The sequence below is a fragment of the Pelobates fuscus genome, chromosome 1 (genome assembly GCF_036172605.1).
Source record: "Pelobates fuscus isolate aPelFus1 chromosome 1, aPelFus1.pri, whole genome shotgun sequence".
Taxonomy (NCBI): Eukaryota; Metazoa; Chordata; class Amphibia; order Anura; family Pelobatidae; genus Pelobates; species Pelobates fuscus.
Window position 1 is genome coordinate 490,896,588 of NC_086317.1, and position 72,089 is coordinate 490,968,676.

General features: G+C 45.3%; 1 protein-coding gene, 1 long non-coding RNA gene and 1 pseudogene across 2 annotated transcripts in view; all 3 read right to left on the reverse strand.

Moving 5' to 3' along the window:
* LOC134600438 (uncharacterized) overlaps positions 1-3,812 on the reverse strand; it is a 5,554-nt gene extending 1,742 nt beyond the window's left edge. The window contains exon 1 of the long non-coding RNA XR_010090349.1: positions 3,706-3,812. This is a non-coding gene — a long non-coding RNA (uncharacterized LOC134600438). The remainder of the gene's footprint in view (positions 1-3,705) is intronic.
* A 9,609-nt stretch (positions 3,813-13,421) lies between these two features.
* On the reverse strand, positions 13,422-14,351 carry LOC134586131 (olfactory receptor 56B34-like; annotated as a pseudogene).
* Positions 14,352-45,758: 31,407 nt separating this feature from the next.
* On the reverse strand, positions 45,759-47,788 carry TRIM21 (tripartite motif containing 21). The gene has a single exon (XM_063433213.1). It carries the CDS (start codon positions 47,771-47,773, stop codon positions 46,094-46,096), a length of 1,680 nt encoding a protein of 559 aa, XP_063289283.1. The 5' UTR covers positions 47,774-47,788; the 3' UTR covers positions 45,759-46,093.
* Positions 47,789-72,089: the final 24,301 nt, after the last annotated feature.

The following is a 72,089-nucleotide window of genomic DNA, read 5'->3' on the forward strand; positions in this document are numbered from 1 at the left end:
CAATGAGTCAGTATTGCAGTGAGCATCAACATGAAAGACTGTTACCTCATTTTGATGTACCATCTCCCATATCTGCTCCCACAAATCTTTTCCCCAGACTTCCTTTGAATGAATCATGAACTGATGAGACTGCCATGTAGGCAACCACGTGGCCAGTCCATTGGCAACCAACCAGGAATTTATATATATGACAACTTCCAGGCATCTCTTGTTTCAAAGCCTGAAACACTGCATATAACTCTGCATACTGGCTACTTTTTCCTGTTCCTGTTGTAGTCAGAATTCTCTTGGTTTCTGGATTGTAAGACACTGCGTTCCATTGTCTTTCATTACCAATGTATTTTGCTGAACCATCAGTAGACCAAGCATACTTTGCTTGATCTTGTGTTAGTTGCGCAAAAGACTTTCCCCACTTTACTGGAGATTCCCCTGGCTTGTCTGCGTCTGGCAGATAACCAGGTTCTTGTATCGGCGCATCTGCAATTTTCTCATGTAGTACAGCCGTACCACTATTTCCTGTTTTAGCTCTATCCTGTATGTACCACTTCCATTTTATGATACTGGACTCTTGTGCATGACCTATCCTATGTGTCTTAGGGGAACTAAGTACCCATTGCATGCTAGGTATCTCTGGGCGTAAGAACACTGTATGTCCTACTGTCATCTGTTCAGTGTCTACCAAGGCCCAATAGCAGGCCAAGAGCTGTCTCTCAAAGGGTGTGTACCTCTCTCCTGCCTCAGGTAACTTTCTTGTCCAGAAACCAAGGGGAACCTTAGTCCTTCCTTGTTTCTGCCAAAGGCTCCAATTAGCCCATTGCTGATTTACTGATACATTTAAGTCTATGTCTCCATCTTGTATGGGCCATAGATCAAGGGCTTGTTGGATAGCCTGTTTAGCTCCCTCAAATGCATTCTGTTGTTCATCTCCCCATTCAAAATCATGTTTTTTTCCTGGTTACTTTGTACAAAGGGGAGAGTAACTGACTCAGGTGTGGTATGTGTTGTCTCCAGAAACCAAAGAGACCTATAAAGCTTTGAGCTTGTTTCTTGCTTTTGGGAGTTTGAAACTCTAGCACTTTTTGCTTAGCTTTTGGAAGGATTTCTCTGTGTCCTTTGTTCCACTGTATTCCTAAGAATTTTACTGTTTGAGCGGGTCCCTGTATTTTACTGGGATTTATCTCCCACCCTTTGCTCTTCATGTGCTCCATGATCTCTTCAAGAATCTGCTGACACTGTCCCTTCACACTGTGAATCATAATGTCATCTATATAATGGGATATTTTCACCTCTGACGGTATTTTTACCCCATCAAGATGTTCTGCCACCAGCTGATGACAGATGGTGGGACTATGCAAGTATCCCTGTGGCAACCTGGTGAATGTGTATTGCCTCCCTAACCATGTGAAAGCAAACTGCTCTTTATTTTCTTCAGCTATTGGAATAGTGAAGAAGGCATTAGCCAAATCTATAACTGCATACCAGATCCCTGGATGCTTCTGTATATTTTCTATAAGAGTGATGGTGTCTGGGACAGCAGCAGTCAGTGGAGGTGTGGGTTTGTTCAATTCTCTGTAGTCTACTGTCATTCTCCATGTATGGTCTGTTTTACGTATTGGCCACACGGGATTGTTCCAAGCAGTAGTGACCCCTCGTAGGACGCCAGCTTTTAATAAGTCGTCTATGGTTTCTCCAATTTCTTTGTGGCCTCCTGGGATCCTGTACTGCTTAATATGTACTACTTTAGTAGCGGGTGGTAGTTGCACTGGGGGCATTAACAATTTTCCTACCACCACTGGTTTGGCTGATATATAGGGTTTAGTTCCAAAACTGTAACAGCCATCCCCCAAATGTAAGGTCAATCCTTTAAGGATATCAATTCCAATTATGTATTCGGGTATGGGGACAATTAAAACCGAATACTTCTTTTTTGGCAACTGTCCAATTTTCAGTTCTACCCAGGTCTGGACTGCTTCTGTCCTCTTACCTCCCAGACCTGTGATTACATAGGGTAATCCAGCAAATTTCTTAGGGTTACCATGAATTAAAGTGGCTTCGGCTCCAGTGTCCACAAGGGCAGTAACCCTTTCAACATTTTTATTTTTCCAGTAAATTTCAACTTTTACATGGGGTCTATGGTCTTTTACTGAAAAGTCAATCACTGGAGCCTGCCTCACTAGTCAATTCCTATTGTCTAGGTCTGTCAAATCCAAGTCTCCCAGGTCGGGCAATTCCCTGTGTGCATACTCGTCAAGTGTTTTAAGTATTACCCAACCTCTTTTCTGCCACTTATCTTTTGGAAACTTTTTCAGACAAGCAAGAAGGTTAGTAGGCATGCCAATTTCACTTTTTTCACATTCACAATCACATTTACCAGCTGAACGGGCCCATTCACTGGCAATGGATGCATATGGCTCATCTTCCCATCCGGGAATGTTTTTAAACATTGTGCAAAGTTCTTATGGTTTATTTAGAATAAACTTGCACTCCTTGGGGATGTGTGTACTATGTGTTTTATTTAATTTCACTTGAATATGTACTAATCCAGACACCTACTGTCTGGCTTATTGTTTTATGCTTCACTCAAGCCTGCCCAAATGACTAATTTGGCTGCAGGTTTGCGCTTCCCGATCACACTGGCTTTCTACACACTCTGTAAAGTGCATAGGGGCATCTATGATCGAGCCAACAGTCTCGCACTTTCAGGAACAGCCGTTTCATTCACTTCCTCAGTCAGCACTGGCTTCCAGCACCTGTTAAGGCGCGTAGGGGCATTTGTTAACTGACCAAGCACAATCACCCATTCGTGTCAGAATCACCCCAAACAATCTTGTAGTTTTGGTGACCTTATCTCAATACCTGGTATTGAGCTTATTAAATTAGCAGCAATTCAGCCTCATTCCGGACGCTAGCCTGTTTGAGGGTAACGCTCCCCAGAAGGCACTGGCGTTCTACACACCCTCAAGGTGTATAGGTGCTTCTACCAACTGAGCACAACATACATTCTTGAATCAATCTTCAGAAGCACTCCTCAATCTTATTAGATTGAGCGTTCACTCACCAATCTTGCTCTTGCAACGTCATGTAACTATTTTCAAGTTTACACAATGTTCAAAGAATCTCTAGAAACCGTAATATTTGTTATCTACGACTGCAGCGCGCGGCAGAAACTGATAGCTTTTAAAAAGCTTTTTTCCTCCGTGACGCAGCAGAAATTAAACCTCGTACAATGTTAGTTTCACTTTCCCTTTTACTCAAGATTTACATACAGTTCTAACAATTTCTAAACACAATTTTCTTATCTTAACTATTCTTAACAACGTTTTAAACACACTATTATTATTTGAAACTATTTTAACTTGTTGATTTCAAGTTTCCTTGCTCAATTAATACTCAACCCTGCTCGCAGCGCCAAAATGTTGTGCCTAATCATTAAATTCATGAAGCACCAATATCCAAAAAGTAATAATCAATACCTAATAAGGTTTATAGTGATATTGGCAGGCACACAACCCAGTTCGGATAGAGTACATTGAGTTATAGGAAAGAAAAATCTCACAGAGACCAAGTTGAATATAAGAATTCACACTACACTTTATTATCCACAAAGGGATCTAAGCAAAGTAAGTTTTACTCTCATTTAAGTAGTTGCATGCATTTACTTCAAACAGCTTAGTATCTAGATATATCAGCTTAAGTATACATCACCATTAGAGAAGCTTGGTTGTCTCCTTGCCACACATGACTGGGGAGAACTCAGGCAGTCATTCGGAGAGACCCTCTCTTCTGGGAACAGCAGAAACCAGTAACACGCGTCCGCATTAAAGGTGGGTAGTTCTCCAAGTGAGCGCAAGATTCCCTTAGTCTTATATACCTGTCTTCAAGGACAGACAGTAGTTCCTTATCAGTGCAGCCCAGCAAAATACCTGGATACAAGCAGCTGGATGGACCTGGCAGTTGGCCAGACTGTTCAGGACCACCAGAACTTATGCCAAGTCTTGTGCGGTTAATTATCGCTTATCTAAGTAATTGTGGCCTTCAAGCCTGCATCTAGTAATATGTGCTATGTGTGCTTATATGCTTACCGGTGCCATCTTAACTATCTATAAATGTCTGAGTTGCTCAATAGTGATCAATCAATCATACTTAATTAATATGAAATATTATTATCACAGGGACGGAGCACTTTGCTCTATTAAACATGCATAACACATATGGGTATATGCTTTTAAATGTCTATATTCAATTCTCATACATTGTTTTACCCGTCCGGGACACAGGTATTAATAACCCTTACGAACAGTAAGGGTATCTAATCATACTACCAGGTATATACACCTGCTCATGTGGTATTTACATACATTTTCTGTTTTCCCCTGGATACATCCTTAGCGTACTGGCAATTAGGGACTATAGGTTTCCAATAGGTATTCTCCTTTCTTGGCATCTACGCCTGTCGTAAAGTGGTCCCGCGAGGCCAACACCCCGCCTCAACGTTCGGAGGCAAACACCCATCGGGCCACTCGTGAGCTAGCCGCCTCGCATGGTATATAGAGAGGGCCTCACCTGTCACTCCCCTCCCCTTTTTCTGGTTACAGTCACCGAGAGGCCAACATCCTGCCATTACGTTGGTGGCCACACAATTCCCTCGCGCCATTGCATAGATAGAGCCTCTCAAGCCACTTGGCAAATAGCAGGGCCTCACCTGTCACAAAACAAAGGATTAATTGTTTCGCCATGCGGCTTTAGCTAGCAAGCCAGTACTAGCACACTGTGGGTTCATATAATAATGGTTATCTTTATCTTTCACTTGGAGAGGATGTTGCTAGTTCCACACGACAATTTTGTCCCAACACAGCGGATGATCACGTTTCAGGCTCCAAGCTCTAGCACCTCAGAACTACTAGAGACAATTGGGTCATCTCATTCTCTTTGGCAAATCCCAGATTTGCAACAATTTCCATGTTGGCACAAGTTGTTTCAGTGCATGCAGACTGGCAGGTATGTTCCCAATACGTCAGGACTCAGGGCACATGAAACCATGTGTCCCAATAAATGTACCCTGAACATTACTTCACGCCTGTAAACATTATGCATTTCCAGTACTTTCTAACTCCTCACCCTTCCAGACATTTAGTTGATTTCCTAATCTCCGATTTTAAAGGCCTTCCAGACAGGTATTGCCATATACTTTTGGGGAAATCTAGAATGCCCTAACTTGCAGTCATCACAGCAGCATCCAACAGCTAGCAATACACTCATGGCCCAAGAATGGCAGAAAGATTTCTACCTGGGCCTCTCCGATCTACACCATTTACCGCGTGGCGCAATCCCATTGGGATTGTCACAGGGAATCTTCCCTCACACTGTAACTGTTCATAGACTTATCTGCACCTCACGCCTCGGCTACCCCAAGTCTCAACTCCCTCATACCCTTCCGAGGAGTCTTCATTACAGTATGCCACCATTGTTCATACCATTACAGCTATCACTCAAGCAGCGGGGGAAGCCTGGTCAAGTAAAACTGATATCACAACGCATTTCAGACTGCCATCATCCACCCTACACTGGCACTTACAGGGCATTTATGGGCAGCAGTCATATATTTCTTCTCCTGCTTAACTTTCGGGTCAAGAGCAGCCACAATCTTAAATATATTCGTAGAACTATTTGTTGGTTGTGGTTAAACATATCAAGATGCCCCACAGTCATACACTCCCGAGATGATTTCTTGTTGGTCAAAAGGAACGCCTTTCCCTCTAGAAGCTTCAAGGAAGCCATTAGTATGTCTGAACACTTGGGGGTCCCAGTATTCCCTAAGGTCACAGAAGACCCAGACACTATCGATACATTCCTGGGCATACAACTTGACTTGGCATCCTTGCCAACAAGTTACCACGTGAGGAATGGGAACAGTTGCTACAACACCAATTACCACATCCTGCTTGGTATTCGCAACCGCATGGAACTACAATCCCTGCCAGGTTCCTTAAAATTTGCCATGCGCATCATACCGCAGGCTGCACTTTCATCTCAGACCACTTTGCTTTTTCCACACTCCCGCATGATGATCAGGGGCTGTCCCTAGACAACCAAGCCACGGCAGGCCTAACCACATGTAATGGTAAACTACTGTGGCAGCTGACGTGACAGCTGCCATGGCAGGGGGTCATTTATGGTCAAGGTCATGGATTACATGAACCTCGCCAACATAGCCGGGCTCTGACTAAACTGGCCTTGTCCACCAGCACTCAACACGCTTGCTACAGGGTTTCCACTTATACAATACGTTTCATGTCGGACCATGACTTAGATAGCTGGTTTGAGGTTTCACTTCTTTTGCCACCTTAAGTAAAAAATTCTCGCACAACACGGTTAAACTTTATCTCACGGACATTCAACACTATACGTATTTCTCCTTCCCAAACAACAAAGGTTCCTATCCTCCTACCCCATCCATACCTTACTTAGAGACATAGCCAAGCGGACGTTCCCGCTACAACTAAATACTGGCCATAGACCTACAATGTTCAAACCATATCAGAACCACTCGACCATGCACCTTCCGAACCATGCACCAATGCAGTCATCAAACTGCTACCTATCTAGCCTTTAACTGCTTTCTCAAGGTATGACTCACTATCAGCTGCAAACATCATAAACAAGAGTGCCTGTTGACCACTTATTGTTCTAAAACACACAATACCACTATGCCCAGTCCCTTCCTAAAACTAAGACGAGTCAGATGTGCGAACCAGTGCATATAACCTACTATCTTACAAGCAATGCTTGGTGCCCGGTTTAAGGTACTGGTTACGTTCTTGGGCACGCCACCATACGTACCACTGAACCATTACTGTCACTGTACAATACTGTCCTTACCACAGGTAAGTTCATGCACTATATAGCCAAGATATCCCGCACACGTTAAAGACACGGGGCCGCTCGGAATCATAGGCTTATGCGACTTACATACTGTGACAGACCCCTTTTGGAGTGACAGATACCATCTCGGAGAATTGCCGTTGTATTTGGATTATTGTGGATTTCGGGTACTTGTGGATCCGTACGGTACACACCGCCACGTGGAAAGAACAATGGGTCGCGGCCATTTTGACCGCATGAACTAATGACCGAACACTCACGAACTTTCCACACGACGAATTTCAACCTTACCGGTAACGTACGCCCATACTGGTCGACAGATCCAAAGTACCGAAATAGAGACACCGGATCCAAGAGAGAGTTTTTGTTTATGTTATATGGTTCCTGAGTAAATGGTGCAAACGTGTATCTAGCGAACGGCCCAACCGATCTAGGGGATTTTCACGTATATTGTTCCCTTAGATCTCCGTTCCCTAATACACGTAGCACATTGCATTTTCGTTATATATTGTGTGTGTTATTAAACCTGTAATATTTGTGAAATATTCTGCCCGGTACAGTGGGAGTGACTCCCACTGTAAATGTATTATCTCCTCCGGATACGGGGAGGAGTTGTTGTACGGCATAAAAGCCCGAGTTGCAGAATAAACATTATTCCTACTTTGACCCTCAACACAGAGTCTCGTCTCGTGCTTGGAGGGGATGGCTATTACTTGGATTCGTAATTATTGGGAACCTGTTATGCTTTAGCTGACTTCATTCTTGGGGGAAAGGACACCTTCTCAGCGGCATAAACCCCTACTACACCGGGGTGCCGCTACAATTGGTGGCAGCGGCGGGATCGTTCTTTCACCCCAGAGGGACAGCTACCGAGAGCAATCAGGATGGAGGCCTACTACGGAAGGTTGAAACGATCTACCCTAAAAGACTTGTTGGAGAGCCGTGGTCGTTCGGCTAGCAACAAAAAGAAAAGAGACATTTTGGCAGAATTGGTCGCATTGGACTTAGCTGAACAGAATGGCGAACTGGGTGTCGAACCAAACCCAGAACCGGAGATCGCATTGGTCCGAACCCCGGAAGACGAACGATTCGACCACGAGGTGAGGGTAAGGCTGGCTCACTACGGACCAAACCCCTCGCCTAGGATCGTGACTCAAGTAATTGCGGCGGTCGATGCCAACCGGCGCCAGACTTCAACCAGCGCCAGTCCAATTGCTGGGACTTTTCAAACTCCCGAGGAAAAGAGGAAAGTACACTTTGCCGCTTTTAAAAATTTTGTAGAAACAGAGGGGGAGATTGACCAATACTTAGCGGATTTTGAGCGTCAATGTGCCTTACATAAAGTACCCTCCGAGGAGTGGGTTAAAATTTTGTCTGGCAAATTATCCGGACGAGCCAGTGATGCTTTCCGGGCGATCCCGGACCATGAGGTGGGAAATTATCGATTGGTCAAGGAAGCTCTATTGTCCCGATATGCGGTAACCCCCGAAGCATATCGGAGACGCTTCCGGGAATCCCAAAAGCAAACCGGTGACTCCTACACCGAATGGGCCTGCCGATTACAACGCACGGCTGGCCACTGGATGGATGGGTGCCAAGCTACCACCGCGGAGGAGGTATTACAATTGTTTTTGTTGGAGCATTTTTTTGAAAAGGTGGACAAGGAGCTCAGAGAGTGGATTCGGGATAGGAGACCACTTACCCTACCCGAAGCCGCCCGGCTGGCCGACGAGTATGCAGACGCCCGCAAACCCGACCCCTCGGTCCAAAAGACAGCTCCCCGAGTAGAAAGCCGCCCCGTCGGCCCTACTCCAACCACCCCCGCTAATCAACCTAGCTACAACACTCCCTCCCGCTTCGCCCAGTCCAGTGTCCCGGACCGCCGGCGGTGCCATAGGTGCCAACAGGTGGGCCACCTGAGAGACAAATGCCCACTAGATCCAGCTCGACAAGCTTCTTGGAGGAAGCCCGCTGAAGGGAACACCCGGCCCTTTACCTCAGGGGCCCATTGCATTGAAGCCCAGCCCCTGGGGGAAGAGCAATGGGAAATTTTGCACGAGGCCAACCCCCTATATGCGGCTGCCGTAGACAACCGTCAACATCACCGACAAACAGTCCGAGTAAATGGACAAGTTGTCAGTGGATTACGAGACACTGGGGCCACCCTAACATTGATCCAACACGACCTGGTCCCAGAAAAAGAACATACTGGCCAAACGGTGGCCGTTAGAGTGGCCGGGGGTGCGGTGCATCGTCTCCCCACGGCCCGAGTGCATTTGGATTGGGGGGTGGGAGCTGGCCAAGTGAATGTGGGCCTGATGAAAGGGCTACCAGCGGAAGTACTCTTGGGAAATGATTTAGCCCCGCTGTTGTCCGCTTTTGCCCCTCAAGGCCCTGCTGGAGCCTGCCCTGTCACCACCCGGGCTCAGGCTCGTGCCATTGGAATCGGCCCGCCGGTCGCGGAGACCCAGGTAAGATCTAACCCTCCGACTGTGACCTTAGGACAGACCCCCTTAGACTGGGATACCCCTGAGACTTTTGGGAGGGAGACGCGGGAAGACGTCACTCTACGAAAGTATAGGGATAAGGCTGACAAAAAGGAACCAGGGACAGATGGGGAAAGCTACGAGTGGGTGGGGGATAGACTGTATAGGATCCCCCAGGAGCCCGCAACAGGTAAAAACCCCGTCCCGCAGAAGCAACTAGTGCTACCGAAAAAATACCGACAAGAGATCATGAGGATCGCTCACGATATACCCTTAGCTGGCCATTTAGGAGTACGTCGCACGGGCCATAGGATTACCCAGAATTTCTTCTGGCCAGGGTTTAACCGGGACGTGCGACAATACTGCAGAACCTGTGACACTTGCCAACGGGTGGGTAAGAGGGGAGATCGCCCAAAGGCTAAATTAATGTCGATGCCGATCATTGGGGAACCTTTCTATAGGGTCGCCGTCGACATTGTAGGCCCCCTAGCGCGACCTAGCCCATCCGGTAAGAAGTACATTCTTACTGTGGTGGACTATGGGACCCGGTACCCCGAGGCAGTACCCCTGTCAAATATTGAAGCTGAGACGGTAGCCGATGCATTGGTTAAGATATTCACTCGGGTGGGGTTCCCTAAAGAAATCCTATCCGACCAGGGAACCCAGTTCACTGCCTTACTCACACAGCAGTTATGGAAAGTGTGCCACATTAAACCCCTGCTCAGCTCCCCGTACCACCCCCAAACTAACGGTCTCTGTGAGCGCTTTAATGGGACTCTCAAACAAATGTTGAGGACCTTTACGGACGGTTGCAGAGACTGGGAGAGATTCTTACCCCACCTGTTATTTGCGTATAGGGTGGTCCCCCAAGAATCTACGGGTTTTTCTCCCTTTGAGTTATTGTATGGGAGGAGGGTGCGAGGACCCCTCGATCTCATTCGGGACCACTGGGAAGGGGAAACCGAACAGGCAGGGACGCCTATTGTGCCATATGTCCTGGAACTCCGGGACCGCATGGAGCAACTCTCCCTATTGGTAAGGGAGAATCTCCAGGCGGCCCAGGGGCGACAGAAACGATGGTACGATAGGGGTGCCCGGCAACGACTATTCCACATAGGGCAGAAGGTATTGGTGCTAAAACCGGTGAAGGACAACAAACTGCAAGCTGCGTGGCAGGGTCCTTACAAGGTTCTAGCCCAACTCTGTGATACCACCTACCTTATTGCCAGCTGTGCAGATGAAAGGATCCAACGATCCTTTCATGTGAACATGTTGAAGGAATACCAAGAACGGCAGGAAGATATTCACGCTGTTTGTGCCCCAGCTACGGATGACCCCGAAAATTTACCCCTACCTGACCTGCTAGAAAGGGAGACTCACCCCGACCCAGTTAGCCTAGTGAAGCTGGGAGAGCGACTGAACCCTACTGAGCTGGAGCAAGCTAGACAGCTCCTATGGGAAAAACAGAGTACCTTCTCCCAGGAGCCAGGATACACCACCCTGGCCATGCACAAGGTAGAAACCCCAGGGCAGACCCCCCTCCGACAACCCCCTTACCGTATTCCGGAAGCCGTCCGGGACGGGATGCTAAAGGAAATACGGGAAATGACCCAGCTGGGGGTCATTGAGCCATCAGACAGTCCCTGGGCCTCTCCCGTAGTCCCCAAGAAAGACGGAACCACTCGGTTCTGCGTCGACTACAGACGACTGAATGAAAAGACTACCACTGACGCTTACCCCATGCCCCGGGTAGACGAATTATTAGATCGCATAGCCAGGGGTAACTATCTCTCTACCATAGACCTCTGCAAGGGTTATTGGCAGATTCCCCTGGCCGAGGATGCCGTCCCCAAGTCGGCATTTGTCACCCCGTTTGGCTTATACCAATTTAAGGTCATGCCATTCGGGATGAAAAATGCCCCGGCTACGTTCCAGCGAATGGTGGATCGGCTCCTCGATGGATTCCAGGAGTTTGCGTGTGCATACCTGGATGACATTGCGATCTACAGTGAGTCTTGGGAAGAACATTTAGTCCACGTAGGAGTAGTACTAGATAAGATTCGGGCCGCGGGCCTGACACTAAAACCCGAGAAGTGCCATTTAGGAATGGCCGAGGTCCAATACCTGGGTCACCGAGTAGGGTGTGGAAACCAGAGGCCGGAGCCTGCCAAGGTTGAAGCAGTAGCGAACTGGCCCACACCTAATACCAAGACCCAAGTATTGGCCTTCTTAGGGACCGCCGGGTATTATAGGCGCTTTGTCCCTGATTATAGTACGGTAGCCAAGCCCTTGACTGACTTGACCAAGAAGAATTTACCTAGACAGGTCCTGTGGTCTCCCGCTTGCGAAGCCGCATTCCAATCTCTCAAACATGCTCTTGTTAATGCTCCTGTCTTGGCTGCCCCAGTACCTAACAAACGTTTCCTTGTACATACAGACGCTTCCATGTATGGACTGGGGGCTGTGCTGAGCCAAATCGGGGAAGATGGAAAAGAGCATCCGGTCGCATACCTCAGCCGAAAGTTGTTACCGAGGGAAGTGAGTTATGCGGCCGTAGAGAAAGAGTGCCTGGCCCTGGTATGGGCATTGAAAAAACTAACTCCTTATCTGTATGGACAAGAATTCTCCTTGGTAACCGACCACAATCCATTGGTATGGCTTAACCGGGTCGCAGGAGACAATGGCCGATTGCTAAGATGGAGCTTGGCCCTGCAAACGTGCAATTTCACCATCAGCTATCGACCCGGTAAGCTAAATGGCAACGCCAATGGGCTGTCTCGACAACTTGACAATTCTCCGGACAAGTGAATTCCGGTCATCCCTAAGTTAATCCGAAAGGATCAAGCCAGGTCTGCCGGAGTGTACCACTAGGAGGGAGCCGTGTGACAGACCCCTTTTGGAGTGACAGATACCATCTCGGAGAATTGCCGTTGTATTTGGATTATTGTGGATTTCGGGTACTTGTGGATCCGTACGGTACACACCGCCACGTGGAAAGAACAATGGGTCGCGGCCATTTTGACCGCATGAACTAATGACCGAACACTCACGAACTTTCCACACGACGAATTTCAACCTTACCGGTAACGTACGCCCATACTGGTCGACAGATCCAAAGTACCGAAATAGAGACACCGGATCCAAGAGAGAGTTTTTGTTTATGTTATATGGTTCCTGAGTAAATGGTGCAAACGTGTATCTAGCGAACGGCCCAACCGATCTAGGGGATTTTCACGTATATTGTTCCCTTAGATCTCCGTTCCCTAATACACGTAGCACATTGCATTTTCGTTATATATTGTGTGTGTTATTAAACCTGTAATATTTGTGAAATATTCTGCCCGGTACAGTGGGAGTGACTCCCACTGTAAATGTATTATCTCCTCCGGATACGGGGAGGAGTTGTTGTACGGCATAAAAGCCCGAGTTGCAGAATAAACATTATTCCTACTTTGACCCTCAACACAGAGTCTCGTCTCGTGCTTGGAGGGGATGGCTATTACTTGGATTCGTAATTATTGGGAACCTGTTATGCTTTAGCTGACTTCATTCTTGGGGGAAAGGACACCTTCTCAGCGGCGTAAACCCCTACTACACCGGGGTGCCGCTACACATACCACAGCCGATTCAGGAATTAGGAAGCTTTCATTAAAATGTCTACCTGATGGTTAACAAATGCACTATGATCCTGTATAATGTTTTGCATTAATATTTCTCTTTTTGCCCACTTTTTACCGGCCTACAGCATACGTCGGTTTCGGCACACCTCAACCGATTATTCCTAAAGCTACATCGCTACAACCATCTTATTCTATATCATATGAGAATGCCCCGAACACAACTATTTGCTCTATGAGTGCGCTATGACTATCGCACCGCGTCTTGCTTATACCCCAAAAAAGCCAACCACAGGAGATGGGTGTATCACCAAACCCACGATAGGATGTTATAGTAGTATGTATCAGTCCCCGTAGTGACAAATTAAATCATACAATATAGTAGTATGTAAAGATAACTATGTAACTAATGCACTAGGTTTATGAAATTAATATTTCACCTTTTCTTTATCAAGTTTTTAATTTCCTTCACTCGTAGACCATAGATAATAGGGTTGACTGTGGCCGGCAGCAGAAAGTAGACTGCACTGTATAAATTCTGAGCATCATGTGATATAAACTTTTCCACCTTATACATAATAGAAGTAGATAAGCCAAATGTATAGATTAATACTGCGACTAGAAGGTGTGTGAAACAAGTGTGCAATGCTTTCTGGCGAGCGTTTCCCGCAGCAATCTTCATGGTTGTATGCAGGACCTTGATGTAAGATACCAGGAGGATGACGAGATCAGATGCGGTGACGACAGTCCTCAATGTTAGTCCAACAATTTAAAGCTTGGTCACATCACCACAGCCGAGACTGAAAAGGACAATATATTCACAAAGTTCAGTATAATGTTAGACTTATAATACTTGACTTTGGAGGCCAGAATAACTACAACAGCCGCAATAATACAGTTTCGAAGTAGGCCTAACACCAGAAGCTGAATTAAAAAAATACTTGTTTGCAATTTTATGGTAGAGCAGTGGCTTGCAGATTGCTATGTATCTGTCTAAAGCCATTAAAAGAATAGTAACAGACTTAAGTGTGACTGTCACATAAACTGAGAACATCTGAACCAAACAACCAGCCAGTGATATGTGGGTATATCCTAGCAAGGCACATAACATCTTGGGCATTACGGTCGTCGTACAGACAATATTTACACTGAGGAGAAGAACAATGAGAACATACATCGGGGAGTGGAGACTTTTCTCTACAAAAACAACATAAATGATCATCACATTGCAGATCAGGCCAGCCGTGTATATGAAAGCAAAGGGCAGAACGAGGAGCTGCCTGTATTCTGAGACCCCAGGAAAGCTAAGCATGATGAACTCTGCATAGGAGAAGGAGGAACTCTGATTTAGAAAGGATGAGTCCATCATTGCTGGTGGTCTTCAAACCATTCCTGATCGGAAAAAAGGAGTCATTGTAAGACACATGTGTAAAAAATAAATAACCAAAAGCAAGACAGCAAAAGTAAAATAAAAACATATCTATACAATGCAAATTGTACTAATATTTGTAGCTTGAAACACTATAACAGTGTAAATAAATATAAAACTAAGATAATTTTAACTATCATGACTCTCAAGCTGACATCCAATCATCACTCACCACTTTCCATCTCTTGATAAAGCTTAAATGGACTTCTCTGCACAATATGTGACCTTTCTGGACACTACCATGAACTTCTCAAACAGCACTTTAAACACCTCAGAAAACCCACAGACAGATACAGATACTTGCCCGACCCATTCATATCGAAAGAGGCATCGTTGACAGACAAGCTTCAAGGTCCCATCACATCCTCACTGACATCGAGGACTGAAACAAACATCTAAACACTGTCTCAATCATCCATACAGAAAGGATACACATCAAGAAAGACCATCAATAGGAAACACACTCTGCTCTGCAAATATCACGTACACATTGACTACAATACGAAGAGAAAGACACTTCACACGTGTATCACTAGTCCTAACATGTTACCCCACCCTTGAAGCCATACATAAAATTATGAGGAGCTACATTCTGTTCACTGAGGGTCAGATACTGAAAGTCATCTTCTCTGAACCTCCTACATTTAGACAACCACCTAATCTGCAACAACACTGGTCAGTAGGAAACTATCGACAGAGAGGTTAAACACAGAGAATGGGTCTGCACCCCGCAAAAAAACACACTGAATGGATCTGCACCCTACAATAAACTACACTGAATGGGTCTGCACCACGCAATAAACTACACTGAATGGATCTGCACCCCGCAATAAACCACACTGAATGGGTCTGCACCCCACAATAAACCACACTGGATGGGCCTGCACCCCACAATAAACCACACCGAATGGGTCTGAACCCCGCAATAAACCACACTGCAAACTGTGTCAGCAAATCTACACAAATAACAAAGCCACTCACAACAATAAAACATATAACATAAAAGGAACATTCTCCTGTACATCTAGAAATGTCCTTTACATTATTGAGTGACCCTCAACGTCACATTGAGGAAATCATATAATAATTAAATGAACGATTGAACACACAGAGATAGTCTGTAACTCTGTAACACGCTATGAAGAAACCATTTCTGCACGGCAACTGGACACCACTTCACACTGACCAATAATACATTTAATAAAAATGTCAATAAATAGAGTACGCTCCCTGCAGTACCCCTAACTGGTCAATAGAGGTCTTAACTACAAATCGCATCCCTGTCACATCATTGATCATTTCTATTATCTATCACAAAGTCTCCATGTCAATTAAAAAACATGTGCACTTCGTAAGAGTGTCCACTCGAGGTCCCTGCACCTACTGAATCTTAATCAAAGGTCAAACGTTACATTTAAACATATAGTGGAGAGAGGTTTAATTCAGGTTGTTTTCTACAATAGCTCTAGCCAAGCACCCTCTAGATATATTTATTTCCCAGCCGTCGGTGACCAGGTTTACATAATACACAAATAGAAGGGAGGTGTAAATAAAGTATCTCACTGTTCTTTAAATGTATAGACCTTGTATATGTAATGATTGATTATAACTAATCCTGTCTGAAGTGGAAATCAATCAATAAATTGATTATTTTGTGTATCTGCCCCTGGCCAAATTAAAGAAAAGCGTGCACGCTCCCTGAAGTAATTCACACCAGACACAAGTTTCAGGTTAATGAAGAACTTGAGGAATGTTTATTACAAGGGGTGTGGCATGTCCCTTATAAAGCAAAATTACATCATAGGCATTGTCAGAGATAACATTGATTTATACATCAATAGTGATGTACTGAACTGTTCGCCGGCGAATAGTTCCCGGCGAACATAGCGTGTTCGCGTTTCCCGCCGTGGGCGAACACATGCGCGGTTCGATCCGCCCCCTATTCGTCATCATTGAGCAAACTTTGACCCTGTGCCTCACGGTCAGCAGACACATTCCAGCAAATTAGCAGCAGACCCTCCCTTCCAGATCCTCCCACCTCCCTCCCAGCATCCATTTTAGATTCATTCTGAAGCTGCATGCTTAGTGAGAGGAGGGAAAGTGTAGCTGCTGCTCATTAGATAGGGAAATTGATAGCTAGGCTAGGGTATTCAGTGTCCACTACAATCCTGAAGGACTCATCTGATCTCTGCTGTAAGGACAGCACCCCAAAAAGCCCTTTTTAGGGCTAGAACATCAGTCTGCTTTTTTTTTTCTGTGTAATGTAATTGCAGTTGCCTGCCTGCCAGCTTCTGTGTCAGGCTCACAGTGGATACTGTGCCCATTTGCCCAGTCAGTGCCACCACTCATATCTGGTGTCACAATAGCTTAAGCTTGACATTTAAAAATATTTTTTTTTCACTGTAATAGATTGAATAGTAGTTAGTTGCCTGCCAGCTTCTGTGTCAGGCTCACAGTGGATACTGTGCCCATTTGCCCAGTCAGTGCCACCACTCATATCTGGTGTCACAATAGCTTAAGCTTGACATTTAAAAATATAAAAATGTTTCACTGTAATAGATTGAATAGCAGTTAGTTGTCTGCAAGCGTCTGGATGTCAGGCCTTCAGCGTGTGCTCTGCAGACCTCTGCCAGCGTACTTTGCCACTCATATCTGGTGTCTCTATAGCATGCTTTTACAAAGAAAAAAAGTTTTTCAGTGTAAGCTAATAGCAGTCAGTGTCCTTAAAGCGGGTGTGTCAGGCCTACAGCGTGTACTCTGCCAACCTCTGCCACTGCACATTGCCAATCATATCTGGTCTCACAGTAGCTTGCACGCATAGTACCACTAATCCAAAAAAAAATGACAGGCAGAGGCAGGCCACCCCGCAGGGGCCGTCGTGGTCGTGGTGCTGTGATTCCCTTTTGCCCTAGAATAATGCCCAGTTTTCAGAAGCCACGTACCCTGAACTTGAAAAGTTCTGAGGACATAGTTGACTGGCTAACACAGGACACCCAATCTTCTACAGCTTCCGCTTGGAACCTTGACGCACCATCCTCCTCCAGCTTAGCTTCGGGCACCTCTCAAGATACCACTCACCCGCCTGCCGCCACCACCACAACTAGCACCACAGCCGCTTCACTTGGTATGTCAGAGGAGTTATTCACACATCCGTTTGAAGAAATGAGTGATGCGCAACCATTATTGCCAAAGGATGTAGATAACAGAGATATGTCTCAGGCAGGCAGCATTACACACATGGACGTACGGTGTGATGATGATGATGTTGTACCAGCTGCTGATTCCTTTGCTGAGTTGTCAGATACAAGTGAAGCGGTTGATGATGACGATGCGTCCATGGATGTCACGTGGGTGCCCGCTCGGCAAGAAGAAGAACAGGACGAAAGTTCAGATGGGGAGACAGAGAGGAGGAGGAGACGAGTTGGAAGCAGGGGGAGGTCGTCGCAAGGAGCTAGTGGCACAGTCAGACAGCATGCATCGGCACCCGGGGTCAGCCCGACAGCACGCCAATCAACACATGCTGTGTCCACCACCAGAATGCCGTCATTGCAGAGCTCAGCAGTGTGGAATTTTTTTTGTGTGTCTGCCTCTGACAACAGCGATGCCATTTGCAACCTGTGCCAAAAGAAACTGAGTCGTGGGAAGTCCAACACCCACCTAGGTACAACTGCTTTGCGTAGGCACATGATCGCACATCACAAACGCCTATGGGATCAACACATGTGTACAAGCAGCACGCAAACTCTAAGCCGCCATCCTCCTCCTGGTCCAGCATCTTCAGCCACGTCAACCACTGCTGTCCTCCTTGCCCCCTCTCAACCATCCGCCACTCCGTCTCCCGCCTTGAGCAGTTCCCGCTCATCTGCCCACAGTCATGTGTCTGTCAAGGACATGTTTGAGCGTAAGAAGCCAATGTCAGAAAGTCACCCCCTTGCCCAGCGTCTGACAGCTGGCTTGTCCGAACTATTAGCCCGCCAGCTTTTACCATACAAGTTGGTGGAGTCTGAGGCGTTCAAAAAATGTTGTAGCTATTGGGACACCGCAGTGGAAGGTACCCGGCCGAAATTTCTTTTCACAAAGGCAATCCCCAACCTGTACTCGATTGTGCAAAAGGAAGTAATGCCATGTCTGGCACACAGTGTTGGGGCAAGGGTCCATCTGACCACTGATACCTGGTCTGCAAAGCATGGTCAGGGCAGATATATCACCTACACTGCGCTTTGGGCAAAACTGCTGACGGCTGCCAAGCATGGAATGCATGGCTCTGCAGAGGAGTTGGTGACACCGCCACTGCCACCTCCTCTACTCCTCCTACTCCATCCTCTTCCATAACCTCCTCGGCTGAGTCCTCTTCTGCTGCTGCGTCTTGCTCCACATCAACTGCACCCCCCCAGCTCCCCAGGTACTTCCTGGATACGGCAGTGTCACGCCGTCTTGGGTTTGACTTGCTTGAAAGCAGAGAGTCACACCGGACAAGCACTCCTGTCCGCCCTGAACGCACAGGTGGAAAAGTGGCTGACTCCGCAGCAACTGGATATCGGCAAAGTGGTTTGTGACAACGGAAAAAATTTGTTGGCGGCATTGAAGTTGGGCAAGTTGACACATGTGCCGTGCATGGCACATGTGTGTAATCTGATCGTACAACGCTTTGTGCATAAGTACACAGGCTTACAGGACGTCCTGAAGCAGGCCAGGAACGTGTGTGGCCATTTCAGGCGTTCCTACACGGCCATGGCGCACTTTGCCGATATCCAGCGGCGAAACAACATGCCAGTGAGACGCTTGATTTGCGACAACCCGACACGTTGGAATTCAACACTTCTAATGTTCGACCGCCTGCTCCAACAAGAAAAAGCCGTTAATGAATATTTGTATGACCGGGGTGCTAGGACAGCCTCTGGGGAGCTGGGAATTTTCTTGCCATGTTACAGGGCGCTCATGCGCAATGCCTGTAGGCTCATGCGTCCTTTTGAGGAGGTGACAAACCTAGTCAGTCGCACCTAAGGCACATCAGTGACATCATACCATTTGTTTTCTTCCTGGATCGTGCCCTGCGAAGAGTGCTGGATCAGGCCGTAGATGAGCGTGAAGAGGAAGAGGAAGAGTTGTGGTCACCATCACCACCAGAAACAGCCTTATGAGCATCGCTTGCTGGACCTGCGGCAACGCTGGAAGAGGATTGTGAGGAAGAGGAGTCAGAGGAGGAATGTGGCTTTGAGGAGGAGGCAGACCAACCACAACAGGCATCCCAGGGTGCTCGTTGTCACCTATCTGGTACCCGTGGTGTTGTATGTGGCTGGGGGGAAGAATATACCTTCATTGACATCACTGAGGAGGAGGAACGGGAAATAAGTAGCTCGGCATCCAGCCTTGTGCAAATGGGGTCTTTCATGCTGTCGTGCCTGTTGAGGGACCCTCGTATAAAAAGGCTGAAGGAGAACGACCTGTGCTGGGTGTCCACGCTATTAGACCCCCGGTATAAGCAGACAGTGGTGGAAATGTTACCGAATTACGACCACGCCATATCTGCCAAGTGACCCTATGTAGGGGGGACAGTCTCTATTCTGCTCTGTGTCAGTGTGTATCAGGGGCTTTGAGGACAGTTGTCTATCCATATCTGCCAAGTGACCCTATGTAGGGGTAACAGTCTCTATTCTGCTCTGTGTCAGTGTTTATCAGGGATCCTTAGGACAGGTGTCAATCCATATCTGCCAAGTAACCCTATGTAGGGGGAACAGTCCCTATTCTGCTCTGTGTCCGTGTGCATCAGGGGCTCTGAGGACAGGTTTCAATCCATATCTTCCAAGTGACCCTATGTAGGAGGAACAGTCCCTATTCTGCTCTGTGTCAGTGTGTATCAGGGATCCTTAGGACAGGTGTCAATCCATATCTGCCAAGTGACCCTATGTAGGGGGAACAGTCCCTATTCTGCTCTGTGTGAGGAGGAGGAACAGGAAATGAGTAGCTCGGCATCCAACCTTGTGCAAATGGGGTCTTTCATGCTGTCGTGTCTGTTGAGGGACCCTCGTATAAAAAGGCTGAAGGAGAACGACCTGTGCTGGGTGTCCACGCTACTAGACCCCCGGTATAAGCAGACAGTGGCGGAAATGTTACCGAATTACAAGTCGGAAAAGATGCAGCATTTGCAAAATAAATTAAAAAGGATGGTTTACACAGCGTATAAGGATGATGTCACAGCACAACGGGAATCTAACAGGGGAAGAGGTGAAAGTCATCCTCCTCCTCCCACGACCACGCCATATCTGCCAAGTGACCCTATGCAGGGGTAACAGTCCCTATTCTGCTCTGTGTCAGTGTGTATCATGGTCTCTGAGGACAGGTGTCAATCCATATCTTCCAAGTGACCCTATGTAAGAGGAACAGTCCCTATTCTGCTCTGTGTCAGTGTGCATCAGGGATCCTTAGGACAGGTGTCAATCCATATCTGCCAAGTGACCCTATGTAGGTGGAACAGTCCCTATTCTGCTCTGTGTCAGTGTGTATCAGGGATCTTTAGGATAGGTGTCAATCCATATCTGCCAAGTGACCCTATGTAGGGGGAACAGTCTCTATTCTGCTCTGTGTCAGTGTGTATCAGGGGCTCTGAGGACAGGTGTCAATCCATATCTGCCAAGTGACCCTATGTAGGAGGAATAGTCCCTATTCTGCTCTGTGTCAGTGTGCATCAGGGATCCTTAGGACAGGTGTCAATCCATATCTGCCAAGTGACCCTCTGTAGGGGGAATAGTCTCTATTCTGCTCTGTGTCAGTGTGCTTTAGGGATCCTTAGGACAGGTGTCAATCCATATCTGCCAAGTGACCCTATGTAAGTGGAACAGTCCCTATTCTGCTTTGTGTCAGTGTGTATCATGGTCTCTGAGGACAGGTGTCAATCCATATCTGCCAAGTGACCCTATGTAGGGGCAACAGTCTCTATTCTGCTCTGTGTCAGTGTGTATCAGGGATCCTTAGGATAGATGTCAATCCATATCTGCCAAGTGACCACATGTAGGGGGAACAGTCCCTATTCTGCTTTGTGTCCGTGTGCATCAGGGGCTCTGAGGACAGGTGTCAATCCATATGTCAAGGTGTCAATATGTCATATGTCAGATGTCAATCCATATTCATTGTGATTTAGGAATGTTAGGTGATTTCTGCCCTTTATGGATTAAAACCAGACTCTGCATCAACTGTGTAATTTTCCATGGGAGTTTTGCCATGGATCCCCCTCCGGCATGCCACAGTCCAGGTGTTAGTCCCCTTGAAACAACTTTTCCATCACTTTTGTGGCTAGAAAGAGTCCCTGTGGGTTTTAAAATTCGCCTGCCCATTGAAGTCAATGGCGGTTCGCCCGGTTCGCCGGTTCGCGAACGTTTGCGGAAATTCCCGTTTGCCGTTCGTGAACCAAAAATTTTGTGTTCGTGACATCACTATACATCAATAATTGGTTAGGGGTTAAGTGGTTGATTCATTGCTCGTCCTACCGGGTGTGATGTCACTGGCATCTTGCGGGTCTCCCCCAGATTCCAGCGCCATCTTGTTAGTGAGGGTGTTATTCGATGACTAAGGGAAACTCCCTGGCCATAGCGACCATTTTAGGTAAATCATATAAAACGATAAATGCTGATCGAGAACTATATAAAGTAAATAGACATTTTACTAACTAAAAGAAATCAGGATAATATTTCATGTCCACAACAGTCCCCCCTTAAAATGGATATTTACTAAACAGACAACTACAACTGCCCCTAATATGTCCCTAACTGGCTGCAGCACATCTGTCTTAACAGGCCTCGAATGCTTCACTCCGTGGGTATCCCGCAGTGGCTAACCCACTACTTCTCCCATGAGAGACTTCTGTCCGTAGAGACAGACGCTATCCCTACACTATCCCTATAGGAAAGCAGTTGTCTGTTTGAACTGGTGAGACTGTAGGGGTGTGTTTGGTGTGTCACATTCTGTGTCATCAATGTCCTGGTGTAGAAATGTGGGAGTTACGTTATCAATGGTTTGTCCTACCGTCTTCTGTAAGTATTTCTGTATGCAAGGTAGTATGCAGCATGTCAGGAAAAGAAAGATGACTGTTACCGTGAGGACTGCCATTCCTACCTGGAATAAAGTCTTCTGCCACCCATTCATCCATCCAAACCATCTATCCCACGTATTGGGGACCCCAGAATTCTTTTGTAATTCATCAGAGAGGCTGTCTAACTTTTTTATTGCCATAGTCACCTTCCCATTGGGCCCAGTATTGTCAGGGATAAAGGTACAACAGGTCATCGGGGAGTATTTTACATACTCCTCCTTTTTCGGCTAGAATTATGCAAAGCCATCCTATTTTGGAATGTCATTTGGGAGGTAGCTTGTAGTTGTTCCGCTAAGCCCTGTAGGGCATCTCTGGTGTAATTAACAAACCGCTGCTGATTATAGTAAATGTAGTTTATCCAGTTGACATTTTTGTTAGCGGTGATTAGTGGAACTAGGGATTCAAACCCTGCTGCTACCTCATCCCTAGCTTTAAACTCATTAGGCACCCCCCTTGGCACCCTATGGCATCGATATAAACATGTGGGTCGAAACTTCCACGAAGGGGGACTTCTCTTTTAACTCGGAAATATGTATGAGGGGAGTCTATTGGGCCTTGCTGATCGTCTGAGATAATATGGATGGGCATTATAGCCTTAGTCAGGGTACATTCCCCCCACCATAGGCCTGCTAGCTGGGATCTTAGTTGCATATCACCACATAGCCAGTAAATATCCCCAACTGATTTGGCATGACTTACCAGTAATTTCATAGGTAGGTCATGATAGGTAGCACAATAGCCAGATGGAAACTTGCCCATGAACTTACCAGTGTTTTTATGCACTGTGTAACAGGTGTAATTACCTGGATATACTGTGACTCCATCGGGTGGTCTGACATTTCCCTGGGTAATGGGATACACCCTTTTCCATGATTCACAGGTTGATGAGTTAGTGGTTGCTGTACATAAAGGCTCAGGAAACACAATTCAACCTCAGGAGGTAGGTTAAGGGACACAGTCCCCAAGTGAGGTCTAGCCCCACCACATACATAACAATTAGTCTTGTTGTGTGAATTAGCATTATATCTCATCCATTCTAGCCACAGGTTAGTGTCTGAGAACCCAGTTTCTACTGGCATCGTATCTTCAAAAGTGGGATTGGCGATAGCAACCATGTCTTTCAAAGTCTTAATGTGAGGTTTCAGTGGATTAACAGTCATGTGAGTAGTACCTACCCAGTCGGGTGATGTGAGCATGTCTTGTAAATAAAAGGTTCCCAATTGATTATGTGAACCACCTCCCTTCCAATTCATACCCATTACATATTCCCCAGCATCCCCTGGGCTGGGGTGCTCTATGTTTAGGGTGAGTTTCATAGGGGTTGACCCTGTGGGTTTACACAGTGTCATTCTATATAACAAGGGCTTCCCATTTCTGTCAACCCTGTCCAGGGCGCATTGGGGCTTATAGCCCCATGGTCTACCAGTGTTCCATGCGGCTGCCTTTCAGGAGCTACAGTGATGCCCCCAGCGGCCCCTTGTTACACAGATATATGGGTCTTTTTTGTTAGGTATGTCCTTATATATAGCAGAATGTTGTGTCTGTGGAAAAGTACAGGAAACAATGTCACAATAATCAAAAGTAAAAGTAGCCACGTGTGTGTTTGAAGAATTATACCAAAACGTGTAAAAATGATTGTTTTTAGTGATAGCAACTTGTTGGGCCTTTATCAGGCCTAGCAGCAAAAATAAGCACAGGAAGATCATGGTTCAGCGGAGGTAGCTTCCTCTGGATCAGGTACTTTCTTGCAATGTGAAGCGTGTATCCAGGAACTCTTTCCGGCCAGCTTTACTGAGGTAGCCGTTATTAGCAGTACTTGGTACGGGCCATCAAACCTTGGCTCAAGAGTGTGTTTCCTTAGGAATTTCTTGACCATAACCCAGTCACCAGGGAGTAATTTGTGAGTGCCTGTGTTTGACTCGGGATCTGGAATAGAAGAAAACACTTGGGCATGGATTTTGGTCAAGGCATTAGAGAGAGCAGTAACATAATCTGCCATAGCATCTGAATGAATTTGAAGTTGTTGTGGGAAATAGCCTATCCTGGGTGCTTTACCAAACAAAATCACTGAACAGTGCTAAAGGGAGACTCTCGGGCCAGGGCATGTTAGTTTCTTGGGACATCTTGAGCATTCTGGCCGTCAGTGTGCCATTCATGCGTTCTACCTTACCGCTACTCTGTGGGTGATAGGGCGTGTGAAAGGCAAGGGTCACCCCCAGTGCTGTCCAGACTTCCCTTGTTAACAATGCAGTGAAGGAAGTTCCTTGGTCACTTTCAATTACTTCCGGTACTCCATACCGGCAAACTATTTTTGTGAGAAGATGCTTTGCTGTAGTTTTTGCTGTAAGGTTAGCAACCGGAAGGGCTTCTGGCCAACCTGAGAACATATCCAATATGACCAGTGCATACTCATGCCGCCCGCTCTTCGGCATTTGGATATGGTCGATCTGAATCCTTTGGAAGGGATACTGTGGTCTAGCCAGGTGGTTAGGAGCAGCCTTGATAACTTTCCCGGGATTACATTTTGCGCAAATTGTGCAGGATCTGCAATAATTCCGTGTCAGGGTGGTGATACCGGGTGCTTTGAAGTATTTGTCAATTAAAGAATTCATCAGATGTTTAGACAGATGGGCTGGTCCGTGGGCCCATTGGACAACTGCAGGATACATATTTTTGGGTAGACAAAACTTGAGGTTGATGGTATAGACATCATTTCGGAGGATCGCCCCTTTGTCCTTCCAACTCAGTCTTTCTTGAGGGGTTGCTGCATCTTGTTGTTCTCTAAGAAGTTTGAGATCTGTAGGTAGAGTCTGCATAGTGTAAATAGGGGTCTCCTCAGAGGCCACTCTTCTGTCCACTTTCCATCCTTGTTGTGCTGCTTCTTTAGCAGCCTGGTCAGCCAGATGGTTGCCCTGGGCTTCTGTTGAGTTCAACCGGCCATGTGCTTTCACTTTCAATATAGCCACCTCCTCAGGCAGTAACAGGGCATCCATTAGTTCTTCAATAGCTGCCCCATGTTTCACCGGGGTGTCAGTAGCTGTAAGGAAACCCCTGGTTTTCCAAATCAGGCCAAAGTCATGTGCTACGCCCAGGGCGTACCTTGAATCTGTATATATATTAACACGTGTACCTTCTGACAGTTTACAGGCCACAGTAAGTGCTGTTAGCTCGGCCTCTTGAGCTGATTTTGATGGTGGGAGTGCAGCAGTCCGTAGTATTTGGCTTTCTGTAGTGACTGCATACCCAGTATGGTATTGTCCTTGTTCATCAGCAAATCGGGAGCCGTCCACAAACAGTGTGCAGTCTGGATTTGGTAAGGTGGTTTCATGCACGGTTGTAAGTGGGTGGTTTCCATCTTCATCTTCAGGATTCAGGGTGTAACATCTTTGTAGAGTAACATTGTCAGGCAGCAGGAGATAAGTCTGGAGACGGAGATGACGTTGCGAGGAAAGATGCTTTGGCTGTACCTGTTGCAAGATAGCTGAAATGTCATGTGGAGCAAGGACAGTCAGAGGATGTCCAAGGACAAAATCATTGGTCTTGTCCAGTAATGTGCTTGCAGCAAATACGGCACGTAGACATGAGGGGCTGCCCCTGGCAACGGGGTCTAGCATGCACGAGAAATAACCAATTGGTCTCTGACGTGTACCGTGGGACTGAGTAAGGACCCCCGAGGCGTGGCCCATCTTTTCGGAAACAAACAGTTTAAAGGGCAACAGATAGTTGGGGAGTCCCAGAGCAGGTGAGAAGGAGATTGCCTTCTGAAGAGTTGACAAACAAGCAACTGCATGTGGTGGTAGAGAGAACAGTTTATTCTTCAGAGCATCATATAATGGTTGCATGAGTTGTGAAGCCTCAGGAATCCAAGACCAGCAATACGTGATTAGGCCCAGGAAGGCATGTAGAGACTGATGAGTAGTGATGTACCGAACTGTCCGCTGGCGAACAGTTCCCGGCGAACTTAGCGTGTTCGCCGCGGCGGGCGGACACATGCGCAGTTCGATCCGCCCCCTATTCGTCATCATTGGGCAAACTTTGACCCTGTGCCTCTCGGTCAGCAGACACATTCCAGCCAATCAACAGCACTCCCTCCCTTCCACACCCTCCAACCTCCCTCCCAGCATCCATTTTCGATTCATTCGGAAGCTGCATGCTTAGTGAGAGGAGGGAAAGTTTAGCTGCTGCTGATTAGATAGGGAAATTGAAGATTATGCTAGCGCTAGTGTACTTATAATCTTAATTTTAATAATGACAGGAGGCGAGTATTTTGCATTACTCTCTTTACTAAACTCCATAGCAGTAAAGAAAGTGAAACATTTAAACCAATCAAAATGCAAACAGTGAGCATATAGTCCCAGTGAACAGGCTCCTCCCCCTCTTTCGGAGCGACATCGGAACAGGGAAGAAGGTTGATGATAAAGTCTGTAACGAACATCAGTAGTAGTCTTTAACGGGAGTGATGAACTTCTTGGCTTGAGTAGAAAAACAGGTACCAACAGGTGAAGCGTCCAATAGGGTCTTTGGTCTTTATAATATGAGCCGTAATCCTATGGATATGTGGTAGATGTTCCCAATCTTTGCGAAATTAAACTGAAAAGAGAATATGAGAAGGTTAGTCACCGGTCTTGAAACTGTTTGTAGTCATGACAGTGATCCATCGGATAATATTGCATTAATAATTTGCGAATTCAGTGTGTAATCTACTAGTAGTTAAATAGGCTGATGATAACAAAGGATATATTAAGCCTAACGTATTAAATTTAAGAAAACAGTTAGACAACAGGAAAGGAAAGATGTAGACAAAACTATGAATAGAGTAGTTCCCCTTCTCCGGGTGGGAAGGGTGGGAAAATACTCGCCTCCTGTCATTATTAAAATTAAGATTATAAGTACACTAGCGCTAGCATAATCTTCAATTTTATCACATGACAGGAGGCTTCCTATTTTGCATTTTTAACGCTGTAGAATAAGAGACATAGCCGCACCGGAGTTCGGTCGGAAATAGAAGGTGCGGAATGTAGATTCTCTAGACCAGTCTGCGGAGTGTAGGATATCCGTTAGGGAAGCACCCGCCATAAAGGCTGAGGATGCTGCTGCTCCGCGCACCGAGTGGGCTCCAAACGTAGTGTCAACGCCGGCTAGCGATAGTAGCCAGCGAACCCATCTTGCTAGAGTGGTGGTAGTGATGGGGACATGTGGTCTAACATATGACACTAGGAGTTGACCTGATGGTGAGGATCGGAGTGGTAGGGTAGTTTCCACGTATTGTTGTAGAGTGGAGACGACACAGAGTTGTGGATCTGTGGGGAAGAAAGGATAAAACACAGATGTGGAGTCCGTCTTAGTGCGACGAGATATCCGGAATGTAACTCCTTCAGGGGAGATTGAGAAAGCGTCTATGTCCAGAGCTCGAATGTCTGAGACCCTGCGGAAGGAGACCAGGCAAAGCAAGACTGTGAGTTTTGCTGATAGCTGACGGAGGGAGAGTCTGTCGTTAGTTGGTCAATCCCTCAGGAATCGGAGGATTACGTCGACGTCCCAGAATTGAGAATATTTCGGCCCTGGGGGGCGTTGTAATCGAATGCCTCTCAGGAGTCGACATACGAGTGGGTCCTTTCCAACCGGGATCCCTTGAATGGGGACATGGGCCGCTGAAATAGCTGAACGGATTACGTTTAGTGATCTGTAGGATCGGCCCAATGAGAATAGGGGAGATAGGAAGTTCAAAATGGTTGGAATAGTGGCCGTAAATGGATCGAAGTTTCGTTCCAGACACCAAGTGGACCAGGAATTCCAGGCGGATAGGTAGCATCTTCTGGTTCCAGGGGCCCATGAGTCCCATAGTAGTTCCTTAGCAGCCTGCGATAGTTCAAGACTTCCAAGGAGCCCCTGAAAGCGTCCAAGCCACCAGATGGAGACGATTGTCTAGGATGAGAGGATGCGGATTGCCTTTGGGATCTGTGAGAATGTACTGATGATGAGGTAGTAGGAGAGGATCGTTGCATGATAGAGCTAGGAGATCTGGGAACCATGGTTGTCCCCTCCATAGTGGAGTAATGAGTACTAGCGAGGTTTGCTGGTACTTCAGGTAGTGTATGGTCCTCGCTATCATGGCGAAAGGAGGGAAGGCGTAGGCTCCCGTGATCGGCCATGGTTGTAGAAATGCGTCCACTGCTGCGCACTCCAGGTCTGGGAGCCAGCTGAAGTATGATTTCATTTGTCTGTTGCGGGAGGCAAATAGATATAGGTGGAGTGGTCCTAGGCGATCCGCGATGTGGTTGAAGATTTGTGGATCCAGTTTCCAGTCGCTGGTGTCCCGCCAGTGGCATGAGAACCAATCCGCTGTGAGGTTTGTCTCTCCTGGGAGGTATTCCGCCGTGAGGGAGATGTTGCGGGGTAGGCAGAAGTTGAAGATGTCTTTCGTTATTTCTGACAGGAGCCAGGAGCGGGCTCCGCCTAGGCGGTTGATGTAGCGGACTGCGGAGATGTTGTCCATCCGGAGGAGGATGCAGCAGTCCGACTTGTCCTTCGCTAGGCTTTGGATAGCGAAGGACCCGGCTAGAAGTTCTAGGCAGTTTATATGTAAGTTGAGGTCCTGGGATTCCAGGCGCCTCCTGTCAATATATTTCCGCTCGTCGTGCCCCATCCCCAGAGGCTGGCGTCTGATTCCAATATCGTGTCGGGAGCCTTTCCGAAGATGGCTCGGCCGTTCCACGCCTCCATGCTGTCCAGCCACCATCTGAGTTCGTCTCTGACTTCCTCTGTCATCGGGACCAGCTGGTCGTAAGAGGGGTTTTCCCTGAGGAAGGAAGCTTTGAGACGTTGCATCGCCCGGTAGTGAAGTGGACCCGGGAATATAGCTTGAATGGAAGCAGAGAGAAGTCCCACTATGCGTGCGAGGGTGCGGAGTGGAATGGTGTGGCAGCGGATGGCTCTGCGTAATTCCTTGCGGATGGCTGAGATTTTTGCTGTTGGCAGCCGTAGGGTGCTGGAGATGGAATCTATCTCGAATCCCAGAAATTGTACCGTTTGTGACGGGGAGATAGCCGATTTCTGAAAGTTCACTATGAAGCCCAGAGATGACAGGAGATCCGTGGTATACCTTGTGTGACGTATCAGTCTGAGTCTGTCTGAGCAGAACAGTAGAAGGTCGTCCAGGTATATGATGCAGCGAATTCCTTGCGCTCGAAGATGTGCGACCACGGGCTTCATCAGTTTGGTGAAACACCATGGGGCCGAACTGAGGCCGAAGGGGAGGCACGTGAATTGCCAGGGAAGGCTTTGCCAATGGAAACGAAGGTATTGTCTGCAGGATTGGTGGACGGGAACTGATAGGTAAGCGTCCTTGAGGTCTAATCTCGTGAACCAATCCTTGTCTTGTAGCAGGTCTCGTAGAAGATGTATGCCTTCCATCTTGAAGTGGTTGTAAGAAACGTATTCGTTGAGTTGTCGTAGGTTTATGAGGGGCCGAAGATCTCCCGTTTTCTTCTTTACCAAGAAGATGTTGCTGAAGAAACCTTGAGGGTCGGAGGCGGGTTCGATCGCGCCTTTCGAGTATAGGGTTTGAAGTTCGTCGTTGATGAGAGAGGTGTCTATCCTTGAACCGTGGATGGGACGTGGTAGTTCCGTCTGTCGTGGTTCGTCTACGAAGTCTATGACGTAGCCTTGTACTGTTTGAAGGACCCATGCGTCCGTGGAGATGGAGGTCCATTCCTGAAAGAAAAGGGATATGCGACCTGCTGTATGCATGGGAAGAGAAGAATGAGTGAAATGGTTGCTTACCTGAGGAAAAGCGAGCTCTGCCTCGGGTGCGTGGTCCTCGACCCCTGTCTGCACCTCGAGTGTAGGAGTATGGGCGATATCCCACCTCTGGGTAAAAAGGTGGGGGTCTCGTAGAGCGGGGGCCTGAAGGCCAGAAGCGGCTGGCAGCACGGCCCCTTTGGCGGCAAGCCCGTCCAAAAACACCCCTGGTAGGGTTTTGTCTGAAGACTCTACGCATTGAAGTCTGAGCCTTGTTTAAGGATGCGTAGATGTTTACGTGTCTGCTTAGCTCTTTTAGGAAAGCTTCTCCAAAGAGTTTGCCCTGTGCCATAGGACCTAGTTCCTTGGTGCCCAACTCAACCAATTTCCCGTCAATGCGGAGAAGTGCTGCTTTACGTTGCTCAGATGATAAGGCGACATTGGCATTACCCACAAAACAGAAGCACCTTTGTGCCCATTCCCGCACATCATGCGCCCATTCTCGCACCATAGTAGCGTCAAATTGATCGGCTTTGGCTAGGGCGTCGTCAGCTAAATACATAATTCTGGATAATGGTCCCACAGAATCTAGAAGTTTATCTTGTACCCCTCTGAACCCTTTCTCTACACCTTTGCGTGGGTCGCGGCCACCTCGCGACATAAAGGTGGTCATCACCTGGTCGAATTCTGGAGTGTCCGCAGCGTGGTCAGGTAAAAATGGTTGTGGGCATTCCGACCTTAAGCGGTTGCGGACTGTCTTGTCCATGGACTTCCGTAACCAGAGGTGCATGAACCTCGCTAAGTGGTCGGGTGGTGTCCAGTCGCTTGAGCGTGGGTGTCTTATTTTTCGTGGGTCAAAGAGTTTTTGCCCCAACGGGTCGAGTATGGTCTCCTCGTCTTCTTGCGGGGTCTCCGCATTGTCTGGTTCTTGGGGTTCTCCCGTGAACATGTGTTGTGGAAAGAAGGATTGGGATCCTGAATCTGAGTCCCAAACGTCTTCGTTGGAGTCTGACTCGTCCGCTTGCCATTCGTCTAAGATGGCCATGGATTTAGCGTGAGATTCTTCTTCTTCCGAAGAATACTCGTGTTGCGGGTTCGGGGTGGTGGCTATAGTGGGCTTAGTGCGTTTAGCCGGGTTTTTGCCTTTGTTAGGGTTCTGGTGACCCTTTTCGCCTTTCCAATGGCGTTTGCCCGTGAAGGTTTCTGGGCTCTTGCGTGATTCTGGTTCGTCAGAATCTGAGTCATGGCGGGCTGTGTGGGTTTTTGATGTTTTCCTCTTGTCATTACCAGAGGCCATCATTTTGGAGAGAACTTTCTCCATGGAGGCGGATACGGCCTCATTTACCATGGTTTGGAGCTCTGAATTCTGAGAGGTCTCCATAATGCCTGAATATGTGTTGGCACAGGGCGTATTATAGAGGTCAGTAAGCTGTATTAGACAGACTTAAGCTGTTTTATATTGTTATGCAGACCCCAGCAGGGTGCAATAACGTGTTGTGTTGTACAGAGTACAAATTACCCCAGCAGGGTTTATACAAGGTATGAAATTGGTTTGAGGAGAAAAACCAAAAATAACCCCAGCAGGGTTGTAAATATATATATATGATACCCCAGCAGGGTATAGTGTCAATGGTGGTAATATAATAGTATATGTAGCCCCAGCAGGGCAGAATACAATACCACTAGTTGGGATTTGTGTTCTGGGCCTCACCCAGGAATGCAGAGGTGGCCACAAAGCGACCTCTATAGCAGCACGGTTAAGGGCAGCACCCCAAGTAAGCACAGGTTAATACCTTATGTGCTTTACACAGCTTTTGCTAAAAACTGACCTCTGTGGAGTATTTTGCGGTTAGAAGTCCGTCCGTGTGTGTCCCTTGCGGTACTGGCTGCACTCGCGGCACTTCTAAGATGGCGTCCGTAATCTCGCGAGATGCGGGATTAAAGATGGCCGCCGCGAGTGTAGCCGCGGCTGGCGCCAAGCCGCGGGAAAAAGGTGAGAGGGAGCCGGTAATGGCGGCAAAGCGGGGGAAAAGACAGGGGGACCTGCCTAAACTCGGGGAGCCGCCCGAGGGCGGAAACCGAGCGGAAAGAGCGGGAAAAACAACGGAATATTCTCACTGGGTTATGAGAATAAAACTAGAGAGTCCCAGTAAGGGAAATGAATTTAAAATACAGGGACACCAAGTAGTATAAGTAGTAGAAAAGGTAGAAAGATAGAAATAAAAGTAAAAGTCAAAAGAAAAAACTATTAAACATGTACAGAAAACTTTATATATTATGAGGTAAAAGGGAAGAGACAAAAACCCTGACCTGTCTGCGATGGAGCAGTAAAGAAAGAGGGGGAGGAGCCTATTTACTGCGAATATCATACTCCCTACTGTATTTTTGATTGGTTAAATGTTTCACTTTCTTTACTGCTGTGGAGTTTAGTAAAGAGAGTAATGCAAAATAGGAAGCCTCCTGTCATGTGATAAAATTGATAGCTAGGCTAGGGTATTCAGTGTCCACTACAATCCTGAAGGACTCATCTGATCTCTGCTGTAAGGACAGCACCCCAAAAAGCCCTTTTTAGGGCTAGAACATCAGGCTGCTTTTTTTTTTTTTTTTTTTCCTGTGTAATGTAATTGCAGGTGCCTGCCTGCCAGCCTGTGTGTCAGGCTCACAGCATATACTGTGCCCACTTGCCCAGTGCCACCACTCATATCTGTTTTTACAATAGGTTAAGCTTTAGATTTAAAATAAATAATTTTTTTTCACTGTAATAGAAGAGCAGTTAGTTGTCTGCAAGCGTCTGGGTGTCAGGCCTACTTCAGCGTGTGCTCTGCAGACCTGTGCCAGCGTGCTTTGACAGTTGCCAATCATATCTGGTGTCTCTTTAGCGTGCTTTTACAAAGAAAAAAGGTTTCCAGTGTAAGCTAATAGCAGCCAGTCAGTGTCCTTCAAGCGGCTCTGTCAGGCCTTCCTTCAGCGTGTGCCCTGCACAACCCTGCCAGCGTACTTTGACAGTTGCCACTCATATCTGGTGTCTCTATAGCGTGCTTTTAAAACCAAAATTTTGTTTCCACTGTAATAGAAGAGCAGTTGCCTGCCTGCCAGCTTCTGTGTGAGGTTCACCGTGGATACTGTGCCCTCTTGCCCAGTGCCACCACTCATATCTGTTTTTACAATAGCTTAAGCTTTAGATTTAAAATAAATAATTTTTTTTCACTGTAATAGAAGAGCAGTTAGTTGTCTGCAAGCGTCTGGGTGTCAGGCCTACTTCAGCGTGTGCTCTGCAGACCTGTGCCAGCGTGCTTTGACAGTTGCCAATCATATCTGGTGTATCTTTAGCGTGCTTTTACAAAGAAAAAAGGTTTCCAGTGTAAGCTAATAGCAGCCAGTCAGTGTCCTTCAAGCGGCTCTGTCAGGCCTTCCTTCAGCGTGTGCTCTCCAGAACTGTTCCAGTGCACATTGCCAATCATATCTGGTGTCTCTATAGCGTGCTTTTAAAACCAAAATTTGTTTTTCACTGTTATAGATTGAATAGCAGTTACTTGTCTTCAAGCGGGTGTGTCAGGCCTACAGTGTGTGCTCTGCAGAACTGTTACAGTTCACATTGCCAATCATATCTGGTCTCACAGTAGCTTGCACGCATAGTACCACTAATCCCCAAAAAAATGACAGGCAGAGGCAGGCCACCCCGCAGGGGCCGTCGTGGTCGTGGTGCTGTGATTCCCTTTTGCCCTAGAATAATGCCCAGTTTTCAGAAGCCACGTACCCTGAACTTGAAAAGTTCTGAGGACATAGTTGACTGGCTAACACAGGACACCAAATCTTGTACAGCCTCCGCTCGGAACCTTGACGCACCATCCTCCTCCAGCTTAGCTTCAGGCACCTCTCAAGATACCACTCACCCGCCTGCCGCCACCACCAAAACTAGCACCACAGCCGCTTTACTTGGTATGTCAGAGGAGTTATTCACACACCCGTTTGAAGAAATGAGTGATGCGCAACCATTATTGCTAGAGGATGTAGATAACAGGGATATGTATCAGGCAGGCAGCATTAAACACATGGAGGTACGGTGTGATGATGATGATGTTGTACCCACTGCTGCTTCCATTTCTGAGTTGTCAGATACAAGCGAAGCGGTTGATGATGACGATGCGTCCATGGATGTCACGTGGGTGCCCGCTCGGCAAGAAGAAGAACTGGGGCGAAAGTTCAGATGGGGAGACAGAGAGGAGGAGGAGACGAGTTGGAAGCAGGGGGGGGGGGGGTCGTCGCAAGGAGCTAGTGGCACAGTCAGACAGCATGCATCGGCACCCGGGGTCAGCCCGACAGCACGCCAATCAACGCATGCTGTGTCCACCACCAGAATGCCGTCAGAATGCCGTCATTGCAGTGTCAGCAGTGTGGCATTTTTTTTGTGTGTCTGCCTCTGACAACAGCGATGCCATTTGCAACCTGTGCCAAAGGAAGCTGAGTCGTGGGAGTTCCAACACCCACCTAGGTACAACTGCTTTGCGTAGGCACATGATCTCACATCACAAACGCCTATGGGATCAACACATGAGTACAAGCAGCACGCCTACTCTAAGCCGCCATCCTCCTCCTGGTCCAGCATCTTCAGCCACGTCAACCACTGCTGTCCTTCTTGCCCCCTCTCAACCATCCGCCACTTGAGCAGTTCCTGCTCATCTGCCCACAGTCATGTGTCTGTCAAGGACATTTTTGAGCGTAAGAAGCCAATGTCACCAAGTCACCCCTTTGCCCAGCGTCTGACAGCTGGCTTGTCCGAACTATTAGCCCGCCAGCTTTTACCATATAATCTGGTTGAGTCTGAGGCGTTCAAAAAATTTGTAGCTATTGGGACACCGCAGTGGAAGGTACCCGGCCGGAATTTCTTTTCACAAAAGGCAATCCCCAACTTGTACTCGATTGTGCAAAAGGAAGTCATGGCATGTCTGGCACACAGTGTTGGGGCAAGGGTCCATCTGACCACTGATACCTGGTCTGCAAAGCATGGTCAGGGCAGGTATATCACCTACACTGCGCATTGGGTAAACCTGCTGACGGCTGACAAGCAAGGAATGCGTGGCATTGCAGAGGAGTTGGTGACACCACCACGAATTGCAGGCAGTCCTGCTGCCACCTCCTCTACTCCTCCTACTCCATCCTCTTCCATAACCTCCTCGGCTGAGTCCTCTTCTGCTGCTGCGTCTTGCTCCACATCAACGGCACCCCCCCAGCTCCCCAGGTACTATTCCACATCCCGGATACGGCAGTGTCACGCCGTCTTGGGTTTGACTTGCTTGAAAGCAGAGAGTCACACCGGACAAGCACTCCTGTCCGCCCTGAACGCACAGGTGGAAAAGTGGCTGACTCCGCAGCAACTGGATATCGGCAAAGTGGTGTGTGACAACGGAAAAAATTTGATAGCGGCATTGAAGTTGGGCAAGTTGACACATGTGCCGTGCATGGCACATGTGTGTAATCTGATCGTACAACGCTTTGTGCATAAGTACACAGGCTTACAGGACGTCCTGAAGCAGGCCAGGAAGGTGTGTGGCCATTTCAGGCGTTCCTACACGGCCATGGCTCACTTTGCCGATATCCAGCGGCGAAACAACATGCCAGTGAGACGCTTGATTTGCGACAGCCCTACACGTTGGAATTCAACACTCCTAATGTTCGACCGCCTGCTCCAACAAGAAAAAGCTGTTAATGAATATTTGTATGACCGGGGTGCTAGGACAGCCTCTGGGGAGTTGGGAATTTTTTTGCCACGTTACTGGACGCTCATGCGCAATGCCTGTAGGCTCATGCGTCCTTTTGAGGAGGTGACAAACCTAGTCAGTCGCAACGAAGGCACCATCAGCGACATCATACCATTTGTTTTCTTCCTGGAGCGTGCCCTGCGAAGAGTGCTGGATCAGGCTGTAGATGAGCGTGAAGAGGAAGAGGAAGAGTTGTGGTCACCATCACCACCAGAAACAGCCTTATCAGCATCGCTTGCTGGACCTGCGGCAACGCTGGAAGAGGATTGTGAGGAAGAGGAGTCAGAGGAGGATTGTAGCTTTGAGGAGGAGGAGGAGGAGCAAGACCAAACACAACAGGCATCCCAGGGTGCTCGTTGTCACCTATCTGGTACCCGTGGTGTTGTACGTGGCTGGGGGGAAGAACATACCTTCAATGACATCAGTGAGGAGGAGGAACGGGAAATGAGTAGCTCGGCATCCAACCTTGTGCAAATGGGGTCTTTCATGCTGTCCTGCCTGTTGAGGGACCCTCGTATAAAAAGGCTGAAGGAGAACGACCTGTACTGGGTGTCCACGCTACTAGACCCCCGGTATAAGCAGAAAGTGGCGGAAATGTTACCGAATTACAACAAGTCGGAAAGGATGCAGCATTTGCAAAATAAATTAAAAAGTATGCTTTACACAGCGTATAAGGGTGATGTCACAGCACAATGGGAATCTAACAGGTCCTCCCACGACCACGCCGGCAAGGACAGGACGCTTTAAAGACGTGTTGTTGATGGTTGACATGCGGACCTTTTTAAGTCCTATGCATCGCCACAGCCCTTCGGGATCCACCCTCAGAGAGCGACTCGACCGACAGGTAGCAGACTACCTCGCCTTAACTGCAGATATCGACACTCTGAGGAGCGATGAACCCCTTGACTACTGGGTGTGCAGGCTTGACCTGTGGCCTGAGCTATCCCAATTTGCGATAGAACTTCTGGCCTGCCCCGCTTCAAGTGTCCTGTCAGAAAGGACCTTCAGTGCAGCAGGAGGTATTGTCACTGAGAAGAGAAGTCGCCTAGGTCAAAAAAGTCTAGATTACCTCACCTTTATTAAGATGAATGAGGGATGGATGCCGAAGGGACTGACACTGGGCGATACATTTGATTAAAAAAGGCCTGATGAGATGAGCTGCCTTGGGCTAAAAATGGTCCACACGCTGCTGTATTTTAGCTCTGAATGACGTTTGACTTATCCGCCACCAACTAGGGTTCAAGCCGCCATGTTTTAGGGCACTTTCTGCCTGTGAAACAAACATCAATTTTTCTGGCCGCTGCTACAGCAGCGGCTGCAACAATACCAAATTTTTCAGGCATGTGTACATGCCTAATTTTTAGGCCCACTGGTGCAGCACTGTGGCTTCAAAAACCAAACCAAAAAAAAATCCTCCAAGATGGCACCAATATACCAGTGGTCTAAGCATCTTCCCACCTTGGCCTAAAAAGGGGAGGTGATTCAACAATTAAAAATCTCTGCCATTTACACGTCCACTGATAGGAGACGCGGAAGGTATTAAAATGATATGAACAATACTAAACTCACCACTCCTATCTGGTGGCACATTAGCTTGCCCGCGCAGTGCCCCAAATTTCAAGTAAGAGGACCGACCAAGCATCTTCTTCCATCTCCCTGTTACATAAATCAATGCCATATCCATAGAAATTGTAGAGAATATCCAGGATAGTTTTACAGGGCCAAATCATGTCGCCTGTTGAAAGAGGTGACCTTGCTCGGGTCCCAGGTGTGCGGTTCCTAAAATGGCTGCCATATACATGTCCACTGATAGGAGACGCGGAAGGTATTAAACTGATATGAACATTTACTAAACTCACCACTCCGAGTGCTGTTATTTATTTAATTTTTTTGTGGTGAGGCTTTACAGGACAGAGTGCTTCTCCACGGGACATGTTAACTCACGGGCAGCTGGCTCATCAAGGAACCAGAGCAGCTTGAACAAGGTGACCTTGCTCGGGTCCCAGGTGTGCGGTTCCTAAAATGGCTGCCATATACACGTCCACTGATAGGAGACGCGGAAGGTATTAAACTGATATGAACAATACTCCACTCCTATCAGTAGGTCCGTCCCATTGTGATTTATGCCCCCCACCCACCGCGCAGGGATGGGGTCCGGGGGGGAGGAAAGTAGGCCCCCCCATTGTGATGTATGGCCCCCACCCACCGCGCAGGGGTGGGGGCCGAGGGGGGGAGGACAGTAGGTCCCCCCATTGTGATTTATGGCCCCCACCCACCGCGCAGGGGTTGGGGAGGACAGTAGCTCCCCCCAGTGTGTATCAGGGGTTTTGAGGACAGGTGTCAATCCATACCTGCCATGTGACCCTATGTAGGGGTAACAGTCCCTATTCTGCTCTGTGTCAGTGTGTATCATGGTCTCTGTGGACGGGGAACAGTCTCTATTCTGCTCAGTGTCAGTGTGTATCATGGACTCTGTGGACAGGGAACAGTCTCTATTCTGCTCTGTGTCAGTGTGTATCATGGTCTCTGTGGACGGGGAACAGTCTCTATTCTGCTCTGTGTCAGTGTGTATCATGGACTCTGTGGACAGGGAACAGTCTCTATTCTGCTCTGTGTCAGTGTGTATCAGGGGCTTTGAGGACAGGTGTCAATCCATACCTGCCAAGTGACCCTATGTAGGGGGAACAGTCTCTATTCTGCTCTTTGTCAGTGTGTATCATGGTCTCTGTGGACGGGGAACAGTCTCTATTCTGCTCTGTGTCAGTGTGTATCATGGACTCTGTGGACGGGGAACAGTCTCTATTCTGCTCTGTGTCAGTGTGTATCATGGTCTCTGTGGACGTGGAACAGTCTCTATTCTGCTCTGTGTCAGTGTGTATCATGGACTCTGTGGACAGGGAACAGTCTCTATTCTGCTCTGTGTCAGTGTGTATCAGGGGCTTTGAGGACAGGTGTCAATCCATACCTGCCAAGTGACCCTATGTTGGGGGAACAGTCTCTATTCTGCTCTGTGTCAGTGTGTGTCAGGGGTTTTGAGGACAGGTGTCAATCCATATCTGCCAAGTGACCCTATGTAGGGGGAACAGTCCCTATTCTGCTCTGTGTCAGTGTGTATCAGGGGTTTTGAGGACAGGTGTCAATCCATATCTGCCAAGTGACCCTATGTAGGAGGAACAGTCCCTATTCTGCTCTGTGTCAGTGTGTATCAGGGGTTTTGAGGACAGGTGTCAATCCATATCTGCCAAGTGACCCTATGTAGGGGGAACAGTCCCTTTTATGCTCTGTGTCAGTGTGTATCAGGGGCTTTGAGGACAGGTGTCAATCCAAATCTGCCAAGTGACCCTATGTAGGGGGAACAGTCCCTATTCTGCTCTGTGTGAGGAGGAGGAACGGGAAATGAGTAGCTCGGCATCCAACCTTGTGCAAATGGGGTCTTTCATGCTGTCGTGCCTGTTGAGGGACCCTCGTATAAAAAGGCTGAAGGAGAACAACCTGTGCTGGGTGTCCACGCTACTAGACCCCCGGTCTCTATTCTGCTCTGTCAGTGTGTATCAGGGGTTTTGAGGACAGGTGTCAATCCATATCTGCCAAGTGACCCTATGTAGGGGGAACAGTCCCTATTCTGCTCTGTGTCAGTGTGTATCAGGGGTTTTGAGGACAGGTGTCAATCCATATCTGCCAAGTGACCCTATGTAGGGGGAACAGTCTCTATTCTGCTCTGTGTCAGTGTGTATCAGGGATTTGACTATCTTTATTCAGATTCAAAAATTACAATTCCAGGAAAAATTTAACAAACATTTACAAGAACATGTTATGCACATCATTTAAACAACGTGAACCTCTTTAAAGCCACAAACTTAAGACAAAAAATACGTACACACAATGTGTAAGGGTTTGAAAGAATATTCTGAATCCTTACATGTTTACTTTATCGTTTTTGTGAACCATATATAAACTACAAGCAGCGTGAAAACTATTAAAACTCAAGTGGCCATGCTGATCAAATTAAATAGTATGCTTTACACAGCGTATAAGGGTGATGTCACAGCACAACGGGAATCTAACAGGGGAAGAGGTGAAAGTCATCCTCCCCCTCCCACGACCCCGCCATATCTGCCAAGTGACCCTATGTAGGGGTAACAGTCTCTATTCTGCTCTGTGTCAGTGTGTATCATGGTCTCTGAGGACGGGGAACAGTCTCTATTCTGCTCTGTGTCAGTGTGTATCAGGGGCTTTGAGGACAGGTGTCAATGTTAGGTGATTTCTGCCCTTTATGGATTAAAAGCAGACTCTGCATCAACTGTGTAATTTTGCATGGGAGTTTTGCCATGGATCCCCCTCCGGCATTCCACAGTCCAGGTGTTAGTCCCCTTGAAACAACTTTTCCATCACTTTTGTGGCCAGAAAGAGTCCCTGTTGGTTTTAAAATTCGCCTGCCCATTGAAGTCAAAATTTCGGGTTCGTGACAACACTACTGATGAGTAGATGGTAGCGGCAAATTCAAAACAGCAAGGATTCTGTTTCTGGTAAGATGACGGGTGCCATGGGAAAGACAATGTCCCAAGAAGACCACTGAGGGCCGACACCACTGTAATTTTGACTTAAAGGCCTTGCAACCTTCGTCAGCCAAGAAACAGAGTAGATCTTCAGAATCTCGTTCAGCGGTAGAGAGGTCATCCGCACAAAGGAGCAGGTCGTCAACATACTGGAGTAGAACCACGTCAGTGTGTGCTTTCTGCCAAGGTTCCAAGACAGTGGACATGGCCTTTGCAAACTGAGTGGGGGAGTTCTGTCCCCCTTGCGGCATAACAGTCCATGTGTACTGCTGATGGTCATGAGTAAAGGCAAATAGATGTTGGCAGGATGGATCCAGTGGGACACTGAAGAAGGCATTAGCAAGATCAACTACTGTGAAGAATCTGGCAGTAGGTGGAACTTGTGACAGTAAGGTATGTGGATTAGGGATGACAGCTGTGTCTAGGACAGTGACATCGTTGACAGCACATAGGTCTTGGACCATACGGTATTGGTCAGGTTGGCCCTTCTCTGTCTTCTTCTTAACAGGGAACAGGGGAGTATTGCATTGTGACACGCATTTTATGAGGACGCCTTTTGCCAGGAGGCTGTCAACCTGTTTGGAGATGGCAAGTGCTTGTGCATGTTTCAGTGGGTACTGTGGTCTTCGTGGAGGGGCGGCTCCTGGTAAGAGAGTGATGACCACCGGTGGGACTCGCAGGCGGCCTATGTCATCAGGCCCTGAGGACCAAAGTTTAGTGGGAATTATATCCATAGGTCTTGTTCTCTAAGAACACTGCGGGCTGCCCCTGTGTCAACTAAAAAGGTAGTCGGATGTCCCTCAACGGGGAGGACTACTGTGGCAAGTGCCCCCCCCATTTCCCCTGTAGACACTGCCATGGCAGGGGTACTAGACACAGGCTTGCCTGTTACCTATTGTAATAAATCCAAATGGGCCTGGTCAGGACCAGTGTAGTGTCGTGTAGAAGTTGAAGGTAGACTAGTCTGGGGAGCAGGGCGGGCTGCACGAATCTGTCTAGGTGCGGAATGAGCATCCTGAAGGTCATTATTACCATACCCATCAGCAGGGGCTGGTGGGGGTGGTGGTGGAGCTTGGGAATATTCAGGAGGAGGAACATACGGGACAGGTGGAGGCGGTGGAGGTTGTTGATACCCTGGAGGAAAATATCAAAAGGCTGCAGCAGTAGGGTTAGAGAACCGTGGAAGTTGTGGCCTAAAGTATCTGGGATGGGGGCAATCCCTTATGAAGTGGCCAACCCGATGGCAGTTAAAACAAGTTCTGGGTGCGGTTGGGGTCCGGCCCTGTGTAAAATGCATCGTCTGTGGCTGTTGTGGTTGTACGGGGTATACCTGAGGAGTAGTGACGGGTCCAGGAGCTGGAGCAGTGGTAGTGAGCATCAGGGGGCTATTCCTTCTCTGTGTGGGCTGTAGCACGGACTCTAAACCTTTGGCAACCAACAGAAGGGTGTCTAGGGGAATTATTCTGTACTCAGGACGCGAGAGAATCAAGCCCTTACGAATATTCTCTTTTAAACCGGCCACGAAGACAGCGGATAACATCTGAGTATGTGCTTTATTATAAACACTGAAGCCTAAGTCAGAAAATGTTTCTACAGACTCGAGCTTGTCTTGGACAATATCATTTATACAGGTGGCTTGATCAGCCAACTTGTCTTGGGCCCAGGCATGGAGCTGTTCACAAAAGGTGATTCCGGACTGGAAGTCCATGTCAGTAGTGAGAGGGGCATCATTGAAACTCCTTACCATGATTGGCCAGTATGCATCTCCAGCTTTAATTTCACACAAACTGTATACATCCCGCCAAGCAGCGGAATATGTCTTGCGTATCTGAGGAAGCCGAATATAAGGCGAAACGCGTCATCACGCACGTCCCGTGGTTACGTCACTAGGCTCCGCCTCCAGGAAGTGTTTGCGAGATTGCGGTATTGTGTTAGCCGGCAACCAAACCGAACGGAACATTTTTCCAGAGAAGGGCTGAGGGAGCTAAGTGACACCGTTTTATAATTGTGAAGTTTTGCAGATATTAAAGCCAATTTCGTTTCAAGCTGCTGCCGTCTTGTGAATCTTTTATATACAAAACGGATACAGTTAGAGCAGACTTATCTGCTCTCCACTTGTGAGTGTACCTATAGATATATTGTCCCCACATGCCAATTTTTTGTACTGTATCAAGCTATGTATCTTTCTTTTTGCTTTTTATATATATGTACAAGTAATCTGGAGTAACCCAATCCAGGGTTTATACAGCTGGGTATTGTATGCACTCCGTTTATTACATTTATCCGAATTTTGTGTTGCACTTTAGCACTGTTATATCAGAGATATTTGCACTTTTGTGTATTTACACGTGTGTATAAGATAATATTACACCTATAATATAGGTACTGTGAATTACCACAAGCACTGAAATACGTCTTAAAGAAATATTGCACACTTTTTTGTCTTAAAGACACAGCGCACCCTTTTTTCTTATATTGTCTTACGTATCTGAGCAATTCTGCGAAAGAATGGCATGGGCTGTTTTTCAGGGTCTGGGAGGGAAGTGACCAAGGTGGCAGCCTGCAATGGGTTAAAGGTAACATACATCGGTGGGGCACCTTTGGTGGCAGGGGGCACCTGTAGGTGCAAACCGGAGGGGGCTTGTCTCTGTGATGGCCTATTCTCTTGGGGGTGCCCTTGAACATTATCATCCATGAGGGGAACTGGGTTTGGAAGACAATGATAGAATGCTACATCGAGGGAGGCAGGAGCTTGCATAGCTGAGGGCCCAGGAGCGGGGAGGCCTGTGACAATATTGCGGGGGGTGACCATCTGTGATGTAGTGGGATGGAACCCGGAGGCTGCCGGGGAAATGCCTACAGCATAGGCATGATCTGAAGTGGCAGGCTCACCCGAGCCGACCACCATGAGCGGGAGACTTGGATCTGTGGCAGGGGAGGGCCATAGAGGAGGCAGAGGTCGTTGCAGGTTGGGCTGAGCGTGAGAGACAAGCAGACAGGGCGGAGGTCAAAATGGACAGAGGGTCGGAAGGGACAGGGAAAGATACGGGAGGAACTGGGGGAGGATGAGGAGGAGCAACGGGAGCCACGGGACGGGCTAGGGTAGAGAAGGCAGAGAGGAGTGAGGTTAAGTCCACAGGAGGAGGAGTAGGAGGAATATCGGGTGGAGGAATAGGAGGTGCAGGGGTAGTGGGATGAGTCGAGGCAGTGAGGAAGGACGAGAGGAGAGATGACAGGTCAGCGAGAGGATGAAGAACGGAAGGAGTGTCAGAAGGTGGATTAGGAGGAGCAGGAGTAGTAGGATGGGAGAGGTAGAGAGGAAGGATGAGAGAAGAGATGATAGATCAGTGGGAGGAGTGAGAACGGGATGAGTGTCAGAAGGTGGAGTAGGAGGAGCAGGAGTAGTTGGATGGGACGAGGCAGAGAGGAAGGATCAGAGAAGAGATGATAGATCAGTGGGAGGAGGGAGAACAGAAGGAGTGTCAGAAGGTGGAGTAGGAGGAGCAGGAGTAGTAGGATGGGACGAGGCAGAGAGGAAGGATGAGAGAAGAGATGATAGATCAGTGGGAGGAGGGAGAACGGAAGGAGTGTCAGAAGGTGAAGTAGGATGGGTTAAGGCAGAGAGTATAGATGAGATGTCAGTAGGAGGGGAAGTAGGAGTAATAGGAAGAGTAGGAGTGGTGGGACGGGCTAGGGCAGAAAGGAGAAATGTAAGGTCAGTAGTGGGGAGGCTAGAAGTAGGAGGAACATCAGGGAGTGTAGGAGGTGCGGCAGGAGTATAAGCAGCAGTAATGGCAGAAAGGAGTGACGACAGTGTAGCAGAGGGAGGAGAAGTGTGAGGAGTAGGAGGACAGGCCAAGGCGATGCAGGTGGTAGAGAGGGGTGATGGAACAGGAGGGAGTAAAGGTAGAGGAGGGCCATCAGCAAGCATGACAGGAGTTGATAGGACGGGATCGGGGACAGTGGGTGATGGGACTGACGGAAGAACAATAGGGACAGGTGGAGTCTGCGGGAGAGGGGGAGAGCAGGGGATGGCAAATGAAGTGGAAATCAATCAATAAATTGATTATTTTGTGTATCTGCCCCAGGCCAAATTAAAGAAACAGTGCGTGCACGCTCCCTGAAGTAATTCACAGCAGACACAAGTTTCAGGTTAATGAAGAACTTGAGGAATGTTTATTAGAAGGGGGTGGCATGCCCCTTATAAAGCAAAATAACATCATAGGCATTGTCAGAGATAACATTGATTTATACATCAATAATTGGTTAGGGGTTAAGTGTTTGATTCATCGTCCTACCGGGTGTGATGTCACTGGCATCTTGCGGGTCTCCCCCAGATTCCAGCGCCATCTTGTTAGTGAGGGTGTTATTCGATGACTAAGGGAAACTCCCTGGCCCTAGCGGCCATTTTAGGTAAATCATATAAAACGATAAATGCTGATCGAGAACTATATAAAGTAAATAGACATTTTACTAACTAAAAGAAATCAGGATAATATTTCATGTCCACAACACTGTCCATAGACTATCAATGTCAGTTTATTACATTAATGTATTACATGTAGTGCAGCTATTTTAGACCCGTTTGCTTGAAAGAAATAAATGAATCAATAAATACAATTTAATTAATATAATCATTTTCTCTGAGACCTGCAACACATTACTATTCACACCAATAGCAATATGGAAAAATACCTTAATATAATTAACATTTTCCATTGTTTTCCTTTTCTTGTCATTTTCTTTTCCAACCATTATTCATTAACCAGATAATATTCCTGTACAGATATTCATTTTATTATATGAAATAATATTGGTAATAACCATTATTAATATTCCAAACACCATTTTAGTAAATAATACAAACACCATTTTAGTAAAGCCCATCAAGTAAAATATGCTGTTTCTATTTTTCAATAGCATACAAAGAGCTCAACCTAAACCTGAGGAGAATGGCTGGAATATTACTTTACTCATTATAACTCCCATCACACTCAGCCAGCTAATATACAATAATAATCACCCAGTACACATAATGACACACACTGACAAGGTGACACACACACTAACACACATTATGACACACACTGACAAGGTGACACACACACTAACACACATTATGACACACACTGACAAGGTGACACACACACTAACACACATAATGACACACACACTAACACACATAATGCCACACTAACACACATTACGACAGACACACTAACACACATAATGACACACACATTCACACACATAGTGCAGGCATAAAACACATGATGGGAGTTGAAGTCCAGAACAGCTACCAGTACCAGAGGCTGCCTGTAGCTGACATTTCAGATGCAATAAACTATAACTCTCATCACACTCAGACAACACACACAATACATTCAACACGTTAAATCAGAATTAAAAACTAAACAGCAAAGTGGGCAGGGCTAACCCTGTTGTCATGCTCCGCCCACACTCAGATCAGTATTACCGGCTCCTGATTCGCACTCCAGGATTTCCAGTTAAATCTCTTTAATTAGATTAATAAATCATTCAATAAATTCTCAGCCAGGTATTATCCTCATGTACCCCGAATATAGCATGAAGCGGCTCAGTGAAGGTGGCAGTGAAGGTGTGTAAGTGTCTGATGGGGTCACACAGCTCATAAAAGGACAGCCGCCCGGCCTCGTAGTCCAGGTATATCCCTAATCTCTGGCTGGACTGGTGGTGAGGTAAATTGATCTCTTTAAGGTCATGTTTCACATAATACCGATTAAAATTATGCCTCCACAAACCCCAGGACTTGATATTACATCCAACCCATGACTTATATTCTTTCCTGCCTATACTGGGATAGGCCATCCCTACCCCCCTCCACCCTGATTCACTGCCCTCCACTTCCCAGTAATGTCGCCCTGAGGAGAAACTACTGGAACTTAAAACCTGATCGGTCTGAAATCTCTGTCGTGTTCCTGGGCGTCTCTGGTCTATTCCTGACCAGGATACAGTTTTCATATCATCTGATAGAGTTACATCATTACTAGCCGTGTTTACATCCAGTAATAAGTCTGAAGCGAATTCTATCCCCAGTGATATATTACCCGGTACATGGAGCTGTCTCTTTACTCCGGTCACAATCCCAGCTAATCCTGAGTGTAAGGTCACTGAGATCAGAATCACATCCAGATCCCCTACAGAACGGACCTTTTTATCATGTCTTTCTCTGTCCTCATTATCTCCCTCCTCAGTATCACAATAGTCAGCCTCATTATCTCCCTCCTCAGTATCACAATAGTCAGCCTCATTATCTCCCTCCTCAGGATCACAATAGTCAGCACTGTCTGATTCCCATCCTTGTAAGACGGTTAATGGGTCCGTCATGTTACACAGCTCCTCAATGTGACCCATCTTCCTGGACAGATCCTCCTTCTTTATTTCCAGCTGCCGGATTATATCTGAGACTCTGAGTGAGACCTGCTCTTCCTGCCTGGAGATCTCACTCAGAACTCGCTTCTCTAGAGCTTCCAGATGTTCCCTGATACCCCTAATCAGGGCAGTGACTTCCTCTGTTACCCCGGCTGCTTTTTCTGGCACTTCTTTCCTGAGCTTCTGTAGGTTTTGGACTCTTTTCTCAGCCTCCTCTCTTTTTGAGATCAGTTTCTGCAGAATATTTCTCAGTTTCTCCTTCTTCTTCTCAGAGGCCTTATTGAGAGTCTCCACCTGGTGCCCCCTATGATCTCCGGCCAGACTGCAGGACACACAGATACAGGCAGCATCCACAGAGCAGTAATATTCCAGGACCTTCTTGTGGACGGAGCATTTTCTGTTCCCCAGTGAAGTTGTGGGTTCAGTTAGGATATGTTCTGCTGACTGGCTGTGGACCCTCAGGTGGGTTTCACACAGAGAAGCTTCACACAGCAGACATGTTTTAGCAGCAGGTACAGAGGAGTGAATACAGTAAGTACAGGGGATACCAACCACCTCCTGCTCTGGGTGAGTAGATCGGAAACTCTCTGCCATGTTACACATTCTCAGGTTTCTTTCAAGCTCAGGTCTTACCCTAAACCTGCGTCTGCATTCAGGACAGGAATTTTCCCTCTCCTCCTGGTTGTCCCATGTTCTTGTGATGCAGACCCGGCAGTAGCTATGTCCACATGTCAGGGTTGCAGGATCAGTATAAATATTCAGGCAGATACAGCAGGTCAGCTCGTCTCTCAGATCAGCAGACGCCATCACTGAAAGCAGCAACAAGAAATGAATGTTTGTCATTTCTCAGAAATCAGTGGGACGGGTTTTACCACATTCCACACCCAGGGTGTGCTTTTCTCTCGTCTCCTTCAACATCAAAATATCTCCTTACACTCACTTCCCTCAACAACACAATTACATTAACATTTACTCCCTCTCTGTTTCATTCCCCCGTCTCTCATCTCAAGCCCTGCACTCATTTCTCTATTCTCTCTCTCCTGCTCTAACTCAATCTCATCCTAGACCCCGCTCATATAAAACCCATTCACATCTCCTGTCACTCTCTCTCCTCCTTCTTCTAGCAGCTGGTGATGTCTCACCCAACCCGGGGCCCTTCACCTCGTCTGCTCACACTAAGACAACCAGAAACCACACAAACCTCATCCACATACCCTGCAGTTTATCCTCCTTTACCAACATTCAGTGTGCACTCTGGGATGCCTGTTCCATCTGTAGCAATATTAAATCAACAGCTATACACGACCTATTCATCTCTAACTCATTCACAATACTGGCACTCGCTGAGACCTGGTTGTCCCCCTACCGCTACTCCCCCTTCTTCATGTTTCAGTGGATTACAATTCTCCCACACTCCCAGACTCGACTGTAAAGGAGGCAGTGCAGGCATCTTTGTCTCCCCTCAATGTACCTTTCAACCTATCCTACCTGCCCCTGCCCTTTTCTTCCATTCCTTTGAAGTTCACACTGTCCGCCTTTTTAAGTCCACTCTTTTAAGAATTGCCATCATCTTCCAACCCCCTGGCCACCCCAGGCTATTCATTAAACACTTTTCTTCCTGGCTACCCCACTTTCTCTCCTCTAGCACTCCCTCCCTCATACTTGGGGACTTTAACATCCCAATCAACAACCTCAACTGCCCTAATGCTCTGCTCTATGTAACCTCCTCCTTTCGCCTCACACAGTTGTCTACTTCAGTAACCCATACAGCAGGAACCACTCTTGACCTTATCTTCACCAATCTCTGTACCACCTCTAATCTCTCCACCATTTCCTTTGTCTGACCACCATCTACTAACATGTGACATCAGCATACCCTGTACCCAAATCTCACCACCCTCAACTTTCTAACCTTGCAAAAACCTAAACTGCCTTGATGTCCAGCATTTCTCCACCAAACTCCAAACTCTCCTTTTACTCATCTCAAATCTAACTTGCCCTAACTCTGCAACATCACTCTACAACTCAACTCTCTCCTCTCAACTCGACATCATGGCACCTCCTACAATTAAATGCAGCAGGCGCCCCAATTACAACCCTGGCACACCAAGCTGTCCCGTTACCTCCAAAAATGTTCTAGAACTGCTGAATGATGCTGGAGAAAGTCTCACTTTGCATCTGACCTCCACTATAAATTTATGCTGTGCTCCTACAACCTGGCTCTTTCTGCTGCAAAAGTAAACTACTTTAACACCCTCATAAGTACACTGTCCCATCAACCCAAACACCTATTTCACACTTTTGGTGCTCTTCTTCGCCCTTTTACTCCCCCTCCTTCTACCACCTTGTCCGTTACAAACTTTGCATCTCACTTCACTGTGAAGATCTCTACAATCAGAGAAGAGATCTCTCCTTCCCCTACCAATACATCACCCAACCCCACTCCCTCCACCATTCTACACTCATTCACACCTGCTACAGCAGAAGAGTTTTCTGCTCTGCTCTGGTCCTCCCGCTCCACCACCTGTTCCCTCGATCCTATTCCCTCATATCTCATCCGCACTTTGTCTCCCTCTCTTGCTCTTTCTCTCACTAAAAAATTCAATCTCTCCCTTTCCTCTGGCACATTTCCCTCACCCTTCAAACATGAAACTGTAACCCCAATTATGAAAAAGCACAGCCTTGACCCTAACTCCCCATCCAACTACCGCCCTATCTCGCTACTGCCATTTGCCTCCAAGATCTTCGAGAGAGTTGTGTACACCAGACAGACTGACTTTCTCAAATCCAACTCTCTGCTTGACCCCCTTCAGTCTGGATTCTGTGCTGGTCATTCTGTCAAAAGGCTGTGACCAAAGTATCCAACAATTTAATTGCTGCTAAATTTTGCGGCTATTATCCTAATTCTCCTTGGTTTTTCTGCTGCCTTTGACACTGTTGATCATCAACAGCTTCTCCGCATTCTCCATAATTTTGGTCTACGGGATACTGTTCTCTCCTGTGTGCTCCTCCTACCTCTCCCAGCGGTCTCAGTGTTTCTTTCACTGACTCTGCCTCTTCCCCTCAACCACTCTCTGTCGACGTCCCCCAAGGTTCTGTAATTGGTCCCCTACTGTTCTCTATCTATACTGCCTCCCCTGGTAACCTCATCAGCTCCTTTGGCTTCCGTTATCATTTCTATGCAGATGACACGCAAATCTACCTGTCCTCTCCTGATCTCTCTCCGCCCATCTTGACTTGTGTCTCTGACTGCCTCGCTGTGATTTCCAACTGGATGGCTGCTCACTTCCGTAAACTCAACCTTTCCAAAACAGAACTTCTGGTCCTTCCTACTTCAAGTGTTACCACTCCCGTGTCCGTCTCCCTCCAAGTCAATGGCGCTAGCATCACCTCTACATCGCAGGCTCGCTGCCTGGGTGTTCTTTTTGACTCCAACCTCTCCTTCACCCCTCATGTCCAATCTATCGCCAAATCCTGTCGCTTCCATCTCAAAAACATAGCGCACATCTGCCCCTATTTAACGCTGGATGCGGCTAAGGTGCTATTGTCCATGCTGTTGTTCTCTCTCGCCTTGACTACTGCAATCCCCTTCTCAGTGGTCTTACGTGTTCCCAGATTGCTCCGCTGTAATCTATAATTAATGTGGCGGCGAGTCTCATTTTCCTGTCCACTTGCACCTCCCACGACTCCCACCTCTGTCAGTCCCTACATAGGATTCCAGTTAGACATAGAAGAACAAAAGTAGTGGACTGGAAGCTTAGGGAATACACTCACATAGGGGTTCACCCTTAATAAACTACAAAAGTAGTAAAAGGAAAAGGAGAAAGATGAGTGCCCTAATAAAATAAAATATAACCTTTAATAGTATAGTAAAAATCAATACGTAGGTACCCACAAATGACAAAATCAGGAGAATGGTGAGAGCACTCAATAGAAATATGAACAATTACCAATACTGTCTTGAACATGTATCTAAAATAACAGAATATAAAAAGACCATAGGGTAATATTGTCATAAGTATGTATGTAGAACCATATATAACTGGTCAAACTCACATATTACTGAGCCACTTTAGAAAGCTGACTCAGACTTAAGGCTTGTAGCGGAGATAAAACTTGTAAACCCGGACTTCTGTAACGGTCTGGGTGAATCCCTCTGGATGTAGTCAATGCAATCACCCCAGGGTGCAGGATCGAATTAACACTTCTTTATTGATAAAAGTCAAATAAAAAAACGTTACAGAAGTCCTGGTTTACAAGTTTTATCTCCGCTACAAGCCTTAAGTCTGAGTCAGCTTTCTAAAGTGACTCAGTAATATGTGAGTTTGACCAGTTATATATGGTTCTACATACATACTTATGACAATATTACCCTATGGTCTTTTTATATTCTGTTATTTTAGATACATGTTCAAGACAGTATTGGTAATTGTTCATATTTCTATTGAGAGCTCTCACCATTCTCCTGATTTTGCACTTTGTATGTTTATCTGTGGTAGAGTGATTCACAGTAGGTGATAGTAGCACCGCAATATTTTCTGCACTTTTTCCTAACTTCAACTTCTTTTTCATACCCACAAATGAGTTGATACTCAAAAAATAATATACAAGGCTGGAAAAATAATAATATGAACACTATATACACACCAAAGCCTAATGCATGGATATACCTAATAGGTAAAAGTACTGAGTAGTAAACTAATACCTATAAACATGACACAAAGTGTAAAGCTATTTGTAACAAGTATCAATGTGGAGAGAGTTAATGGAGGGGTAACTAAAACTAGCACTAAAACTATTACTAAGGTATAGGTCTACAAGAGCAGCTGTCTAGTATAAAGCTGTCATGGCCGTTACCAGTAATTCCTGTCTCTTCCGAGTTGACGGACTGTAGCCACACCCCCTCTCTGACGCGGTCTCATTACGCTACATAATGCGACCGCGCCAGACAACAGACGCTGGATTAATGAACAGCGTACCGCGGAATTTAACCGGATGCCACTCTTCTCTACAACTTACCTGTGTACCGAACCGGACTTGTACTCGACTGACCTCCTTCTCCTTCCCTCGACCACGGCTAGTACTTGGACTCCTCTCGACCTTTCTCCCACGGAACCTCCCCGGAGGGGACTCTGGGACCAACTTCAACCTCTGGAAGCTAAGTTACCGTACTTGTGTTATACGAACTTTTCCCACAGACTTTTGAGCACTCAAGCTTCAGTCTGCTCTCAAGTTCTCCTATCATTAAACCTTCAGTCTCCAGCTGATAACGTATCCTACCAATTAAGCTAAAACAAATCTCTGCAGGTTAAACTCCATTATATTTCCTTTATTGAATTATTGTTGCAATTCAATTGTACAAGATAGTCTAAGAATCCGCTCACCAATAGTGAAGCAATTAAAGATACAGTACCTATGTTTTCTTCAATCAAAATATTAAAGACACAGTACCAGTGAATTCTATAGTGAACTGTCATCTCTTTTATTATTCTCGATAATTTTGCATTCACATCTATTTAGATTGAAATCTGCAGTTGAGCTCCATCTCAATCTATGTGAACGTGACAGATTAATCCAGCCTTGTAATGGATCCAGCAGATTTCGATTCAAAATTTACTATGCTGAATCAAAGAGTCGATACACTTGCTCAAGGCATGCAAGATCTCCAGGTTACAAATGAACGGATTCTTACTTATGTCAGAGACTTACAAACCCACACTCCTCATACCGTTATGCACTCAGCTAGTGACCCTGCTGTCTGTAATCCCGAGAAGTTTTCTGGAGATAGATCAAAATACAGGGAGTTCCTTAATTCCTGCAAATTATTGATTGCTCTAAAACCTCGATCTTATCCCACTGAAAGATCTAAGGTTTGTTCAGTTATCTCCTTCCTAAGAGGGGAACCTATGGCCTGGGCGCACTCCTTCTTGGAAAATGATGATCCCATCTTAGACTCATTGGACAAATTTTTTGAAGCTATGTCTCTCCTTTACGAAGATCCTAACAGTCTACAGCTGATTTAGCCATCCGAACCCTCCAGCAAAAACATAGACCTGTCGAAGATTACATAGCTGAGTTTAAGAGATGGGCAATAGAAACTCAATGGAACGATATAACCCTGCGCAACCAGTTTCGAATTGAGTTATCCGGAGGAGTAAAGGATGAACTTTCTAAAACTGAACTTCCTACTACATTAAACGCGCTTATTCAACTATCAATCAGTATTGACAGAAGGCTTAGGGAAAGAAAGGCCGAAAAAGCTCTCTCAGGTTCATCATGGAGAAAACCAGCTGCTCCTCCAAAACTAGCTGAAAAACCTTCATCACCTAACGAACCTATGGAAATTGGCACTATAAGAAGTCCTCTCACACTAGAAGAAAAAACTAGAAGATGTCTACTTAACCTTTGTATGTACTGTGCCTCACAAGATCTTAATCCTGGACTGCCCTCTATTGAAACGACCAAGGAGTGGTAAGCATGCTCATACCACTTCTATACTGAGTGCACTCCCTTCTAAATCAACCACTCAATTTTTCTCCATTTCTCTCATATTACAGTGGGACAAAGAAAGAATTACGACTGAAGCATCATTGACTCTGGGGCCAACGGGGTGTTCATCGATTCATCCTTTATAATCAAAAATAAAATTCCTTGTGTCCGTAAAAGCACTTCTGTTTCTGTCAGAGTAATTGACGGCTCCCTCATAGCCTCGGGCCCTATAACAAAAGAAACTATTCCTGTACGAACAACCACCCTTAACACTCATATCGAATATCTTATATTCAATGTTATCTCTTCTCCTCTTTATCCGGTCATCCTAGGAATCAATTGTCTAAGGGACCACAACCCTCAAATTACTTGGTCTCCCTTTTCTCTCACCTTTAACTCCGAGTACTGTAAGGAAACATGCTTACAATATATTCCACTTCTTCAAACTATTGAAGAACCAACTATACCTTCCTGCTATTCTGAGTTCTCTGATGTACTCAATTATATTTCCTTTGTGGCGAAACCAACTTCGCCACTGTGAACTGGAGAAGCCTGGTTGCTAGCCTCCTACCTACTGACTATGGCCCCTGGAAAATTGGTACGTTTAAAGAACTATATTTGGGCATGTTGTACTTTATATTGCTGCTGCTGGCCCTTTTAAAATCATCTGTGGACATATTGGGACTTTTGGGACTACTGTCCCTTTAAGACTGTGGAGCATATTCCAGTATACTGCCTTTAATATTACATATGTATTTATGTGTTGAGTTTAACCTGGGATATGTATGCAGCATTCCTCTGATTGTTCGGTAGAATCACTCCCTTCAGTATATTGAGTGAAACTACCGAACAACCAGACCACCCAGGAATAAGTGTGCCTCCAATTACCGGTTGCAACAATGTTGCAAACGGGTAATTGGCAATCAGTGTAATATATTCTTTGTCCTCTGGGTGGCCGCCATTCGGGAAACGAACACGTGGCGGCGGCCATCTTAAACTACCGAACAGCGGTGTTTTGCCGTCGAGTGTCTGGAACTAAAATCGGACACTCGACTAGGCAAACACCGCTGAGACCTCCATACTTCCAGAAGTTCGTATAGAAACTACCGAATGGCCCGCCGTTCGGTAGAAAGAACCCCACAAACAAGGGAATTCATTCAAACCCTCTCCAGGCTCTATAACACAGGCAATTCGCCTGTTTCTATTCCCTTGTTTGTGACCGACCGCAGGGCCAAAATGCATGGAACTGTTTTCGGATACTTTACCCATGCGGTCGGTCAATACTTTAAAGTCCCATAACCCCCGAATCCTTTATCCGAATGGGCTGATTTTAACGTATGTTGTTCCTCCAGACTAGGGCTATCTGGAGATATTGGATTTGTGGATGTACCCCAAGTATTTAGGGTACATCCAAAACTTGGGTAAAACTATGTCCCTGTTAATTGTGTTAACAGATATATTGGAGGGAGGAGATGTGTGGGTTGTACCTTAAACTGGATTGGTGTACTGTAAACCCCTCCCTTGCATGGGAGAATCTCATATAAGCCTGTGTGTGAATAAATCAGTTGTTGTTGCTGTTAACCCTGAAGCTGGAGTGTCTCTTTCTTGGGGGAAAGGGGACCATATGCCGACTGCCAGGAGTGTAAGCTGTTCGTATTGCTTTTCCTGTTCGGCTGCTTCCAGGGTTCGTGTGTCTGCTGTTCGAGAGTTGGTGAATCCGTGCAGTTTGGGAGTTCGGGAAGTTGGTGCTTATAGTAGCTGCTGGTATATCTAAAGGGGATTATCGCCTAAACGGATTTTATCCCCTTTTGAGCAAAACGGTCCGTTACATCCTTTATTGAATTATTGTTGCAATTCAATTGTACAAGATAGTCTAAGAATCCGCTCACCAATAGTGAAGCAATTAAAGATACAGTACCTATGTTTTCTTCAATCAAAATATTAAAGACACAGTACCAGTGAATTCTATAGTGAACTGTCATCTCTTTTATTATTCTCGATAATTTTGCATTCACATCTATTTAGATTGAAATCTGCAGTTGAGCTCCATCTCAATCTATGTGAACGTGACAAAAGCTCAGTTCGCTTGTTAATAGTGAAGTGGAGCTAGTTACTCAATTAATAAAACCAAAACTGCTGAACAATGAAGCCCCAAAGTTGCTAAGGTGTAACTCAACATGATGATTTAAAATAAGGAGGTCCTGTTCAAAAGTTTTCAGTGTCCTCCCCCTAATGCAATATACAAAAAAATATTTTGCAGTAGTTAGATATAGGCATATACATATGGTATGTGTAGATACCCAAACTATTGTTTCCATACAAGGAGCAATACACCAGTGGTCAGTTCCACATCTTTAGTGCTTAGTTATAGTAAGACAAGCATTAAATGATGTGTATAGATTGTGCAGAAAAAGATTGTGACGAAGTGCCCTTCGCCACATGTTCTTGGAGAGGACTGCTTGCCAGCCTCTTGCCTTGTGACTATGGCCCCTGGGAAGTATTGCCATTTACAAAGTCTGTTTGGGCTTATTGGATTTTGGGACACTTTTTCTGCCCCTTTAAATCCGTGTGAAGGTATGCCTATTTCCCTCCCCCATTTCTTGTCCCATTGTTCTCCAGCAGGGCGTTTTCCCGGGGACACTGCCAAACCAGTTGAAACTGTCTGCTTTGTCCCTTCTCAATCTCTCATCAGCCCTTGCTATTGTTTAACCCCATGGCGATTTGACTGTGTTTGTGGCATCTGAGCGCTGTTCGGCTATATTGAGCGCTCAGATCCAAGGTCAAATGTGGGGGTTCAGTTCTATAGAATATTAATTATGTATGTTAATGTGTTTTGTTGCAGTTGTAACTTAGTGATATTTTCTGTACCTAGAGATAATTGAGTTTACTACAGTTACTTAAGCCAATTATCTCCAGGATAGAGGAGAAGATAGACCAGCTGCACAGCCTAAATCTGTGGAACTGTTTTGGGCAGGAAAGCCATGCTTGCAGTCATTCAAATAGGACTTCCATGTAACTTTTGAACCACTGGACTAATTTGGATGATTTTCACATATGTTTATAAACTGTTTATGTTGGTTCGGAATATGTATTTTTATGTGAACTGCATGTATAGTTTGGAAGTTATTAAAATTGTGTAAAACTGTATATTTTCTGCCTGCTATAATTAAGTTAACCCATTGTGTTCAGTAATTATATCACAGGCAGAAGGGAGGGTTTGTGTGCCTTGACTGGGAGTGTCTGACTGTACTGTAATGTGTTTGATTCAAAGGTTGTGTTGTTATCAACCATGACGTTTTATAATGATTCTTCAAATAATATTCATGGTGTTGACAATGCTTATTGTCCTAGAAATTCTCCACCCATAAATCTTTCTATCATAGATTTGTTTCTGTTTACATAATTAGAATTTTCACTAAAATTCCACCTTGCAGTAACAAACTTTTCATTCAACAGAAACATAGTTTACTTTAAAAGAACTTGGAAAGAATAATATAAACTAGAAAAGCTACAATTTCTTGGGAAATTGTGTGAAGTGTTCTTGCCTCCACCAGTAGTCTACAACTGGAGTGGGCGGAATAACTGTTATAATTTATATAGCACATTTAATTGCAACGTTGTTGCCCAAAGTGCTTCACAGTTACATTAAAACATACAGTTATAAAAACATTAGCAGGCCCTGTCTATGACATCACTTGCTGCTGCAGCCTTGCACAGGTCAGAGTAGTTTTGCGGTTGCCATCTTCAAAAGGTCGTATTTTAAAAACTATAAATCCTACAGTGAAGAGCTTTATATTGTGAGAATCACAAGACCCAGACCTACATTTTGATGTATAGTATGTCTCTGAGATATTAACAATGAAGGCACAGTCGCAGTTTAGAAATTGCCCTTCAAATGTGAGCTTTGCAGAGTGGAGTTTCAATGAATGTCAATGGAAGGCGTGAGTTGCAAACAAATGGTCATATTGTGAAAACTATCAGGACTATGGCTTAGCTGTGGACATTTTTAGTGGCAGCAGGGATAGCTGAACGTTTTGATATAAGATTTGTGTAGGTGGGCCTGAAAATGAGGGAGTGGTGGCAGTTTAGAAATCATGTCCTGATTTTTCAGCTTTTGCCAGCTCCCACTCTAGCTTTGCCATTCATTCCTATGGGACAAATTTCGCCACAAGAACGACGATATTCCGTGAACCATTCGGCGAAACGTTCCACAAAGTAATAGCAATCCGATTGGGAACAATCTGCACGTTTTGGTATATTTTTGTCTATGTAGTGTAAAAACTGTGGGAGGAGTTAGGGTGGCAAATTTGGCTATAATAAGAATAATAATAACTAGAAAAGCTACAATTTCTGGGGAAATTGTGTGAAGTGTTCTTGCCTCCATCAGTAGTCTACAACTGGAGTGGGCGGAGTAAGTGTTATCATTTATATAGCACATTTAATTGCAACGTTGTTGCACAGTTGCATCAAAACATACATTTATAAAAACATTAGCAGGTGTACAAAAGGACAGGGCATCACTTGCTGCTGCAGCCTGGCACAGGTCAGAGTATTTTGGCGGTTGCCATCTTCAAACGGTCGTATTTTAAAAACTATAATTCCTACAGTGAAGAGCTTTATATTGTGAGAATCACAAGACCCAGACCTACATTTTGATGTATAGTATGTCTCTGAGATATTAACAATGAAGGCACAGTCGCAGTTTAGAAATTGCCCTTCAAATGTGAGCTTTGCAGAGTGGAGTTTCAATGAATGTCAATGGAAGGCGTGAGTTGCAAACAAATGGTCATATTGTGAAAAATATCAGGACTATGGCTTAGCCGTGGACATTTCTAGTGGCAGCAGGGATAGCTGAACGTTTTGATATAAGATTTGTGTAGGTGGGCCTGAAAATGAGGGAGTGGTGGCAGTTTAGAAATCATGTCCTGATTTTTCAGCTTTTGCCAGCTCCCACTCTAGCTTTGCCATTCATTCCTATGGGACAAATTTCGCCACAAGAACGACGATATTCCGTGAACCATTCGGCGAAACGTTCCACAAAGTAATAGCAATCCGATCGGGAACAATCTGCACGTTTTGGTATATTTTTGTCTATGTAGTGTAAAAACTGTGGGAGGAGTTAGGGTGGCAAATTTGGCTATAATAAGAATAATAAGAATAATAATAACTAGAAAAGCTACAATTTCTGGGGAAATTGTGTGAAGTGTTCTTGCCTCCACCAGTAGTCTACAACTGGAGTGGGCGGAATAACTGTTATCATTTATATAGCACATTTAATTGCAACGTTGTTGCCCAAAGTGCTTCACAGTTACATTAAAACATACAGTTATAAAAACATTAGCAGGCCCTGTCTATGACATCACTTGCTGCTGCAGCCTTGCACAGGTCAGAGTAGTTTTGCGGTTGCCATCTTCAAAAGGTCGTATTTTAAAAACTATAAATCCTACAGTGAAGAGCTTTATATTGTGAGAATCACAAGACCCAGACCTACATTTTGATGTATAGTATGTCTCTGAGATATTAACAATGAAGGCACAGTCGCAGTTTAGAAATTGCCCTTCAAATGTGAGCTTTGCAGAGTGGAGTTTCAATGAATGTCAATGGACTGCGTGAGTTGCAAACAAATGGTCATATTGTGAAAACTATCAGGACTATGGCTTAGCCGTGGACATTTTTAGTGGCAGCAGGGATAGCTGAACGTTTTGATATAAGATTTGTGTAGGTGGGCGTGAAAATGAGGGAGTGGTGGCAGTTTAGAAATCATGTCCTGATTTTTCAGCTTTTGCCAGCTCCCACTCTAGCTTTGCCATTCATTCCTATGGGACAAATTTCACCACAAGAACGACGATATTCCGAGAACCATTCGCCGAAACGTTCCACAAAGTAATAGCAATCCGATCGGGAACAATCTGCACGTTTTGGTATATTTTTGTCTATGTAGTGTAAAAACTGTGGGAGGAGTTAGGGTGGCAAATTTGGCTATAATAAGAATAATAAGAACTAGAAAAGCTACAATTTCTGGGGAAATTGTGTGAAGTGTTCTTGCCTCCATCAGTAGTCTACAACTAGAGTGGGCGGAGTAACTGTTAGTATTTATTTATATAGCACATTTAATTGCAATGTTGTTGCCCAAAGTGCTTCACAGTTACATTAAAACATACAGTTATAAAAAATTAGCAGGTGTAAAAGGCTTTGTCTATGACATCACTTGCTGCTGCAGCCTTGCACAGGTCAGAGTATTTTGGCGGTTGCCATCTTCAAACGGTCGTATTTTAAAAACTATAATTCCTACAGTGAAGAGCTTTATATTGTGAGAATCACAAGACCCAGACCTACATTTTGATGTATAGTATGTCTCTGAGATCTTAACAATGAAGGCACAGTCGCAGTTTAGAAATTGCCCTTCAAATGTGAGCTTTGCAGAGTGGAGTTTCAATGAATGTCAATGGAAGGCGTGAGTTGCAAACAAATGGTCATATTGTGAAAACTATCAGGACTATGGCTTAGCCGTGGACATTTCTAGTGGCAGCAGGGATAGCTGAACGTTTTGATATAAGATTTGTGTAGGTGGTCCTGAAAATGAGGGAGTGGTGGCAGTTTAGAAATCATGTCCTGATTTTTCAGCTTTTGCCAGCTCCCACTCTAGCTTTGCCATTCATTCCTATGGGACAAATTTCGCCACAAGAACGACGATATTCCGTGAACCATTCGGCGAAACGTTCCACAAAGTAATAGCAATCCGATCGGGAACAATCTGCACGTTTTGGTATATTTTTGTCTATGTAGTGTAAAAACTGTGGGAGGAGTTAGGGTGGCAAATTTGGCTATAATAAGAATAATAAGAATAATAATAATAATATATATGTGAGATAACATTAAGTGGTCTTGCTATGCAAGAACACTTAATAACTAGAAAAGCTACAATTTCTGGGGAAATTGTGAAGTGTTCTTGCCTCCACCAGTAGTATACAACTGGAGTGGGCGGAGTAACTGTTATTATTTATTTATATAGCACATTTAATTGCAACGTTGTTGCACAGTTACATTAAAACATACAGTTATAAAAACATTAGCAGGTGCAAATGGCCCTGTCTATGACATCACTTGCTGCTGCAGCCTGGCACAGGTCAGAGTATTTTTGCGGTTGCCATCTTCAAATGGTCATATTTTAAAAACTATAAGGACTATGGCTTAGCTGTTGACATTTTTAGTGTCAGCAGGGATAGCTGAACGTTTTGATATAAGATTTGTGTAGGTGGGCTTGAAAATGAGGGAGTGGTGGCAGTTTAGAAATCATGTCCTGATTTTTCAGCTTTTGCCAGCTCCCACTCTAGCTTTGCCATTCATTCCTATGGGACAAATTTCGCCACAAGAACGACGATATTCCGAGAACCATTCAGCGAAATGTTCCACAAAGTAATAGCAACGCGATCGGGAACAATCTGCACGTTTTGGTAAATTTTTGTCTATGTAGTGTTAAAACTGTGGGAGGAGTTAGGGTGGCAAATTTGGCTATAATAAGAATAATAAGAATAATAATAATAATATATATGTGAGATAACATTAAGTGGTCTTGCTATGCAAGAACACTTAATAATATATATGTGAGATAACATTAAGTGGTCTTGCTATGCAAGAACACTTAATAATAATAATAATATATATGTGAGATAACATTAAGTGGTCTTGCTATGCAAGAACACTTAATAATAATAATATATATGTGAGATAACATTAAGTGGTCTTGCTATGCAAGAACACTTAATAATAATAATATATATTGAGATAACATTAAGTGGTCTTGCTATGCAAGAACACTTAATAATAATAATAATAATAATATATATGTGAGATAACATTAAGTGGTCTTGCTATGCAAGAACACTTAATTACCATCACTCTCCTCATTAGACCTTAACTGTGATGACTTATTAATGTAATACATCTTAAAAGCAGGATTGTCCTAATGTTCTGACCAATCCGTATTCCTTAGTACACTTCAACTGCTTAAACTAAAATAAAATAAACTTGGGGTCATACTGCCCAGAAACTCTCCAGCTCCATGAGAAGAACGGTAAGCCTGCAGCATCCCAATCAGGGCATCCTTAGACACTGCAGCCATCTTAAGAATCAGCAATCAGGTAAGGCAATAAACTCCTCAAATCTCCGGAATTTTTTTTTATTTTAGTATATGGAAAGAAGGGAAACAAAAGGGAAAAACCTGTTCCAGCCTTCTTTCTAGGAATGGTGAGTACCCTCCCCTTGCACACATACTTATACTGTCCCCCATATTGCCACAATTGTATCCCATAAGTCCACACCCCTTACTGTGTGGCAGCAGTCATGCCTCCCCTTCCTTACAGTCCAGGGGAGCCCTCTTTCCAACAGTCGATGTCCAGTTGTCTGAAGGAATGCTTTCCTGATTTATTGCCACAAGGATCTGTCACTGTCAGGGCTCCGCGGGCAGCGGTGAGGGGAGGCTGCAATCCTCTCGCAGCACTCACCCTCGGTCCGTCGCCGCCCGCGGTCCCCTCTCCCCTTACCGTTAAGCGAGCGGCGTCCTCTCCTCCTGACACGCCGCTCGCGTCCTCCTCTCCTCCTCCCAGCGGCAGCATGTCTAACGCTGCACGCTGGTAGCCGGCACTATTATCTAAGCGCCGGGGTCACTCACGTGACCCGGCGTTAAAGCTACAGTGCAACAAACACAGTGGGGGGTATAGATATCCCCCACGTGTGTTTGTTAATACTGATTGGTGGTTAGCCAATCAGGATTCAGGCTAGGATTTAAATACTTACCTTTCCTGTCTATCTGTGCCCTGTTGTGGTCTTTGCTTTATAGTATCGATTGTGAACGTGTGCTTTCTGGTTACGTACCCTCTGGCTTGTTATACTGACTTTGTGACTTTCTCCTACCCTTTGACCTCGGCTTGTTTCTCGTTATTCTGTTTTCTGGTTCCCCTTACTCGGCTTGTCTCCTGACTATTCTTTGTGTGCTTAGCCCGGCCACTCTAAGGACCGGTACAGCACACTTTCTGTGTGTGTGTCTGTGTGTGTGTTAGCGTGTTGGGTTCCCCGGGATCGTGACATTACAACAGGGCCATAATGGAACCTGCTGACATACCACAGCTCCTAGTTAATCAGGAGGCTAGAATGGATGGCTTGGACCACCGTATGGATCAGTTTGCTCAAGCTTTGCAGACCATACTGGCTCGTACTGCACACCTGCAGCCTGCCGTCCAGGAGGCGGTTGCTGCTGTGTCCGAACCCATTGCCACTCCAGTACCCGTTCCTGCCCATGTAGTCCATATGACACCGCCACAGCGCTATAGTGGTGACCCAGCATTGTGTCGTGGTTTCCTCAATCAAATTGACATCCATCTGGTGATGAATCCACGTTCCTATCCCACCGACAGATCCAAAATTGCCTTTTTGATAAACCACCTGTCTGGGAGAGCTTTAGCATGGGCAAACCCCATGTGGGAAAATATGTCTCCTATGTCCTTTGCGGATTTTTTGTCCGCATTCAAACGCACGTTTGATCAACCCGGTAGGGTTGCCTCTGCTGGCAAAGCTCTGCTTAGGGTTCGACAGGGTAACAGATCTGTAGCGGATTATACTATCGAATTCCGCACTCTAGCAGCTGAAGTGGTTTGGAATAACGACGCCCTCGTAACAGCCTTTCAGGAGGGTTTGGCCGCTTACATACTGGATGAAATAGCATCCAGGGAACTGCCTGTCCTTCTAGATGATATTATAGACTATGTAATCCTTATTGATAACCGCATTAGAGAGAGACGTAGTCAAAGACGGCTGGATACACGGGTGTTACCTGCTCTACCCAGTACTGCATTACTAGCGTTACCCGCTCCTAGGCAACCATCCCCCGAACCCATGCAATTGGGTGCTACGGGGTTAACTGAGGCTGAAAGAACGTATCGTAGAAGGGAGGGGTTATGTCTCTATTGTGGAAAGAGGGGTCACCACTGTAATACATGCCCTAAATTACAGGGAAACTCCAGCACCTAAGGCCTAGAGAGGGGTCGGCCTCGGGTGTTATGACTTTGTCCCCTCATGTGTCCATCTCCAGACCATTTATTACGGTCTCTCTTTTGGTCAATAAAACCACCATAACAACTAAAGCCTTGATCGATTCAGGTGCGGCTGACAACCTTATGGATGAGACCTTTGCCAGAACCGCAGCCTTGACTTTGATCCAAAAGGCCACACCCTTGGCCGTTGAGGCCATAGATGGTAGACCCCTTGAGAGACCTCTGGTGACCCATGAGACCCAAGATATAGAGATGTGTGTGGGTGCTTTACACAAGGAAAGGTTAACCTTCCAAATAATTGACTCCCCTACTGCTTCCATAGTTCTGGGTTTTCCCTGGTTAGTGAAACACAACCCAGTACTTGATTGGGGTTGTTTAGACATACTCTCCTGGGGGGAATCTTGTCAACGAGACTGTATGGCCCAAGTACGTCCCATTTGTTTACTTAACGTGCCCACGGCTAAACCGCTTTCTGTTTCTGTCCCTTCTGTGTATGCAGACCTTGCTTTGGTTTTCGAAAAAAGGGAGGCAGATAAGCTACCCCCACACCGTGAGTATGACTGTGCCATAAACCTATTACCGGGTACTATGCCTCCTAGGGGTAAGGTCTACCCTCTTTCTGAGAAAGAAAACCAGGTCATGGAGGAGTACATACGAGAGGCCTTAAGTAAAGGTTTTATTAGAAGGTCCTCCTCTCCTGCTGGTGCTGGTTTCTTTTTTGTGGCAAAAAAGGAGGGCGATTTGAGACCGTGTATAGACTACAGAGCCCTAAACAATATAACGATTAAAAATGCCTATCCGATTCCCCTCATTACCGAATTGTTTGATCGTGTCAAAGGTTCTAGATATTTTACTAAACTAGACCTCAGGGGGGCTTATAACCTTGTTCGTATTAAGGAGAATGATGAATGGAAAACGGCGTTCAATACGCGTAGTGGGCATTACGAGTATCTGGTCATGCCTTTTGGATTGTGTAATGCTCCTGCCGTTTTTCAGGACCTCATAAACGATGTCCTTAGAGATCTACTGCATGTCTGTGCTGTAGTCTACCTAGATGACATACTTGTATATTCTCCAGATTTGAAGACACATCATACTCATGTTAGGATGGTGCTTAAAAGGTTGTTGCAGAATGGTCTTTATTGTAAATTAGAGAAATGCTTATTCGACCAAACCTCTGTACAATTCCTGGGTTATGTTATTTCTGAACAAGGATTCAGCATGGATCCTTCAAAATTGGAAGCTATACTGTCCTGGCCCCTTCCCCAAGGACTTAAGGCAATACAGCGATTTATAGGGTTTGCCAATTATTATAGAAAGTTTGTTAAAAACTTCTCATCCATTATTTCCCCTATCACTAAACTGACTAAAAAGGGTTTACACCCCAGGGTTTGGAATCCTAATGCTATTGTGGCCTTCGAGACTCTAAAAGAGGCATTTGCCACTGCCCCTGTGTTACACCATCCTGATCCTTCCCTTCCCTTTGTACTGGAAGTAGACGCCTCTGAATCAGGTATAGGAGCAGTGTTGTCACAAAGACAATCGTATGACGAACCCCTCCTTCCCTGTGGTTACTTTTCAAAACGCTTGTCAGAGTCTGAAAAGAATTACGACGTTGGGAACAGGGAATTATTAGCTATAGTGATGGCATTTAAAGAATGGAGGTACTTGTTAGAGGGAGCTAGACACAAGATTTTGGTTATAACCGATCATAAAAATCTATCCTATATCGCAGATGCTAAGAGGTTATCCTCTCGTCAGGCTAGATGGTCTTTATTTCTCTCACGTTTTCAGTACATAATCACATACAGGCCTGGTTATCGAAATGTTAAGGCTGATGCCATCTCCCGCCAGTACGAACCTGTAGATTCTATTACCTCCACTCCTGAGCCCATTGTACCCACAACTAATATAATAGCTACTACCCGTTTGGTTATCTCGTCTCTTTTTCTTGATGGTATCAAGTCATACCAACCCCAAGCACCCTCTAAGACACCTACTGGTAAGCTGTACGTGAAAGTAAAAGACAGAAAGAAGTTGTTGACTTTATTTCACACAGCCAAAACGGCTGGTCATCCAGGGGTTACCAAGACTTACAAGGGTCTTCTCCAACAGTTTTGGTGGCCCTCACTCAAAAAAGACGTGGTAGATTACGTGCAGGCTTGCCGTGTCTGTACACAGTGTAAGTCCCCTAATGTTAAACCCCTGGGACTCCTTATGCCCCTATCTGTACCCAAGAAACCGTGGACACACTTATCCATGGACTTTATTGTGGATCTTCCTTCATCTGATGGGCAGACAGTAATTTTGACTGTAACGGATAGGTTCTCCAAAATGGCGCACTTCATTCCGCTTAAGAAGCTACCTTTGCCAAAGAAGTGTTCCGCTTGCATGGTATACCACAAGATATCGTATCTGACAGGGGCCCTCAGTTTGTCTCTCGGTTTTGGAGAGGCTTTTGTGCTGAGATGGGGGTCTCCTTATCGTTTACTTCCTCCTATCATCCGCAATCTAATGGAGCTGCCGAACGAGCAAATCAGTCTGTGGAGTTGTATTTACGCTGTTTCACGAATGCACACCAGGACAACTGGTCCCGTCTCCTTCCCTGGGCTGAGTTTGCCAGGAACACTGTGTCTCATTCTTCTACTGGCGCAAGTCCTTTTATGGTGGCTTATGGGTTCCAACCCGCTGTCCTTCCCGGTGTATTCTCCGACAAGGGAATGCCCGCTTTGGACGAGCACCTCGCCTCCTTACGGAAGATGTGGGATCAGGTCCATGCTGCTCTTTGTCGTGCTGCTGCTACTCAAAAGAGGTTTGCTGATCGTCGTAGGTGTGCGGCTCCTTCTTATGCTCCGGGTGATAGGGTTTGGTTGTCCTCTAGGAATCTCCGCCTTAGGGTTCCCTCGATGAAGTTCGCGCCCAAGTTCCTTGGTCCCTATAAGGTGTTGCGTAGGGTGAATCCTGTATCCTACTCCCTGGCCTTGCCCCCTTCCATGCGCATACCTAACACCTTTCACACCTCCCTTTTGAAGCCCTTGCTCTGTAATCGGTTCTCTGGCTCTCTCAGGCGTTCCGATGCCCTCCGCGCGGTCTCTAGTGACGTATATGAGGTGGCTGCTCTCCTTGATTCTCGTTTCTCTCGAGGTCGGTTGCAGTATCTGGTTGATTGGAAGGGTTATGGCCCGGAGGAGCGGTCGTGGGTTTCTGTCTCTGACTTGGACGCCCCCTCCTTGATCCGCTCCTTTCATGCGCGGTTTCCTTTGAAGCCTTCGGCTTCCCGCCCCCTGGGCGGTCTTCGAGGGGGGGGTTATGTCAGGGCTCCGCGGGCAGCGGTGAGGGGAGGCTGCAATCCTCTCGCAGCACTCACCCTCGGTCCGTCGCCGCCCGCGGTCCCCTCTCCCCTTACCGTTAAGCGAGCGGCGTCCTCTCCTCCTGACACGCCGCTCGCGTCCTCCTCTCCTCCTCCCAGCGGCAGCATGTCTAACGCTGCACGCTGGGAGCCGGCACTATTATCTAAGCGCCGGGGTCACTCACGTGACCCGGCGTTAAAGCTACAGTGCAACAAACACAGTGGGGGGTATAGATATCCCCCACGTGTGTTTGTTAATACTGATTGGTGGTTAGCCAATCAGGATTCAGGCTAGGATTTAAATACTTACCTTTCCTGTCTATCTGTGCCCTGTTGTGGTCTTTGCTTTATAGTATCGATTGTGAACGTGTGCTTTCTGGTTACGTACCCTCTGGCTTGTTATACTGACTTTGTGACTTTCTCCTACCCTTTGACCTCGGCTTGTTTCTCGTTATTCTGTTTTCTGGTTCCCCTTACTCGGCTTGTCTCCTGACTATTCTTTGTGTGCTTAGCCCGGCCACTCTAAGGACCGGTACAGCACACTTTCTGTGTGTGTGTCTGTGTGTGTGTTAGCGTGTTGGGTTCCCCGGGATCGTGACAGTCACGCTTTACCTACATTAAAACAAAAAAAACATGTGCAGTATCAATTCAATGGCTTACAATGTTTATATCTCATTATTATTATACAGTTTAACATTGAATTATATTGACTACGCAACATTCTCATTTCTTCTCATTAGATCTACCATCTAGTGGTCATTACATTTATGCCATGTGATGTATGATCTTTAAATGTCTTTTATATTAAAATCTTTCTGAACATTTTAATTTTCCAAACTTTTTATTAATCATACCCCCGAGGAGGTATAACCTAATTACATGTCAGATGTTGCAAAAAAAAAACAAAACATGATTTTCCACTATACTTTAGCTATAGTAGCCATTTTGTCTTAACACTGGCACCATTTTGTCACATGAAACAACCTACACAAAACATATATTGTTTCCTGCACCAGATCTATCTGCAAATCTAGGTTTTATCCTATCAAACGTTTGTCTTCTATATAATCAAAACTTATGTATGTCCAGGCTTTGCAAAATATTGTCATTGTCATGAATTAAATCAAAGATTTTAAATCAACCTCAGAAGCAACAAAGAATATATCCCTTGTTTTTTTCCTTCTGTAAAATGATTGGAGTTACTGTATAATCGCATACACTCAATATAACTAACTGCTGCTAACTGCTACATTAGTGTATTTCATTCTGCCATATTTGCAAACTTGATGTACATTTTTATTTTAATTAATTAACCCCTTAAGGACGGAGCCAAATGTACACGTTGTGAACGAAACAAAATGTAAACAAAACCTGCCATTTGCGCTATATGTCTGTCCAACCGTAATTCACCTCTTTCATATTAAATGCACCCACCCTTATTATACATCATGTTATTCAGGGGAAACAGGGCTTTCATTTAATATCAAATATTTAGCTATGAAACATAATTTAATATAAAAAGATGGGAGAAAATAAGTTGTAAGAAATGTTGTTATTTTTTTAGTTCTACATGACATTTTAACTGTCAACGTCATAATACTGTTTGCTTTTACTGCAATAAAATACACATATTTGTATTCAGCAAAGTCTCACGTGTAAAACAGTACCCCCTATGTACAGGTTTTATGGAGTTTTGGGAAGTTACGGGGTCAAATATAGCACATTACATTTGAAATTGAAATTCGATTGGTTACGTTGCCTTTGGGACTTTATAGTAGCCCAGGAATTAAATTTACACCCATAATGGCATACCATTTGCAATAGTAGACAACCCAAGGTATTGCAAATGGGGTATGTCCAGTCTTTTTTAGTAGCCATTTGGTCACAAACACTGGCCAAAATTAGCATTAGTATTTGTTTGTGTGTGAAAAATGCAAAAAACGCCAATTTTGGCTAGTGTTTGTGACTCTACTATAAAGGCTAGTGTTTGTGACTCTACTATATATATGGCTACTATAAAGACTGGACATACCCCGTTTGCAATACCTTGGGTTGTCTACTATTGCAAATGGTATGCCATCATAGGGGTAATTTTCATTCTTGGGTTACCATAGGGTCTCAAAGGCAACGTACCCAATCTGGCAAATTTTAATGTGAAAAAAATGAAACACGGGCCTTATATTTGACGCTGTAACTTTTGAAAACACCATAAAACCTGTACATGAGGGGTACTGTTGTACTCGGGAAACTTCGCTGAACACAAATATTTGTGTTTCAAAACAGTAAAAAGTATTGCAGCAATAATATCGTCCGTGTAAGTGCTGTTTGTGCGTGAAAAATGCAAAAAACGTCACTTTTACTGGCGATATCATCGTTGTAATACATTTTACTGTTTTGAAACACTAATATTTGTATTCAGCGAAGTCCCCCGAGTAGAACAGTACCCCCCATGTACAGGTTTTATGGTGTCTTGGAAAGTTATAGGGTTAAATATTGTGCTGGCAAATTAAATTCCCTTTACTTTCGGCATGGGTTGTCAGGCAGGTCCCGCTAATTGTAATTAATTAAGATACCCAATTATGTAAAAATATTACATAAATATATATGTAGAATTAATATATGTATATATATACGTATGTGAATATATATATATATATATATATATAAAATTTTTTTCAATATTTTTATTTATATATAGGTATATATATATAGTGATATATACGTATATATTTATGTATATAGATATATATATATTATTTCGTTCTACATGTTTTTTTATATAAATATATCTATATTAATATCACAATACAGTTAGAACGAAATAACACATCTATATATTTTTTAATTATTTTTTTAAATTATTTTATTTATTTTATTTTTTAACGTATTTACATTTTTTTATATTATATATAAATATATATATAACAATAATTAGATATATTTGATCAGTATCAGTCTACGTGTAATTTGATATTAATATATATATATATATATAAAATTATATATATTAATATTAAAATACACCTAGACAGTGTATGTGTGTGTGTGTATATATATACTTAGATCATATATATATAGTATATATATATATATATATATATATATGATCTAAGTATATATTATTATTTTTTTACACTTTTAACATTTATTTTATTTTCAGCCAGCAGGGGGACCAACTGTCATTACAGTTGGTCCCCCTGCTGGCAATACAGCAGCCAGCTATCCCTGCCATGTGATTGTGAGGTCCTCACAAGGACCTCACTCTCACATGGCCGGGGGGGGCCGGAGGAAGAAGATCTGCTGCGGGGGGGCTCCCTGGGAGTTCCCCCAACCGCGATCGCCGGCGTGGGACCGCCGGCGACCGGGTAAGTAAGGAAAGACCGGAGTGCGTACTATTACGCCCGGCGCCGTTTAGAGCCACCTATAATAGGACGTAATAGTACGCCCTCCGGTCTTAAGGGGTTAACCTAATACTTTCTTATAACACACATAAAAACAAAGAAAAAACAGTTCAGACTAACAATTCATTAAAACAACCATAGATCTCTATTCTTGTGTGCTGTTCTTAATTCTGGAATCAGCCTGTGTACATCTGTTAGCACACATATCCATGCTCATTCCCTAAACTGATCATAACTCTTGAAGTTCTCTGATTCTAATAACTTTCTGTGTTACACTGCATTGCTAGTCTGTCTCCTAATTTTGATTTAGTTAAAATGGCTCTTATTTGTCTGATTATCAGTTTACAAGGAAAGGCTTTTATTGATTTATCCCCACATGTATTTTCTCTGTCAAAATTTTCAATCAACAAATGTAATTTCTCATTTGCTTTTGATTTGATATCTCGGATAAAATATCTGCAAGATCTTAAATAATGTTGTTTATTGCACCAAAAACAAATAACTTTAGGAGTTATATTCTGCCTTTGATTGTTAACTCTGCAGTTTTTAGTTGAGCAAATAGGGAGTGGCTCAGCTATCTGTATCAGTCTTTTACACTCTGTCCTAGAAGAAGGAGGAGGGGGACGAGGGGTGTCAGGTCTGAGTTTCTTTCTCTGCCTCATTCCACAAGTCATTTTAACCCCTTCATTATTTGTTATGTTATCTAAGAATAAAGCAACGTCATTCAAAGTGCTTTTTTCTCTAGCAATTACAATTGCAGTTGGATCTAGATATTGAAATGTTTTCACAAATTCATTAATTAACTGATCTTCAGAAAAATCAGCAACAAGTCTATATGCATTTTCAAATTTTACAAGAAAACTAAAAATATCCTCATCCTTGTGTGGTTTTGTTTTTTTCCAACATTTCAATGTCTGCAAAATCATTCCCTGTTAATTTTATTAATTGTGTTAATCTGTCTTGCTTATTTCCATATATTATTTCAACATTGTCCTCACATTTTACAGGCGTGGTCAGTCTACATGCTATTTGAGTCGGCAGCCATATTTTAAATAGTCTATTCCTTTGTTCGTCATTAAGGCTGTATTTGTCCAAATTTGACTCAAACATTTCAGCATTAGTAAATGCATCCACTGACGTGTCATAAACTGGAATACATTTCACAATTTTAATCAATTGTTCATGGAGTTTTTTAAATTAAGTTTTGCAGCTCTTGGAATTTCAATTTCTGCAAATCACTTTGTGAGGATACATTTTCAGTATTCGTTGGTTCTGGCATTAGATTCTGTGCCTGTATTTTTCTTGAATTAACACACACTAGCTTAACTTCATTTCCAAGCTGGCAAATAAGATAATTTCTTAATTCATCTCTATCCTCTAATTCACAGACTGTTTCTGACAATCTCTCACAGTTACAGCATTTACTCTCTGTTACCTTGTTACACTTTTCATTTAAATCTGATTTGTCTTCTGTTAACCCATACAAATCTACTTCTTTTTCTGCTAATTCTAAATTGTCTTGACCTGCATCTCGTTTACAAACCAATGCGTTGTAAGTACAGACTAGTTTCATAACATTTCTGATCTTTTGTTTTTTCTTATTAACAAACAATTTCTTGTCAATTTCACTATTGGCAATTTCACATTGTGTGTATAAAGATTGCCACAACACAGCATCTGTATAGCTGCTATTAAATGCAAACTGCAATTTACTTTTCTCTGCAATATCATTTATGAATTCCATGTTACTCACCAGATCAGTTATCTCTGTCTAATTCGTTGCCTCATCCACACAGCTGTGCAGTTCTGGGCTTGGATCTGGATGCTTGCCAATC

Coding starts and splice junctions, on each gene's coding strand:
- TRIM21 (XM_063433213.1), bottom strand. CDS start 47,773: ATGGCGTCTGCTGATCTGAGAGACGAGCTGACCTGCTGTATCTGCCTG.